General features: G+C 32.9%; 2 protein-coding genes and 3 non-coding genes across 5 annotated transcripts; 4 read left to right on the top strand and 1 right to left on the bottom strand.

Moving 5' to 3' along the window:
* The first annotated feature begins 22165 nt into the window (after positions 1–22165).
* LOC120091349 (Pathogenesis-related thaumatin superfamily protein) lies at positions 22166–24015 on the top strand. Its single transcript, XM_039049348.2, has 2 exons — positions 22166–22297; positions 23039–24015. Exons 1-2 carry the CDS (start codon positions 22231–22233, stop codon positions 23770–23772), a joined length of 801 nt encoding a protein of 266 aa, XP_038905276.1. The 5' UTR covers positions 22166–22230; the 3' UTR covers positions 23773–24015.
* An 8299-nt stretch (positions 24016–32314) lies between these two features.
* On the top strand, positions 32315–32403 carry LOC120092268 (small nucleolar RNA Z199). The gene has a single exon (XR_005485977.1). It is a non-coding gene; the product is annotated as a small nucleolar RNA Z199 (small nucleolar RNA).
* Positions 32404–32613: 210 nt separating this feature from the next.
* Positions 32614–32701, top strand: LOC120092269 (small nucleolar RNA U54). Its single transcript, XR_005485979.1, has one exon. It is a non-coding gene; the product is annotated as a small nucleolar RNA U54 (small nucleolar RNA).
* A 58-nt stretch (positions 32702–32759) lies between these two features.
* LOC120092271 (small nucleolar RNA R64/Z200 family) lies at positions 32760–32866 on the top strand. Its single transcript, XR_005485981.1, has one exon. It is a non-coding gene; the product is annotated as a small nucleolar RNA R64/Z200 family (small nucleolar RNA).
* A 6090-nt stretch (positions 32867–38956) lies between these two features.
* On the bottom strand, positions 38957–41166 carry LOC120091508 (AAA-ATPase At3g28580-like). The gene has a single exon (XM_039049576.2). The coding sequence runs from the start codon at positions 40828–40830 to the stop codon at positions 39220–39222; it is 1611 nt and encodes a 536-aa protein (XP_038905504.1). The 5' UTR covers positions 40831–41166; the 3' UTR covers positions 38957–39219.
* Positions 41167–72089: the final 30923 nt, after the last annotated feature.

Raw genomic sequence — 72089 nt, 5'->3', positions numbered from 1 at the left:
AGTTTTATATTAACAAAATCATACAGGTGTTATAATCAAAGTTTGTGTAACAAAATATAACAACATGCATAGGAACAAAGTAACACAATTCAGAATGGAGAAATTGAATCTTTCTATAAATCAATCAGTATAGATATAGTGAAAGAGTAAACCATCAAAACATAGTAAAATTGCAACTATTAAAAAAAACGTGAAGACAACAAAATGTAGAAAGTAGCATGTACCCATTTGATCAACACAATAATAATATTTTTGTACATCATATAAAAAACTTAATAAATATACACAAAATATATATTTAAGGAGCCGTGCCCTGTGAATTCACCTTACTTACTAGTCTAAGTAATTGATAACATATGTTAATACATTTGTGTTAAATGAGACCTAACAAAATAAGAATAAACCAATTTAGAGAGAATATACTTTTTTTTAGAGGGGAAAGAGATGTATTATTAAAACATTTTAAGACTCAAAAAAGAAATAATAATAGTAAAATTGATATCATAGGTAAAGAGATTAAAGACAAAAGTTATAACAAAATCACTTAAAATTGTCAATTAAAATAAAATTAAAAAGTCATAATATTAAGAAGAAATAGGTGAAAAAAAATCCCTCGAAGAAATCCACAACTTTGTTTAGTTCGCCAACTTGCCAAGGTTTCGTGGTGACCTAGGTCATAGATGCTCCCTCCATTGTTGGACCGTGACTAACACGATGTCGTTTCGTTGATCATTTTCAAGTGAAAAAAATCAAATATTGAAAAATAAGAAAGATTTGAAAAAGACGGGCAAATACCATATTGAACGTTTAAAATCTTTTTTTTTATATGGACAAAACAGTTCATAAGAAATATAAAACAATACAAATATATTTCCAATGCTTATCGATACATACTCGTAAACACCACGGCGAGTTGCACAATCTTTTTCAACTTTCTTTCTACTTTTTTGGTAAAGGTTTTTTTTTAAAAAAAAAAAATAATATTTTTGGTTTCTAGGTTTACGTCTAATTTTTATTAGTTTCCAAGCTTTAAAAGGTTGTAATTTTGGTCTTTTAACTTTTAGGTTTAATATGAATTTAGTTTACAGGTTTCAAAATATTATAATTTTATTCTTGGGATTTTTGTTTTGTTTTTTCCTACCAATTTTAAGATTTATACTTTAATCTCGATTTTTTTATTAAATACCATCCCAATATTTGATACTAACGTCGATTAATTAATTTCAAAATAATTATGATGTGAAATTTTAAAGTTAATTTTAAATAGTGAAAATTTTTTCTTTTTTTTAGGAAAAGAACAATTAGATTTAGAAATTAGAAATGCCCAAAGGGATATTAACCCGAAATGTCTGTTAAGATAAGGGATATTTAAAGATTCAATCCCTTTTTAAAACTTATTTTTATAAATATGCAAACTTTTTGATATTTTCGTATATAAGATTTAATCGATTTTTTAAGTAAAATACGTGTATGTACAGTTGGAGAGAGAAATAGCACTTTCCATATGTTTAGGAGAGAAATTGCATTTATTTCTTGAGAAAATGTTGGAAAGAGAAAATGTTTGATACTTTTGTATATAAGATTTCATGGGTTTTTCAAACTAAAATACCACTTTCCATATTAGCACTCTTAATATATGTTGATGAGAGAAAATCCATTTATTTCTTGAGATGTTATTCACTTTGAGAGAAAATCCATTTATTTCCTGAGATGTTATTCATTTTGGTTAACGAAGGAGAGAAAATATATTTATTTGTTAATATTTTATTCATTTGTTTAACTAAGAGAAGTGCATTTATTTGTTGAGATTTCTTTCTCATTTCAAGGTGCATTTATTTGTTGAGATTTCTTTCTCATTTCTAATGGGGGAAAATGTATTTAAACTGATTTTATTTTTCATTTAATGTATTTCACATATCAAATAACTAGTTCTACTCACCAAAAAATCATGGTTATTTTAAAATATACCTTAGAACAGTGTATACCATATATAAAATATAATGGTAAATATATTTGATATGTACTCAATTACAACTGGTTTCACGACAACTTATTGGGTTTTTTTTTTTTTTTTTTTTTTTTGCAGAGATTCATGATTATTTTTAAATATACTTTAGAACATTATATTAGATGTTTGAAAATAACCTAACCAATGTATGCAATATAATGGTAAATCTATTTGAAATGTAATCAAATATTTCACGACAACTTGTTGGTTTTTCTGGCAGATTCATGGTTATTTTTAAATATTCCACAGTTTTCTTTTTGTGTCTTTTTACTAATTGTTAGCATAAACATACCTTTGTATGTGTTGAATGTAATATCTACCCTAGGTATTTTGATTTTTTCTATTATATTTCACGTTGATATCACATATGTACCAATATATTTCATATAAACCTTTTACATCAACGAGAAATCCAAAACAATCATTAATACGCATATACTTGATAAACCCCCAAACAGTATCATATGACATGGTATATATCAGAAAACATTGTAGTATATATAAGTTAACATTTTTTATGGATCATTTATACCAAAATATATAATATAAATCACTCTTCGATATCCCAATATATTTCATATAAACCTTTTTAAAGTAGTAATAGAAATCCACACATTCATTAAGAAATAGATACATAATAAATCCCCAAACATATCATATGATAGAGTATATAGTATAAAACCTAAAGCCTAAGTCCCAAATCATCTTAGTACTCGGATGTATATTACAGTATATATAATAAAAATAGTACATTATTTCAATCGTATATAACATATTCTAATTGTCAAAAGAAGAAGAAAATCCCAACTGTATGTCAAAAATCAAAGAAATCACAAAAACTAGAACTAAATTGGTTTCCTAGGTCCGAAATCATTAAAAAGTCGTCTAAATAGCTAAATCATTTAGTCACCGACGAAATTGAAGGGAAATCGTCTGAATTGTCCTTGCTTGGTCTCTTTTTTTTTCTTTTTTTTTTTTTTTGAAAATCATCGGATGACAGCTGGATCTAGTCGTAGGTGGAAGGATTTGGTCAGCGAGTTGAACAGAGAAAGCCATGACTATGGCTATCGATGGCAAACTTTGGAAAGAAAGTTGAAGTCTAGAGAGAAAAGCTAATGGAGAAAGTGTTTGATTTAGTGTCCTAAATCTCGTATATATTATAGTTTATATTTTGAAAGAAAAAATTATTTGTTTAATAAAATAAGAGGTATTTTATTTGACATTCAGACTGTATTAATTCAATCCAATAAACTAAGATCCAAGGTTATATGATATCACTTGAACAGTATATGGTAGACATAAAAGTGGTGAAAGAAATCAAGTATGAGGATTTTCATGAGCAGCAGAAGGATCGTTCCAAATTTCATTCGAATTGAACATACACAATTACAGTACAAGAATAGAAACTAACAGGTCATGCATAACTAGAAATTACAACATGCTTTCATAGAATCAAGTGATAGAGTATGCATGCCTTTGAAGAAACTCTTCAAGAATCCCTTGATCAATCTCCATGCATCTAAGAACAGCAACACAACCCTCGAATGCAACGATCGATGCACAACACGATCAACAGCACGAACACAACGAATGACCAACGACTCCTTGAAACCAATCGAGTTGAGTGAGGACACCACCACAATGGTTACCTTGGTATTCTCGATGTGAGAATCTAGGAGTTGTGGGCTCTGTATGAACTTGGTTAGAGGAAAAGATTGGAGGACAACAATCGTGTAGACGATTGAGCAAGTGGGAGATATGAAGTTTTCTATCGTATAAACGATGTACTCAATCGTGTAGTAAATGGCATCATATCGTATGACAAAGCCACGCATTCGTTTAGCTAGATTAGCTGATGAACTATCACATAATCAAACTCCATGATTGTTTACTCTTTCTATAGCTATCACTTAGTGAAACACTTTTACTTGATAGTGTTGCCTTTTTGGTCCTTAATCTCAAATTAATTAATTTTAATTAATTAATTAATCAATTTTTTTATGATAATAAACTCAATTTTTAATTACTGAAAATCTTAGTATTTTAATATGTCCATAGCGGAGAGCTCAGAACAATGATTCCAACACCTCTTGATCACTCAAATCGGAGCTAAAACGAAGACGATATGACCGAAACAAGTCTATAGAGAAAATATCGTGGTAGATATGTGGCAACATATTGGTTGAATGGTGGATCATTAAGAGATTAACATATGACGGACTTTTGATTTTTGGATTGATTTAAAATAAAAAAAATTGAAATTTAAAAGAAATTTAAAAGGAAAATAAATTTAATATTATTTTATATTTGTGTCTAACGACTAGTTTTTTTACACATGGTATATTTTTTGCTTTTGGATTGACTTTAAAGAGAATGAATTTAAAAAAAAAATGAATTTAATATTATTTTATGTTTGTGTCTAACGATTAGTTTTTGACACATTGTATGTTTTTTTATTTTTTTGATTAATTTTAAAAAGAAAATAAATTTCAAAAGAAAATGAATTTAATATTAATTTTGTTTGTATCTAACGACTAGTTTAGTTTAAAATCTCCACCATTGACTTTTCTTTTCCAAAATCTAATGGTCCAAATTAATTGTGATTTCTAAAAAATTTTCCATTTCTATATAAAACTATCTTCCTCTCCAAATTTTAAACCAACAAATTTTACATTTCATAATCCTCCAAAAAGTTCAAATGTTGCTCTCTCTAAGCTCCCATTTTTTTTTTCCTTTTCATCTTATTCTTGAGAGAGTGTTATTGTATTGTGAGGATAAACTTGTTGAGTGCTTAAATTTGTAAATCCACTATAGTGAGAGTTGTATTGTGTTATTCAAAAATTCCAACATTTGTAATGGTTTGATCCTAAACCGTAGAAAGGATCGGGTTTTCTCTTGAACCCGTAAAATGAGCGGTGGTGTAACGGTTGGACTCTAATCCGTGAAAAGAGTCGGAAAGATTTTATTCAAATTCCCAAGAGGCGCTTGGGGAGTAGAGTAAGTTGAGTTTAACCAAACCACTATAAAAATTATGGTGTCTTCTTCTCTAACTCTTTCTTTTTTATTTTTGCAATTAATTTAAGTAATTTATTGTATGTTTTAATTTGTTCTTATTTATTTGCTAAAATTTGATAGAATTAAATTATCATATTTTTTGTCATCTTATTTGTTGCACAATTTGAATTTTTCTTATTATTTATAAAAAGTGTATTAATTAGTTTAATTGGGTTAATTTAGAAAAAAAAAAAGTTTAATTAAACCCTATTCACCCCCTCTAAGGTTGTCATATCGATCCAACAAATAGCTTTCTCCATGAGTTTTTTCGAAAGTGGAAACTCTTCTAAATTTAGGAAAACATTTTTCCTTTTATCTCACGGTTACCATAAAACCACCAATAACCTCACATTCAATCGGTTATTAGAGAAAAATATTTAATTATCATATAATTAATATTATTGTAAATAAATATGATAACCAACTTACCATATTATATTTATAACCTATAGTTTTAATCTTTCATCTCATGAAATATACAAACCATAGTTCTTTTTCTATTTTATGGTACTTAAGTAAATCATATTTATATTAATCCTCCACTTGATATATCTCATACATCACACAAATAATATCATATATAATTGAATTTCCCTTCGATAATTTGAACACTTCAAACTAACTCCAAGAACTGATTCTCAACTTGAATCCATTGAGCTACAAGGGGACCTTATGAACATGTAGCTTGAAGCTCCAACGGTACGTAAATACCTAACTAAACTCTTTAGTCACAGGATCAACCATTCGTTAACTACCGGTCACTCCACTAAAGACCGACAGCTGTACTCTTCTCACTATAGATATATTTCTGTGTTCATATCAGCCAATCAACAGTGCGATAACCCTTCACAGATTGCTAGTAAGAACAACTGGGCCAATATATTGTTTTACCCCTATAGTTATATCTAACTGAAGGAATGATATATCATGCAACGAAAGATTATAGAATTAATAAGCACTTAAACTACATTTAATTTGAGTTTTAAGCATGTTGGTCATATGATATTCATAAGAGGGTTTGAAACATATAGTATCTTTGAAGATTTCTCCACGAATTTAGTTGAAAAATACCAAGATAGAGCTTGAATCACAGAGAGGACTACCACAAAGATCTTCTCTATTATGCTCAAGCTGGAACGTGTGGTGGAAACACTAAATCAAGTTGAATTGATGAAGAACACAAGTAGGGTTTTCAAGTTATCACTTCAGCAAGCATATCATCGAATTCTCATTGTTCTTCATGCATGGAGCTTCTATATATAGATAGAAATCATGCAAATATACAGGGTTGCATGAAGAGCAGCTTCAGCTTGAAGATCATCATCAACTAAAATGGATTTTGGTGATTATCCATCAAGTGTGTTAGTGGGTTTTTCCCAAAAATGGAAAAACCCATTAACCTAAAATGATTTCAAAAAATCATTTTATATAAATTAATTTTATAAATAATTCAAAATAATTAATTTAAATAAAACTAATTTTAATTTATTTTTAATAATATTAATTTAATATCTAAATATTAAATTAATAAAATATTAATTTCACCAATGAATCAATTTTATATTTAAATCATAATTTAAATATTAATTGATTTTCCAATTTCGTTTAATTTCAATTAAATTGAACGTTTATAATTGTATCATATACAATCAATCAAAAACCCTAAAAATGAATTTGAACATTTCAAATTCGTAACCTGAATTTCATACATCAATACTTAATTTGTTATTCCAATTTAATGAGCTAGTAGAGGGACCTAATGGTCCTACAGATCATGAGCTCCAACGATCTGTAATTAATTTGTTAAAACTCTTTAACCGAATTAATTAATATTCGTTAACTATCAAGACACACCACTATAGCTCAATATTTGCACTCTCTTCACTGTAGATATATTTTTGTCCATATAAACCATAATCAGTGAGTCGATTCTTCAGCTGTTTGTAATTACAGCTAGGTCAAAATTACCATTTTATCCCTATAAATACATATCGTTCCTTAAGTTCTCACTGACTCTCTAATGAACAATTCAATTCATAATACTACTTATGAACCATGTCCTTCTCTATCATAAAAAGGTGGGCCCCTGATTGTTCAAAACCTAGAATCAGTACTTAAGAGAACAACCTATCTGCTAACCCTAAAATGGATAGGAGTGAATTCCATCTTGCAGGGCTTGTCCCCAGCTATTCATCCGATCTTATCCCCAAAATGGAAGGCTTATTGAGCAGTGCTGTTGGACTACTCTCACCCATGCAGATCAAAGGATAATCCCGAATAAACATGAGTTCATAGCTAGCTCAGGATTAAGATCAAGTTATCTTAAGTTACTTAAGTATGAAATAAACAGTTTTAACAATAAACAGTCATATAAATAAAAGTGACTATTTCGTGGTCCAGTCTATATGCAAACTCATTGCATAGGATGCCTACACTCACATGCCTCTACATGAATGATCTGTGGATCACATCATTTGTATTACCTATACAAAATAGGTTGCATCCAATAGTGTTACCAGGATGAGATACCCAATTTCATCCATATACTTATAGACTATTTAGGCTATATACTATTAACTCGATCCCGTTTATGTCACCACATAAAGTTAAAGTATTCATACTATAGCTATGGATATGTTTATTGATTTTTATAATAGAGTGCAAAATCATTAACTCTATTGAATAAAATACTCAATAATATTTTATTGATAAATAGAATGCTTAACACAAAATTTACGAACTGCGAGTTCTAGGACATTTCCAAAAATCCTCCACTTGGACTAAAACTCCAGTGAGACAAATATATACAATACAATATTGAGAAACATAAAGGAAAAATACAATAAACTAGGGCATTCTCTAACACCATAGATATTTTCCCACTTGCCCTAGATTACGTTGCTCGGAGTCCTAGTCCAACCAGGTGACCCTCGAACACTTTAGCTGAAAGGGCCTTCGTAAATGGATCGGCAAGGTTATCTGCAGATGCTATCTTCGTGACGATCACGTCTCCTCGGTGTACTATCTCTCTGATGAGATGATACTTTCTTTCAATATGTTTTCCACGTTTGTGACTCCTGATGTGTTATTTTATGTGGTGAAATTATGGAATGAATTTCGGTGATGGAAATGCATTGAGCAACAAGTTTTCTCAGCAAAATCCAAGTATAAATCCCACTAAGTTTCCTGGTAAGTTCAGGGTCAAATTCAGGGACTAAGGAAAACGGTATGCAGTGATAATTTTCAATAAGACTTTGCGGTAACTAATAAATCAAATAGTTGTTTTGGATTATTGTTTGCAGTATAAAATAAATTTATGCGACAGATTTGAGAAAAGATCGATTATGCGGTAGATACACTGAGTATGCAGAGGAACAGGTTGAGAAGGTCTTTAGCTAGTGTTTCCCGGGAATACATCAAACTATGCGTTCATGCTACACTCAGGTGACAGCAAATCATTTTCCAATGCAAATGCGGTGCTCCTAGTCCTAGGACGTATGTGTTGAATACAATAATGTTTATAGAGCTTATTACTAAGTCTCTACTTTTTTCTTATGCGATGATTCAAGATGCTCACAAAGATAAGGTGACTGCACACAATCATATCCTATCTCTAGGATGCATGTGATGCGTTAATAGAAAACAGTATTTATTCCTAAGCTCATATCTCTTGATTATGCGTTCTAATCTAACTCTCTCGAGCCTAGAAGTAGGCTATTCTATCTAAAGAAAAACTAAGAACAAAGCTATTCTATCTAAGGAAAAATTCTCTAACTATCCGAACTTCTTTACTGAAGGTTTCCTTCAGTATTTATAGAGCTTCCGGTGAAAGGCATATTCTCCTTTATGATTGCACTAATGGGATGGCATTAATTCTCTGTCTGATGCACCGAATATTTGTCACCGAAAAGTTGAGTGTACTTGCTACAGTAGTTCATTAGTGGCTTGTCAACTTAATTCGGACTCGACCATCATCAGCTTTCTGTCCCATCGTGATTTATTATGCTTTTCACCCAGATGTGGCGACTCTATGCGGCAATCCTTCTTGAGCAGATAATTGCGAGCATAAATCACCGAAAAGCCTTGTGGTAATGCTGCGCTCGATCGTTGCTTTCTTGTGATCACATTTTATGCTTTGCGTCAACGAATATTCTGCACAAAAATACAAAAGTTAACTGTTTTTATTCGATGAACGCATATGACCACAATGTCATAAACTTAATGCTTTTTGGACGCGATCTTATATATTTTATCAATGCAAACCTGCATTGTTTAATAACTTAGAACTGTAATAACGTGCATTTCTGCCGTTATCACACCCTCAAATTTAAACAATGCTTTTCCTCAAGCATAAGCTAAATATTTTCTTTACAAAGTCGACCGCAATCTCTTTTCCTAGATTTCTCACGGATACTTCATTCAAATCCTATACACCAAAATTTCCTTAATTCTTATTCAAGTCTCTTCTTAAAATATTTCTAAAATCTAGGAACTGCAAGTTTAACCTTAGAAAGAACTTTTACTAGATTCTAGGACATCGCATGATTTATTTCAAAAAAAGCTTTTTTCACTGGGGTGTTAGATGATTTTTTTATCCTTGCATATTTTTGACATTATTATTTTTCTCTGACCTCGCGCTGATCCAAGTGCCTCGCCTTCGTTTTGGCTTGCCTCACGTGTGTCATGTGGACATCCAACTACGAGCAAGACGCTCTTTCTCAGACTAAACTCATACCTACACGACAGCGGAGTTGCGGTCATTTATTTATGCGTTGATCACGATTCCTACCTTCATTTTGGCTTGCCCCCACGTGTGTCATGCGGACATCCGTGAGGTGACTTTTCTAAGTTTAAGATGACTCTAGTGTATACGAAAAAATAGAAGCATGTGTTTCATCATTGAAATCATAATTGGTAAAAAAAAATCATGCGGCGACTTACTAAATTTATCAAAGTTAAATGATTGCGGTAACCAAAGAGGATGCAGTGATAAAATTTTCAAAATTAAAATGTGATGCGATAGTGCAGAATTTGGAATAAAGTCGAGGAAAAATACAACCCCCAAATTTGCACTGTCACCCGCATTATTTGTTGACATATCCTGCTTTGCAACGATCTTCTTTCTTTGCAATGTGGTGAAGAAATAAAGTAGTTGTGTCTTCATGTAGCACCTCCACAATCGTGTACCTTGATCGTTTGCAAAGAAAACATTGAGAGGGTCAAATAATAATAAAAAGAAGTTAACAAAATCATTTATCGCAATTGTTCAGCACGATCGCATTTTTTTAAAAGCGAAAAAGTAAATATGCGATAACAAATAATAACAAGGTGATGAAAGTTCATGAAGTATTGATGTAGAAAAAGGATATTCAAAAGGTTTGCGTCCCTGATGAGGTTAAATCACATAATGACTCAGGGACTACTTATTCCAAGCTGGGTTTTTCACGTCCATGATGGCTTTTTCTTCTTTTCTCGATCTTCCGGAATCTTGACTTCCTTAATCCGAAGCTTTTCCCTATTGATGTTCATTATGATTTCCCCCTTGTACACATCAATCTGAGCGCGACCGGTCGAGAGGAATGATCGTCTCAATATGATGGGCGCATCTTTGTCCGCTTTATAATCCAAAATGATGAAGTCTGGCAGCAAGATGAATTTATCAATTGAGATTGCGGCATCTTTCAACTCTTCTTCAGGATGTATTCGGGATCTATTCGCAAGCAGGAGAATATCTGTCGTGGGCGTGAGTTTTCCCATATTCAATCATTTGAAGATTGATAGCGGCATTACGTTTATATCGCACCAAGATCGCATAGTGATTGGCCACTGTAGACCTCTCCAATGGAGCATGGTATCGTGAAGATTCCTGGGTCGCACATTTTTTGTGGGATCATAGCATTTTGTGTTACTGCCACTATCGCGATCTTTTCTTCATCATTTTGTTTCTCTTTCACTCTTTGTGGGACTGGTGGTAGCTGGACTTCTTCTGTCTCATTTTCTAAAGGCTTGAAGGTGGACGCAACTTTGAGATTCATTTTCTCGAGCTTTTCCGAATTATAAGTCAACGGGTCCTTGGATGTTACCGCATTCAAGTTGGTCGTGATGGGTTCCACCCTAACTTCCGTAGTCATTTTGTCGCTTAGTAGGGAGACTGCTAAGCATTATTCCTTCCCTGTACCCTCAGCGTTGCGAGGAAGCTCAGTTGAGCTCGGCAAAGCTCCTTGCGGTCTATTTTTGAGCTTACCTACAATTTATCCCAACTGAATTTCGAGATTTTGAATGGACGTTGCTTGATTCTGAAGCACTGATTCGTTCTTCTCAATGTACTTCTTTAATAAGTTCTCTAAGGACGAAGATTTCGGTGTCTGCAAACTGCTGGCTTGGTTATGCGTTGGACCATTGGTTCGCGGGAAAAATCCAAGTAGCCCTTCTTTTTTCACCACTGGTTGAAAGCTTTGTTGTTGATTTTTTTACGCGAAATTTGGGTGGTTTCTCCACCCAGGGTTGTATGTATCGGAGTAGGGATTATTCTTTATGAAGCATATTGACTGCGGGTTTTCTGGGCATTCTTCCATCGGATGGGCGTCTCCACAGATGACACAACTTGTGGTCGTTTGAGCAATTACGTTGACCTACCCTTTTTTCGCTCCCGTGCTATTAATTGCGATGCTTTGTATCAAACTCATCATCGCAGTCATTTGATTCTGAAGGGATACGATGGCCCCATTGTTCACATCACTATCTTTAATTCTTAATCTTTGATCACTTTCTCGCCAGTCCTCGTGATTTTTAGAAATGCGATCAAATATATTTTTGGCCTCATATGTTTTTTCAAGTAGACCACTAGCTGTTGCCGCATTGGCAGCGGTCTGCAAAGCAAGGTTCAGTCCTTGATAAAAGATCTCTATTTGCTAGCAGTCTGGTAATCCATTGTGTGGACAGTCCCTTACCAGCCTCTTAAACCTTGGCAAAAAGCATCGCTGAGCGATTTGTCAATTTCTTGTTCAAAATTCGTTATTAATTTCCTTCTTCTAGCATTTTCAGTTGGTGGGAGGTATTTCTTCATAAACTTCTCTACGACTTGTTCCCATGAAGTGATCTCCCTCAGTTCGTGAGAATACACCCATTTTTGTGCCTGATCACATAGGGAAAATGGGAACAAAGTTAGTCGAATTTCTTTGGTAGAGATATTCAGGAACACAAAAGTGTTGCAGATTTCTATAAAGCTCTGGAGGTAGGCGTGCGGGTCCTCGCCACGACGTCCTCCGAACTGTCCTACAGTCTAGATCATGTGTAGCTCACCGGTTTCATTTCGAATCGAGATCCATCAAGGGCAGGCCTCATGATTCCTGGAGAGAAATTGTAGAGGTTTAGCGATGCATAGTCCCGAATGGGCCTATTACGATCGTTTGCTAGTAGGATTGGATTCGCCATGACATTGTTTTCGTTTGGTGCTCCATTTTCAAGCTGCTCCGCCATATCGTCTTTATCTGGTTGTTTTCGTTGGCGGCTGTCTTTTAATCTTCATCGAAACGTCCTCTCAATCTCCAGGTCGTAATTCGCCAGAGATTGAGAACTGCAAAGAAATCAGAACAATTATCGTTGGCACACTGAATTGTCGAAGTCCCTGGCAACGACGCCAAAAACTTGATGCATTATTTTATGTGGTGAAATTATGGAATGAATTTTGGTGATGGAAATGCGTTGAGCAACAAGTTTTCTCAACGGAATCCAAGTATAAATCCCACTGAGTTTCCTGGTAAGTCCAGGGTCGAACTCAGGGACTAAGGAAAATGGTATGCGGTCATAATTTTCAAGAAGACTTTGTGGTAACCAATAAATAAAATAGTTGTTTTAGGTTGTTGTTTGCGGTATAAAATAAATGTATGCGGCGGATTTGAGAAAAGATTGATTATGCGGTAGATGCACTGAGTATATAGAGGAACGGGTTGAGAATGTTTTTAGCTAGCGTTTCCCGGGAATGCATCAAACTATGCGATCATGCTACACTCATGTGACAACAAATCATTTTCCAAAGCAAATGCGGTGCTCCTAGTTCTAGGACGCATGTATTGAATGCAATAATGTCCATAGAGCTTATTTCTAAGTCTCTACTTTTTTCCTATGCGATGATGCAAGATGCACACAAAGACAAGGTGACCACATACAATCATATCTTATCTCTAGGATGCATGTGATGCGTTAATAGCAAACAGTGCTTATTCCTAAGCTCATATATCTTGATTATGCGTTCTAATCTGACTCTCCCAAGCCTAAATTCTTACCTGACTTTTCCAAGCCTAGATTCTGTCCTTAGACTACCCTCTCAAGTATCCCTAATAGACGAATGATGCATACATAATACAAGATAATCACATAGAATGAAGATCCCCAGTTATGCTAGCTAAGTGCTTCTCAACCCATTCGATAGATTTAGCTATTCATGCATAATAAACAGAGAGTGAATAGATATAAAGAAGTAAATTCCATTTTTATAGATAAGTTTAAGTACAAAATGACAATGGAAGATAAGGATAGAGAGCTTGGTAGCAATCCCTTGCTTCCCAAGGCTTTTATACTGTCAACTCTATTATGTTCAAAAGATATTCCTGCTTCCGCAGGAGCTGGCCCTCTCTCAAATCTCGACGCTTCTAACACTCTTCCAAGTTCACTGGAACGATCTCTCGGCACAATCTCACTTCTCTCGCTTCCGCCTTAAATAAAAAAAAAAAAACTAAGAACAAGGCTATTCTATCTAAGGGAAAATTCTCTAATTATTCGAACTCCTTTACTGAAGGTTGCCTTCGATGTTTATAAAGCTTCGGGGTGAAAGGCATATTCTCTCTTATGATTGCACTGATGGGATGACATTAATTCTTTGTCTAATGCGCCGAATATTTGTCACCAAAAAATTGAGTGTACTTGTTATGGTAGTTTGTTAGCGACTTATCAACTTAATTCGGACTCGACCGTCATCAGCTTTCTGTCCCATCGTGATTTATTATGCTTTTCACCCAGATGCGCCCACCAAGTTGTGGCGACTCTATGCAGCAATCCTTCTTGAGCAGATAATTGCGAGCAGAAATCACTGTAAAGCCTTGCGGTAACGCTATGCTCGACTGTTGCTTTCTTGTGATCGCATTTTACGCTTTGAGTCAATGCATATTTTGCATAAAAATACAAAAGTTAACTATTTTATGTGATGAATGCATGCGACTGCAATGTCATGAACTTAGTACTGTAATAACGTGCATTTCTGCCCGTTATCAACTCCTTGGTTCTTTCGAGTTGGCAACAATACCACTATTGTTACAATACAGTGTGATAGGTAGTTACATATCTGGAACTATTTCCAAGTTAGCGATATAACTTTTCTTAATGTTTCTTCAAACTATAGCTTCTCCATTGAAAGTGAAAACTGATCCTGAAGTAGATTTCCTGGAATCTACGTCAGTCTGGAAATCAGAATCGGTATATCTTGTAAGGATGAAATCATTAGGTTCATACACAAGCATATAGTCCTTCATTCTCCTTAGATACTTAAGGATGTTTTTTACAGCAGTCCAATGATTGTGTCCTAGATTGGATTGGAACCTGCTGACGATTCCAACTGCAAAGCATATGTTAGGACGTGTAAATAGCATTGCGTACATCAAACTCCCAACTGCAAATGCGTATGAAATTCTTGTCATTTCCTCAACATCTTGAGGTGTCTTAGGATACTGTTCCTTTGACAAATGAATTCCATGTCTAAGAGGTAACATACCACTTTTGGAATCTTGCATATTATATCTTGACAACAACTTGTCAATATAAGATGTTTGAGATAGTGCTAGGGTTCTATTCTTTTGATTCCGAAATATCTATATTCCTAAAATGTATCGAGCATCACCCAAATCTTTCATTTGGAATTGTGTTGTTAACCATCCCTTTACATCAGTAAGGAAACTTGTTTCATTTCCAATGAGCAAGATGTCATCAACATAAAGAACTAAGAATGTTACAGTCTTGTTGACTATCTTCTTGTATACACAAGGTTCGTCAACATTCTATTCAAAACCATAAGATTTGATCGCAGTATCAAATCTTATATTCCAGGATCTTGAAGCTTATTTTAACCCATAAATGGATCGTTTAAGCTTACAGAATTTCTGCTCCTGTTCTTGTTCGATGAACCCTTCTGGTTAAGACATAAAGATACTTTCATCAAGATGGTCATTCAGAAAAGCTATCTTGATATCAATTTGCCATATTTCATAGTCATAATATGTGGCAATGGATAGAAGCATTATAATTGATTTTATCATGGCAACAAGAGAAAAAGTTTCTTTATAACCAATCCCTTCTCTTTAGGTAAAACCTTTTGCCACGAGTCTGGCTTTGTAGGTTTGCACCTTGCCAGTTTGGTCTCGTTTTCTCTTGTAGATCTATTTGCAACCTGTAGGTTTAACCCCATGTGGTTGATTTACAAGTTCTGAAACAGAGTTGAAGTACATAGACTCCATTTCAATGTCCATGGCTTTTATCTACTGTTCCTTGACAACATCTTCCATTGCCTTTTTAAAGGTTAATGGATCCTCTAAACCATCATCACGTATGATGTTCTGAGTTTCTGTTAAACCCATATAAAATTTAGGTTGTTGAATAGCCCTCCTACTATGTCAAGGCATACTTAACTCTTGAGATGGACGTGACGAGACAACAACAGTTGTTGAGGGACCAGTTCGATCAACAACTCTTGTTGATGTTTTTATAGCATCTTTGGTCATTTCTTGCAATATTAGTTTACTGCGATGTAGATGATTTTTTATATGATCTTCTTCCAAGAATGTATCATTGGTCGATATAAATACTTTGTCTTCTTGGGGATCATAAAACATTCCTCCTTTTGTTTCTTTAAGGTATCCTACAAAAAAACACAATTTCGAACGTGTTTCCAGTTTCTTAGGATTTATTACCAACATATGTGCTGGACAACCCCATATATGGAAATGAGGTAAATTAGTTTTATGTCCTTTCCATAATTCATACAGTGTTTCTGAAACACTTTTTGAAGGAACAACGTTTAGAATATATACTGCAGTCTGTACTGCATACCCCCAAAAGGATTGAGGTAACTGAGCATAACTCATCATTGATTGGACCATGTCTAACAAGGTTCGATTTCTCCTTTATGCAACACTGTTTTATTGTGGTATTCCAGGTGTTGTGAGCTGGGATTGAATTCCATGATCTACTATATAGTTCTGGAATTGTAAATCCATATATTCACCACCTCGATCAGATCAAAGTATTTTAATTCTTTTACTTAACAAATTTTTTGTCCCAGTTTTAAATTCTTTGAACTTTTCAAGAGTTTCAGTGATTAAATAAATGTAGCCATATCTCGAGTAATCATTAATAAAACTAATGAAATATTGATAGTCTCCTCGTGCTTTTACATTCATCGGACCACATAAATCTAAATGTATAAGTTCGAGAGGCTCTTTGGCACGAAGAACTTTGTCAAAAAAAGATCTTTTTGTCATTTTTCCCTCCAGACATGATTCACATGGAGGTAAAGAACTATCCTCTAACTGACTTCGATGACCATTTTTTTTACTAATCTTTCAATCCTGTTGAGATTAATGTGACCAAGTCTGAGATGCCAAAGATGCGCGTTAGGAGAAATTTTTCATTTTTTTATTTTGAGTCTCAGCCGTTTTAAATATCTCTAGCTTTAGTGCATATTGCATGGAAGCTTTGGTACATCAACATTTGATCGCCTAACATGTACCGGCACAACGTCTTCAATACATCAACATTTGACAGCCCTCAAAGCATGCATTTTCACCGCATCAGCGCACAGAACCTTGGATGCGTCAACACTTGATTGCCCTCGGCGCACGTTGCTCCAATGCATTTGACGAATCAACATTTGACTATCAAAAGGTGAAGCTACTACGCTGAAAGCATGGACACATAACATTGAATGTGCAAATGCCCAATGCTAAACTTCGTCACTAGCATAATATGTGATTGCTCAAAATAGCATGTGTGATTGCCCAACGCATTGTGAATGATTTCCTAGAAACTGCTTCTTTCTCTGTTTTTGTGATTTTTACCTCTGTTTTTCAGTCACCTTCACAACAAACGTTTTACCACGAACGACCTGGACTTACAGACTCGATTATTAAATAAAAATTTGCCCAAAAACAAAAGGACCTTACTTGATCAAATCAAGTAAAACAATAATCCACGATGCCAAACTTGAAATTATCTATTTTGCAAACCATATTAACACTGTAGAAAAACACCCACTTTTTTCAATATTTTTCAATTTCAAAAAAAAGAAAAAAAAATACACGATACGGCTTCATACCAATAAAAAGAATTGAATTCCTTGGTGGAAGAGCATGAATACGTGTGCCTTTGATATTCATTTTAGAAACTACATAAAAATAGTGAAAAATAGAAACATACATGGATAAATATATCTATAAACATATTGATTAGGGAGAAAGAAGAATACCTCTTGAAGACCATCTTCAACAAATTCTTTATCCTTGTGTCGATCTCACAAACAGTCACAAACTCGAGTCTTCTTCCAATTCCCACAAATAGCAACAACTTGGACACTACCACTTGTGCTTCCTTGCTATTCTCGAGACAAGATTCAAAGATGGTGGGATCCTTATTTTGTAAGGGAGAAATTTTGAGAGAGAGAACTTGAGGAAGAAGATGAAGTTTGTAGAGAGAACTTTTCTCTTCTATTTGTGAAGCCTTGGAATTGATCCATCCAATTTTCCCTATTCTTTTCTTTTTACGTGAGAGAGTGAGAGTTGTTTGGAGAGGGAGATACAACTCCGCTCCACTAACTTACAATAACTCACCATAGGAGTTATTTAATTTAATATATGTTAAATCAAATTTAATACATATAATTAAATAATATTAATTAATTAACAATTAATTAATTAATTAATCAAATATCACATATTTAATTTCATTTAAATCATAGTTAAATAATATTCTCTCACATAACCTATAGTTTAATATGAATCCTATTCATATTAATTTTAACCTATAGTTTTATATGAATCTTATTCATATAATTAATATTTGAATATTATTCAAATAGTTATCTCTCATATAAAGTATAATTTTGAATCTCATTCAAAATTAATTTCATATTATAACGTATCCATAGATATTATATTAATTGTATCTCATACCATTAATTCCCTTATTTAATTTAAACAATTCAAATTAATCCAAAATTAATTGATTCTTGTTTTATAATGAGCTAGCAAGGGGCTTAATGAACCTACAAATTAGAAATTTCAATGATACGAGATTAATTAATTAAACTCTTTAATTAAATTAATCAACATTCATTAACTACAAGTCACTCCACTTAAAGATCCACAATTGCACTCTTCACACTGTAGATATATTTCTATGTTCATGGATATAAGCAATCAATAGTAAGTCGACCCTTCATGAATTGCTTGTAATTACAACTGGGTCAAATTACCATATTACCTCTATAATTGCATCTATCTCCTTAGGTACCACTGATCCATTTAATGAACAAACAGTTTATAGTCCAACTATAAATTAATCCCCCTCAGGCCAGTGTAACTTTGAATCTTGAACAAACAGTGAGAAGGTGAGTCCTCAGTGTAATTGTAATTGTGGGTCTTGAACAATGAGGCCTCACCCTCTCATTATTTGTACTCCAACACAAACTTCAAAGTTATTTAAATCAAGGAAATCAAGAATCCTATTGACACAAGTCTCTAAATTCTTTGTTAAGAGATGTGACCTTACGCTTGTGCCATAAAATAGCGAATTTCTTTTTTAATTTACACTTTGTACCACATGGGTTAGATAATAGGATCTCATTTAAATGAAGCAAAAGAATAAAGCATATATAAATTATCAATTAAAGAACTAGTACCTATAAGCTTGGAATTTTGAAAGAAACTAATTTTATTATTTCCAAAAGAACAAGAAAAACCAAATTTATCCTAACTAGAAATAGAAACTAAATTTCTTCTGAATGACGGTACAACAAAAGTCTCATTCAAATCCAAACAACAGTTAGTTTTTAAACGTAATCTAAAATTCCCAATAGCTTCAACTGGAATTGTTTTGTCATTGCCTACATAGACGAATCTTTCAGCATCACTTAGCGGTCGGCTCCACAGACAACCTTGCATAGATATATTTATGTGAGTAGTAGCACCAGAATCTACAACAAAGTATATGTAGGTACAGAAGCTAAATTAACTTCAGAACAAACCAAAGTAAGAAGTTTACCCTTCTTTACACGCCACTTGGCATACTTGAGACAATTTTTCTTGAAGTGACATTCCTTTTTGCAGGAAAAACAAGGATTCTCAGTAGCCTATTTCTTGCTCTTATTCTGCTAAGATGTCCCTTCTGTAGTACCAATACATTTTTTTTTCCTTATCACAAGAGTCAATTGCCAAATGAACACTTTCTGTTCTTTCTCTCTAAATCCTATCTTTTTTTGCATACATTGAGAGATCATTTCATTAATACTCCATTTATCCTTCCGAGTATCATAACTTATCTTAAATTGAGTGAATTGTATAGAAAGAAAGATAAGTATCAAATATATGAGTAAATTGTCATTTATCTCAAGATCAAGTGCCTTTAACTTTCCAGCAAGATTGGACATTCTCATAATGTACTGCCTTATGTTTCCATTGCCCTTATACCTTATGGAAGTCAAATAAGTCAAAAGACTACTTGCTTCGCCTTTTTCTTCTTTAGCAAAATATTTATTGATTTGAGCAAAGAACTTATTGATATTTTCACTCTTCGTGATAAATCTAAAAAAGACTCCAGAATGGAGTACCTAATGATCATCAGACACATGTAATTTGATCGTTCCCACTTCTCAATATTAGTTGTGTTCGGTTGTTCCTCAATAGAAGTAGGTATATATGTCCTTAATGAAAGGTCTAAATGCATACATCCGAGAAAAATCTCTCAACTTTCCTTCCAAATCTTGAAGTTCGATTCATTCAACTTAGGGATTGAAATCAGATTTCCAGATATTTGAGTAAGACCAACTAAAACAAGGAACAAACAAATAAAGCATATACTCAAAATTAATACAATATTTCATAAAATAAAATATTACAAAATAATTTCACATATATGGTGGGGCCCTTTTACAAGATACCTAGCACAACATTGATGTCTAACCTTTGGGTAAAAACACCAACTGTAAAATGGTACTCTTAACATAGTAATCAAAGTATAGATAATAAACTCTGTCAAAAAATAGTCTTTCTTTGGACCGACTATTTTTCATGTGAACAATCCTTATAGTTGTCCCATACTCATTACTACATGCATATCCATAATTTGGCCAAATAATTATCTTTCTTTAGGTCGATAATTATATGCATAAATCTATGAATATGGCACATCTTGAATTCTAGAATTAAACTAATCTAGATAAAAAAAGGCAAGTTTGGTAACATATTATTTTGACCAACTCACTCTCAAATATAAGACACAATATAAAAAAAAAATAATAGAAGAAGAACACCAAATAGTTTTTACCAAATTCACTCAATAATTGCATATATAAAATACAATTAATGCAACATAAACATGTGATATCACAAAAAATTATCAATCAAATTTAAATTTAAATCACAAAATTATCAATTAAATTTAAATTTAAATTTATGGAATAAAACCCCTAGGGAATCCATGACACACAAAAAATGACAGTCATATAGTCAAAAGCTTTTATGTACACACAATATGATAACAGTAGCACCCTGTACAGAAATTTCTTGGGTCTGCACTCCGAATTTTGTTTTTCACCTATGCTTTGAGCCTTTTTCACAACAAAAAAAAATGGCCACAAATGACACGGCCTTACAATACTCGATCTACAAATAATTTATCTAAAACAACAAGCCTGAACAATGATCAAATCAACATTAAACTGTAAATTTAAGATGCCAAAAAAATTAAAAACATCTATTATACAAACCTTAAACCTTTTTTTTTTACAAAAAAAAAAATCAAGATCAATGATAAACGAATATAAATCGGCAATCTAACATATAAATCATGCTCTTATACCACTTGTTATCATAATTACTTTAAATCTGTATTGAATAGATTAATTCTAAGATCATTCATGTATAATTGTCAAGAATAAATAATATACCGAATTCCATTGAGAGATTGACGATAACTTTAAGATGACTATTTGCCTTCTTCAACCACAACTCTGAATACCTTTGTTGGGATCTCTCTCTAGATGAGATTTAAAAAAGATTGAGTGCGTATTGTTTTGGTATATTGGGGAACATAGTCTTAACGTCTCTTTATATATTAATTCAACTAAGGTTCCCATTAAACATTAATTAACTAGGAATGGGCTCCTACCCATTACATCCATACTCAATTAGGAATTTAGGGTCTTAATTAAATAATTCACGTAAGAGAGCCCAACCTAATAAAATAACCCAATGTAATAAAATATCAATCCACATACATATTTCATATTTTAATTATACGTATTATTATTTAAAATATGTCTAACATGTGGGTCATTTGTATATAGATTTAGGGTTGATTTAGTTTGGCCAATTATCTTTAGTTATGTATCATTTTTCTTTGTCGCTGACGATTTTAATATTTTTTAAAAAGAAAAAAATTGTCACATGACATCTTGTGTTCGAACACTTGAATGAGTTGATCTAAGTATTTTCTTTCTTTAATACTTTTCATCACATTTGTGAAAGCCTCGACAGAGGGGATACTTCATGGCAAACCAGAGAGACCAAAAACAGAAGAAATTTAAACCTACAATATATATTCAAATGGCAATGAGATAATCATAATAATAAGGGTGATTTCCATTGCTTGAAGCAAACACAGAGAGTTTACATCCACTTCTCATGCATTTGGGTTTTAATTAATGTATAGCTAATGATAATGCTTAAAGGTATGCCAACACAATCATGTCACTTTAATAAAGCTTCTCCATATGTATCAAATCTTGAAGTATAATTCAAGCAGCTTCAACATATAATAATGTGGCATCTCATCATCCACTCCCCCATTTTCTATAAATAAACTCTCTCATTATTCAATCCCTTTTATCTTTCACCCAATCTCTTCAAATGAAGTTTCCCAATCGTTTACCTGTTTTCTTCATCTTCTTCCTCTCTTCCATTTTCTTTTCGTTTGGTAATTCAATCATTAACTCTCCCTTAATTTTTCTATATGTTTACCTTGTTTTAGACTATATAGATAAAGGATGTCTTCAATTCAAACTTGATCTCCCTTCTATTCAGCTGGTTAATATATATATGCATATTTATTTTTGACAATGTATATGGTAAGTAAATCGAACCTCTAGTCATGTTGATAGTACATATTTTATATTAGTTGAATTATATTCATTTTGACAGTAGATTGTTAATGCTAATAAAAAAAAGTAAAAATTTTGTCACGAAATTTTTCGATGCACCATTTGAGTACTATTCGATATGTCTTGAGTTGACAACACTAATATCTCTAGTAGAGAGGAACAAAATTTTATATTTCAACTTTTTATATAATAATTCATTTATGACCCTTTGCTAAAGCAATTATAGTTCAACAAGAAAATTTCCTATATTACAACTTATTGTGTGTCACATCATCGAATTTCTAAAAATAGGATGTAATCCAATAATATTAATGTAGGGTCCACGTACAAATATTTACTAACACAAATTTATATTATAAACAAGAGAATATAGTACTATAGTGGTACTAGAAAAATTGGGCTCAAGATATATGTGGTTCAAATCTTCCTATCTCCAATTATATTAAAAAAACATCATTTATGAAATTATATAGCAAAATTTATCAACTGTCAAATCATAATTATCTACTGAATATTTGTTAAACTGTACAATGAGTTATCTTAATTTGTATATGCAGAACAGGGCAGGGCGCACACAGTGACATTTTACTTCCGAAACAAATGCCCATTCACCATATGGCCAGCGACGGCGGCAAACGCCGGCCAGCCGATTATTGCCGACGGCGGGTTCACTCTCCCTTCCGGCCAAACACAGCGCGTCACAGCACCGGCATCGTGGACCGGACGGTTCTGGGCCAGAACCGGCTGCAACTTCGGGCCTAACCAACAACACTCGGCTTGCGAAACCGGCGACTGCGGCGGAAAACTCGCCTGCAAGGGGCTAATCGGAACCCCACCAGCGACACTCGTCGAAATCACCCTCCAAGAAGACAAATCGAAGCCCAGTTTCTACGACATAAGCCTTGTCGATGGATTCAACCTCCCGATTTCAGTCAACTCCAAACAGCCGATTTCCCCCAAATGCGCGATTGGAAGTTGCGAGAAGGATCTGAATGAAATTTGCCCAGATGAATTGAAGGTATTGAATGGGAATGGTGAAGTCGTGGCTTGTAGAAGCGCTTGTTTGGCGTTTGGATTGGACTCGTTCTGCTGCAGAAATGCGTACGGAACGCCGGAGACTTGCAAACCGAGTTTGTATTCGAGGATGTTTAAGGAAGTTTGTCCCTCGTACTATAGCTTTGCGTTCGATTCGCCGGCGCCGTTGGCCAGTTGCTCCGCCAGAGAATTCGTCGTCACGTTCTGCCCGGCGGGTTGGGGTAGCAGCGATACGGCAGCGACGGCGAGAGAATAGAAGTGGGTCGAGTGATGACAGTCACAACCACGAGGATGTGGATCGGCTTTGGTTTGTTTAGTTGTGTTGTGATGTTTATATGAATGATAAAATCTTATTTTAATTTCAAAAACGTCTTTGAAGAATCGGAAGGAAAAAAAAAACAGAGAATATGATGTAGAACTTGCTATTTTTATTTGGTCCTAGGTTAAATGTTATGCTGTTAGTACTTTGCATTTTGAGTTTGATTTTTGTTGGTTTCAAGATGTTGCACCTCATTTGATTTTTAGTTTTTAGTTTTTGAAAATTAAGTTTATAAACATCTCTTGTACGCATAGATTTTTTATTTTATTTTCTAGTTTTTATCCATGTTTTAAAATATATAGCAAAATTTTAAAAACTAAGGACTTGTTTGGTAAATATTTCATATTTGGTTTAGAGTTTTTGAAAATTAAATTTATTTCCTCCTTATTTACTATGATTTGCATCTTTATTAAGTGTAATAATTGAATTCTTAATCAAATTCCAAAAACAAAAACGTATTTTTAAAAACTACTTTTTTTAATTTTCAAATTTTGGCTTGGTTTTTTAAGCTATTGATAAAAAGTAGATAACTAATGAAGAAATTTGGAGTTAGAAGTAATGCTTATAAGCTTAATTTTCAAAAACAAAAATCAAAAACCAAATTGTTACTAAACGGTGCTTTAGTTTTCAAGTTTAAGTTCTGTTTCGTTTTAGTCCTTAGTTTTCACAATTTATACATTTTAATCTTCTTTTATAAATACTCAAATTTAATTTCCGTGTTAATATCTATTAATTAATATAAATTTATTATGAAATAAATTTTTAAAATTAAATTTAATAAGGATGGAAAAATAGTGACATTTAATTAATTATAATTCTTTTAATGATGTTAAATTAAATAATAAAAAATTGAAAGTGAGTGTTTAGTGAAAAATTAAGGTTAAAAAGTGTAGGTCTTGAAATATAGGGACCAAATTAAAATAAAATTCAAATCAAAAAGATAAATTACAAACTTTTGAAGCGGTATCTTTCGCAAAAGTATTATCCTTGAAATTGCCATTAGTTTTACTTCTATTGTAATTTTGGTTCTAAAGTGTAGTTCTATATGCGCTAAAAAATAAAATCCGACCATATAAAATGTTAACGAGAATTTTGGCATGGCATTCACTACGAGGAAAACAAATTAATCCAAGATATTTAAAAGAAGAAAACAAAATTTGGTTAATTTGCATGAGTTACTTTTATTGTAGTTTTATGTTAATTTAATATAAAAATAGTAGGAATGAAAAATAGCGTGATGAAAGTGCATGTGAATTATTGTTGAGTTGAACTCATTTGATAATCTAAATTTTATCAATAATTAAAATATGGTATCAATGATGTATTATTAATATACTTTATCAATATATACAAACAGATACATATGAGAGACAACTTTTGATTTTCATATTCTAAAGAATTCTTAAGGGATAACAACACATAACACCTTAATAAAGACTCTACATTTCAACTATGTCAACATTTTATATTATTTTCACAAATGTGTAAGTGAATTAGTTAATTACACAAAAATTAGGATCTAATTATCTTTTAGTTCCCAACCTACAATTATACAACTTATGGTGGATGGTTGGAGAGAGAAAATGCATTTATTATATTCTATTAATTATTTAATATTTCTTCTCATTTTCAATTATAGAGAGAAAATGCATTTAAGATTCTATTTTTCACTTAACACATTTAGACATATCAAGAAACTAGTTTTTCTAACTGATTCATAGTTATTTTATATATACCTTAAAACATTATTTTAGATGCTTACAAATGTTCTAACCAATATATAAAATATACCACAGTATATAAATCAAAAGTTGACTCAATATTCAACATAAATTCCAGTATATATTGTAAATTTCTTTTGTATCATAGTGTATATAATCGCAATAAATTAAAATTTTAACGACGACTCCCTAACAGAAGTGTAATTCAAAATTAATTTAACAATTTCAATATTCCACAATATATAAATCACTCAACGTTCAACATAAATCATAATATATAACATAAGTTTCATTTATATTACAATATATATCATAAATTCCATTTAAGTAGTCAGAAATCTCAAAAGATTCCATTAAGCTTTAAATGTGGTTATTATATATTATTAATTAGTTGGGATTTTTTTTTCCATTTGATATTAATGTGATTTTTTGTCCCAAGTTTTACTTCAAACATAAAAATTATTGGGGTTGATGCCCTAAATCTCGTGGATCCTATAGTTTGTAATTGTAGTGTACAAAAGATTTATTTATTTAATAAAACATGAGATATTTTTATTCAACATTTAGTAGCATTAACCCACACAACCATTAAACTAACATCCAATGTTATCTTCTGTAGCTTAAACATGTAGATAAAGACATATAACTGGATCGTGTTTAAGTGATAACTTAATGGTCTGTAGTAGATGGATAAGACTAGATACCTTATCCTAGTGACACTATGAATACAGCCCACTTCGTAGATGTTACAATTATGGTAAAGTGCTACAAATGATATGATATGATCATTCATGTGGAGACATGTGAGCGAGAGTGTTCTATACAAAAGGGTTTGTATAAGACCGAACCATAAAATGAATAGTCTCATTATATAATGCCATTAAGAATAAAGACTTACATTTCACTAGAACGATCATAGGTGACATTATTGGGTTGTATGTCCTAAAACTTGTAGTTCTATAAACAGTAAACATATATGAAGTTTATTCAGACAAGTATTGTTGATTGTAATAACTCTAAATCCAATAAACTACGAATCCTTGGCTATTGTCATGAATACTTGGACTTTATGTGGAGACATAAACTTGATCAAGTTCAAGTAAAATAGCCTAAATCGTCTATAGCACATGGATTAGGTTATGTACCTATTTCTGGAGATACTATTGAATACAATTGATAGTTCGTAGAAATACAAGCTATTGTAGCCTTTTACTTAGAATTATGAGGGTTAACAAGCAGAATATGTGTTGATAATACTAAGAATTCATGTGAAAAGTGAGCTTGCGTCAATCAGCACCAAAAATCCTCACTAACCCTATACCATGCATTATTCTGCGTCAAATTGTCCATTTTTGTAGATATTATAGGAATTGATCACATGCGTCGATCCTAGACCACTGCAAGGTTGATCACATAAGTTAATTGTCATAAAGATTAGTTCGCCGCATGGAATGTTGCGTCCACAGAGTGACAATCGTGATAAAAGACTGCTCACAAGGTAGATGGAATGTGTTAGCAATTTAGGAGAAATAAGCTTGAACGTATACCTTAGAAGTATCAACAAGATAAGATGACGTTGACATTGTCCATACCGCGACAAAGGTAGCGGGGAAACGGAATGCAATCATGAACGTTGTTGATGTTTAAGCTCTATAAATAGCACCTTGGACCTTCACTTCAAAGCATCCGAGCTTCTGCCTTAAGGTAGATGTTTGCGATTACAGATGAGAGCATGAACGAGATTTTCTTTGAGGATTCTTCACCTCCACAAGCCATTCCAAGTGACGGCCGGAGTTTTCGTCGAAGATAGAACTCGAGAGAGATTTCTCCACCATCCATCCATGGTACCACCACCAGCCTTGACGCATTTCAGATGAAAAGCAAGAGATTATTTTCATCTAACCTTCCATTTCTTCTCTTGTCCCTGTATTGTATTACATTTTGGCTTAAGACATTAATACATTTTGTGATCAGTGCATATCTTAATTCCTTCAACACCATCTTATTCATCTCCTTCATCTTTGTCATCATTTACCTTCATCATTTAGTTATCAAAGGTAATCGCATACTCAACTGTGTAGCCTAGAGATAGGACGCATGTACCAACCCACCGAGAGGTGTGCGTTGTGCGAGTATAGCGAGTTAATCCTCTTCGCTTGGTGTGAGGATGTAGCAACGCTTTTCTAGGGGCTGCTCGTCTATGAGCTGTTTAGCCGCAACTAACAGCCTGAAAGGGTGAGTAGTGGAACACACTAAAGCAAAGTATGCATTGTTCCTAGAGATAGGCACGATCTTATGCTCGACGCAACCATGCATTATAGAGATATAAGCATTCGGCCAGCCACCAAGAGGTGCGCGATGCGTTAGTGTGGCGAGCTGGGATTACTCGGACGACCTAACATAACAAACATTAGTATGTGTTAACGACTGTTGTATCTCTATCAGTTCTCATAATTAAACTTCCATTGCTTAATTTGTTTAGTTAGGAGTAGGAGTAGCATGTAATCCTTTAACTTTTATCTTTTTACTTTTATGCATCGCCTCAAACACATTACTTCACAAACAGTATTGAGTTACAAGCCCCTGTGTTCGACCTCAGATCATCCCGAGAAACTTGCGTTCTCGTTATACTTGGCGAGAAAGCGAGAAAACTTGTGGCAAGAACATATGGTCATCGCATAAATGCTTAAATGCATATTGTATATTTTCTAGTCCAACGCGTGACCATCGGCGCATGGAGATCAACGCATAACATAAATTGCATATTTATTTTCCTCTCCCTTTTCTAAGTCAACAACGATCCGCTTTATGATTGTTACAAATGTTGTAAAGTGTCATAAACAATGTGATCAGTTCGTTCATGTAGAGACATACAAGCGGGGGTGTTCTACACGGTGAGATTTTGTAAGACACCATGAAATAATCACTGTTACATATTAACACTATTTACTGTTAACACTGATTAATTTCACTTCTTGATGACCTAGATAACTTGATTCGAATCCTGAGTTGTCTATGAACTCCTGTTTATTCACGATTGTCCCTTGATCTGCATAGGTAAGGATAAGCCTAGCGTCGCTGCTCAATATGTCTCCCATTTCAGGGATAAGACCGGGTAGATGGCTTGGGACATAGAATTTGCAAGATAAAATTCACTCCTAAGAGGGAATAGATTTAGTGATTATGATTCTAAATCAATTGTTCATTAGAGAGAAAGTGGTACTTAAGGAGAAAAGATGTAACCCAGGGCTATTTTCGATATTTAACCTAGCTGAGGTTACGAACAACCTGTGAAGGATCAACTTATTGATAACAGTTATATCAAATAGACACATAATATATTTATAGTGAGGGGAATGCAACTACAGGCTATAAAGGATAGTCATGTTTGGTAATGAATGTTAATTAACTATATTAAAGAGTTTGACTGGTTAGTCTCGGATCGTTGAAGCCCATGATCTATAGGTCCATCGGGTCTCCTTGCTAACTCAATACGGACAAAATTGAAGAACTAGGTGAAGTGAGAATTTGAAATATTCAAATTCGGGTTTTAGAGAAAATTATATTTTATATGAGATATAATTTACGATTAAACAATTAATTTGTTTATTAATTATTTTTTAGAGTATACTTGATCATTAGCATGAAAGTATTTATTAAACTTGATTAATGTGATTAATTAAAGTTAGGTGTCATGAACAATTTAATATGTGATGTTAAATTTATTTTTTTTTATTTAATTGAAATGGTTTTAATCAAATAATTTCTAAAATGTGAAAATTGTATTTCATTTTTTTTAAAAAAAAACTAGTTAATGGAAAAATCCAATTGTTGAATTTTCCCACTAACTAAATGGACTTTGAAGTGGCATTTTCCAAGCTTGACATCTAGAGATTACATGCTAGTGGAGTTTGAGGTGGAAGATATGCAAAATGGGATTTTGCATGTGTTTTCTCTACAAAAGGTTTTGCTTTTGAAATTTGCAAGACTAATGCTTTCACAACTTTTGACTTAAACTCTTCCACCTCAATTCTCCTTTACTCTCATTCTTTCTATAGTGAAATTCCCTTATTTTCACTAACAAAACAGTCCCATAACGTGTTCTTCAATTAGAGAATAGCGAAGATTTACTGTTGGTGGTGTCGTTCGAGCTCGGGAGAGGAAGTTTGTGGTGGAGTCTTCAAATGTTGTATTTTCTATCCCTTTTGCATGCTTATTCTTGTTTTTATTGCAATTAGAATGTTGTCAATTTCATCTTCCGTCATGCATGCGTTCTTTATGTTCCATCAGACATGACTTGAATTCTGAGTGAGTTGTGAACTCTTGCCTATGAAGGCGGTCTTTTGATTTGTATGGGTAAAAGTGGCTAGATCACCGACTCAATAGCCTACCATATTAGGGATTCGTCTGATTGGGGAGCTGGGAACACAACTACACAAGACAAAATTCACTCATTCCCTAATGTCGGGATAAATAGGTAATTTGTTCCCTTAAGGACTGATTTCGTGACGTCACACTCTTTCTTGGGCTCAAGAGAGGTTTGGTCATAGTTGGACCATGACTTATTGTTCATGAGAGGGATCAGTGGTACTTAAGGAGTTAAATGTAACTACAAGGGGTAAAATGGTATTGCTGGCCAAACTGTACTTACGAGCAATCTGTGAAGAGTCACCGTACTGTTAACTGGTTATATCCAATGGACACAAAAATATATTTGTAGTGCGAAGAGTGCAGCTGTCGGCCTTTAGTGGAGTGACTGACAATTAATGGATGTTGGATAATTTAATTAAAAGAGTTTAATTAATTATTCAAGTACCACTAGAGCTTCAATCTATAGGTCCATAAGATCCCCTATGTAACTCAATTAGGATTATTGAAAATTGATTTTGGATTAATTTGAATCGTTCAAATTAATTGAGGAAATTGATTATATATGATATAATTAATTTAAATTAATTATATTCGATATAATTAGTATAATGTATTTGATATATAAAGTTTATTTGAGATGAAATAAATATTTAAATATGATTCAAATATTAATTATGTGAATTGGATTCATATAATTAAATTTAATATAAATTTGATTTATATCAAATATCATGAATGATTGTGAGAATTAAAAACTATAGGTGATATTGTATTTGATACAATATAAAAACTATAGGTTATGTGTTATATTTGATATGACATATAGTTATATATATAATAATAAATTAGTTATATATATATATATATTAAGTTAATTTTATTTTTAAAATTAAAGAGAGGGAGTTACAACTTCTCTCCTTCTAATTCTCTAAAAAACGTGGGGATGTGGGATTCTTTTTAACGGACTATTCATTCTTCTTCGCATAAGATATCACAAAATCGTGCTCTTTGTGTGTTTTTTCCGAGTTTTCCTACAGAAATCTTCCCTGGAAAATCTCTTCTCAATTTCTTCCTTCATCTTCCCAAAAATATCAGAGCCCACACACTTATGAAAATTCTCATACCCTATAGAGAATACATGAGGCTCTTTTTTGGTGGTGTCCAAATCTCTGGGATTACTGTACTTCTTGTTCGAGGAGATTTTGTGAGTTCGTGACTGAATCGAGAAAGAATTTCATGAAGACTTTTGGCTTCAAGGGTAAGTAATTGTTTTCAACCCTAATGATTCCTTCTTTAAAAGCATACTGTAAATTCTATATAATACATCTTTTGTTATCTGTAATTTTAATTTTGTGAAAATTGGGACCGCTTCCACTTCCACAATGGACCTCACGGTTCCTTCAATATATATACTCTAGTATATGTACTCGTATATGCCTTTGTTTATTTAAAAGTATGAAATGTATGATATATATACTATGATATAAATAGAATTTATGATATATTGTGGTATATTGATGTTGTTAAATTAATTTTGAATTACTACTTTTGTTAGGAAGTTATTGTTAAATTTTGATTTATTGGGATTACATATTTATGATATAAAAGAAATTTATGATGTATACTGAGATTAATGTTGAACATTTAATCAATTTCTGATTTATATATTGTGATATATTTTATATATGGATAAAAAAACACATTTAAAACAATGTTATAAGATATATTTTAAATAACCATGAATTCGTATGCATTAAATGAAAAATATAATCATATCAAATGCATTTTTTTATCCCATTGAAAATGAGAAAAAATCTCAAATAATTAATAGAATATAGTAAATACATTTTATCTCTTCAATATTAAAATTGCTTTGTAAATATGAAAAAATATACATTATTTTCTCTCTCCAGCCGTCCATCTCAAAAAGTATTTTTTTGTCGAAAAATAAGATTAAAATCCTTACATAAAAATATCCAAATATTCAAACATTTATGAATATAAGTTTTTAAAATGGATTAAATCTATAATAATCCCAATTCTTAAAATAGACAAATTTTAAAACTACCCTAGAAAGTAGGGTGCGATATGATAACGTTTGCAATGTACTATTGGGCCAATGAAAGTTGGACTCATCGTTTGGTTGGGCCGACGGCCCACTATGTCAATTGCTCAGAATTTCCACTGAAAGGGCAAAACCCTTCGTTCTCCTACTGGCTAGGGTTTCTTACCCGGCGGCGAAATTAGACCTATAAATAATCGCCTCCATGTTTAGGTTTCACAATCCTTCTCTTCCGCTTTGTACTCTGAATCTATTTTCTTCACAAGCTGTTCTTGGTGTCTTTTCTCTGTTCGCTCTGATGTTATTTATCATTCTTTCTTTACGTGAATCAAGTGATGAGAAAAAAACTGCAACAATATGAATGGAAAATATGTTCCATATCCATGATTTTTGGTATTTAAGTCTCTGATGATCTAGCTTTTCTTTCTTTACATGAATATTTGTTCGATCAAGTATTTGATTATTTGATTATTTGATTATTTGATCTTGAGATTTGATGAGGTTTTTATATTGGTCCGTGTTTCTGATTTAACCGTGACTGTTTCCATCTCCTATTATGCCCCTGATCTCCATCTCTTCGACCTGTTTTGCTTTTCTCTGGAAATGCGTTTTTTCTGTAGCGGTTGCTCTGTGATTACATGCCTTAACGGGCAATATACGCTATTCTGAAGTTGAAAATTGTGTAGAGATCTATTAAAACGATATGAGAGCTTCTGCTACAGCGTGTATTTGTTGTGATTTTGTGTAGTGGTTTAGGGATTTTCGCTTCTGTTGCGGTGATGAATTATGGATAAAATTCACATGTCAGACTTCAGAGATTTTTCTTTTCTCGGAAAGATAAGTCGATGAGAATGAATGTTCATATTCTGAGCTTAACTTTCGGATGAATTAAAAATAAAATTGATTTCTTAGGATCGTATTTTTGTTTTTAAAAATTAAATCCAACTTTCTGAAACTTACTTTTTTTTTTTAATAAGTTCTCAAAATTTGGTTTTATCTTTTAAAACATTAATATTCGTTAGAATGATTTAAGTATTATAGTTGAATTTTTAATCAAATTTTTAAAAACAGGAAACAACTTTTTGAAAGTTATTCTTAAAATTTGGTTGTTGGGAGGGTGGAGTATGTGTTTTTCTTTATTTTAAAAAATAAAAATAAGAAACAAAATGACCTTAATAATCGATTTTATTAAAATTGATTTGGATAAAAATCATTTAAGTGAGGGAGTGATGCTTTAAGCATATTTTCTTAATCTAACATAAAGACAGATTACAAACTCAGCAATCGCTTGAGACTTGAGAGAGATAAAAGAGAAGAGCATCTTTAAGAAATAGAACAACCACAAGCATGCTACTTTGGCAGACCCTAAACGGGTCAATCTACGAGCCGTAGTATTACTCACACGGGATGTCAACCTACTAAAAAAGCATTTGAGATTGAAAGAAATTAGAGGGCTAGAAAATTATATGAAGTTGAAATTATCAGAAGGAAAAATTGGGTTTAATTAGAGAATTGAGTAGTACATTCTAAAAATACCTGTTTAGTCAATTTTTTTTAAGTAAGTGTGGTTGATCCTTAAATTAGCCATTTTAATCTTAAATTTTCAATAATAGATCTAAAAGGTCCTCTTCATGTCCAAGTAGATTTTAAATGTCGATGTCGATGATTGGATTATTTATTTAAAAAATACTTACTAAAGAAATCTCATATTTTATGACCTAAATGAGATTCTAAGGTACGATGAAACGTCTTGCTTAAACCAATCCCATGCGAAAAAAATATTCTTCACAATGAAACTTCATCCAATGTTGAAACTTCAACGGCTGGTCTATTGATTTTAACAAATTTCGAGTAAAAGTAGATCAGTATTTATCTTTCTTCATTGTCTAGGTGAAGCATTTTACCACCACAATCTGTAATTTTTTGTTTTTTTCCTAATGCTTTGACTATCCTTCTATTTGTCAAGTGTTCAATAACCTGTTGTCCTTCCATTTGTTAAGTGTTCAATAACCTACAGTTTAGAGGTAAGTGAAAATAACATATGCAATTCTTTTGAGGCTTCTTTGTGACTTTTGTTTTCAGTTTGGTTTAAATTTTGGTGCCTTGAAATTTTAGAATAAACAATGACTCTTAGTACTTTTCTAACCAATAAGAAAAACCATACATTGATGGTTTGGATTTTCTTTTTAATTGTAGATGTATGATTTATTGTATATCACATTTTACTTTAATGGCAAAATTGTTTTTCATCCTATAATAAAGACATTGGGAGGAAAGAGATAATTATGAAGAATTTAGAAATTTATATCTTGTCAATTATTAAGTTGAAGTCAATAATGAATGAAAAGAAGATACACAACTAATTTTTTTTTTTTTTTTTTTTTTTTTAATTATGTAAAACTGGGACTTACTCTTCAAATTGGAATGATACCCATATTAATTAACGATGATGGTTTCTTTACTTGGTGACAAAAGGATGATGCATATGTATGTTGAACACGATGCATTTATTTAAATAAAAATTAAAAATAGATGGAGCATCAGAGTTTAAAGTTGAGATTGATATGGATCAAATTCGGTTTTGTGTTGGTATGAAATTGTCCTAAAATTTTAAAGGATGCTATTAAGAACTATGCACTTTACAATGTGAAGCTAAAAAAGAATGATAAGAAAAGGGTCACTGCAGTATTTTTGGATGGGAGTAAATGGATGTTGCATTCGGGCATTGTGGAGGTAGGCAATACATTCCAAATTATGTCTCTGATTAGTGAACATATATGTCCTTGGATGTTTAAAAATAGAAATATGAGCTCAACATTGTTGGCCGAGAAATACAATTATTGCATTAAAAGTGAACCTAATTGGAGTCTCATTGAATTTATGGAAATGGTAAAAAATGATTACCAAGTTAGTATTTCAAGGACTCGAGCTTATAAGGCTAGAAGCAAGGTTTTGAAAAAAAATAAAGGGGAACATTATAAAAGATTAAATGGTTGGACATGGTTTCTTTCGATCCTTCAAGATGAATAAACACCAATAATTCAAATGCTTGAGATTATTCAAATATTGGTTATGTCTGGATTGTCAAAAAAATATGAACTTTATAGTTGAATGAAAGGAGAGTTAGGGCCCAGAGTGCAGAAAAAATTGGATAAATCTAAGACTAATTCTAGAAACTGTGTAGCATTGTGGCCCAGTGAATGGTTCCTCTTTATGGCCAAGAAAAGATGTTAATGAAGTTGTGCCATCTCATAGTAAGAAACGCATTCAAGTAATTACTGAGTGTAGTCGGTGTAAAGGTATAGGTCATAATGCAAGAATGTGTAAAGGGCCATTTGCAGAAAGTTCAATTAGGACTATGAGAGATAACACCTCTTCATGGGAATGAAGATTTCAAGGACTGTAAGTGTTATTTAGAAACTTTTTTTGTGAACTTTGATTTTTTGCAACAGTAAGATGACAACTTCTCATATATATTCTTTTTCTTGTGAACTATGAATTTGTGTAGCAATCTAATGGTGCATAATTTGTATGGCCATTACTATAGTTGGTCCATATATTTGTCTGAACAAAGTCTAAACAGTTCTTTTTCTGAACTTTGATTTTGTATAGCAATAAGACCATTTGTTATGTTCTGAATTAAAGTTTCTCCTTCTATTGCTAAAGAAGAAAATTTCAAAGACAACTCAATACATTTTGACTTGTACATATATTCCAATTTCACTAAATTTTGTCAACCTTCAACGTATACAATTCAATTATAATAACAATCCAATCAATCTTTCTCATCTTGCTCGAACTTCACGAGAAATAAACTCACAACTTTTCATCATTTCTGTCTTTTGTCTCTTGAAGTTTGTCTTATAAAGTAACTTCATGAGATGAATTTCACGAGACATATCACAATATAAGAGTTTTAGTGGTTAGAATCAGATTTAATCTACCAAGAATCTACCTATTAATCCAAAATTTTAGTCCTTGAAATGTATTTGGATAGTTTGAACTCACAAATTGAAATTTACAGATAATGGAGAATTCAATTCTAGGTCATTCATGGTCAGTGAACAAAGAACAAGCGTGGATTTTGTGTTCATGTTAGTTATTTTAGGGCTCAAATTTAGTTTTCTTTTCCTTTTTACATTGAAAACTACTAAAGTGATTAATTTGAAACTTCAGGACCAAACACACCTATTTAAAAAAATTTGGGGATTAAAAAGGTATCTTTTAAAAAGATATTTTCCCTTTTCTTTTTTATCTTTTATTAGGATTCTTCTCTTCAAAAGACGTATTTATCTTGAAAATTGTGTCACATTCAAAAGCGTTGAAAAATGTAATGAAAATTTACCGATGATTTAATTTAGAAAAACGCTGAAAATCGTGAAATATTTTTTTTGTTTGGTTAGATTTTAAATTTCTTTAAATTTGTCATCTTAATTATTTTAATATAGTTAGTTTAAAATAAACCAAAATATTAAGAAGAATATATATATATATATATATATATATACTTTAAAAAATTGAAATAGAGATTTTGATTAAAATTATACTTTATTTAATCTATTGTTTTAATAATTTGATATTTTAATTTTTCTAGATCTTGACATAAAATTCTATAGATTTTTGTCACTTTAACTAATTTGAAAATGATCATTTTTTTTATCATAATATGCTAACTTAAATTTAAATTAAACTAGTATTTTAATATTAAACTCTATTATTGAAAAACTATACTTTTTTTTTATCGAATTACATTTGAGAAATAAAAAATCATAAATTTTGAGTTTTAGTTTTTATTTGGTTGCTAATTGTTTTAGACATTTTAAATCTTTACATTTAGAAGATGATTCTAAGTCTTTGAACTAGTTAAATTGACCAACCAAAAAAATGAAAATGTTATTAAATTAAATTAGGGCTTTCTACACATATAGTCTAAATAAATGTACTTATACAATTGGCAGCCTGATGACAGGAATGACTTAGAAAAAAATATCTTCCAAAAATTCATTTTTATTGAAACACTTTTGATAAAAACTTATTAAAATAAAAAACATACATGTATTGCAATTCTTTCTTAAGTGTTTTTATATACAAATTTGTTTAGTTTGTTATATACTAAGAATGCTTTTATTAATGCTTTTCAAGGTTGGCTGGTGGCATCGGAGGTTGGCTGAGGAGTTAGTTGTCGAAATTTTTGCAATGTGAGGGGAGTTGGCCGACGACAGTCGTCGGAGGGTGGCAGTCGGAGTTGCTTAATGACGGTCGCCGAAGGGTAGCGATTGGAGTTGGCCAGCGGCTCGAGTTGGAATTGGCTGACGATAGTGAGGTGGAGGCCGACGGTTGCCAGAGGGTGGTGGCCGGAGTTGGCGACCGACGGTCATCAGAGGGTGGCAATCAGAGTTAGCCGAGTGAGGTGGCGGCCGGCGGTTGCCAGAGGGTGGCGACTGGCGGTCGCCAAAGGATGGCAGTCAGAGTTGGCCGACGGTAGTTGTCAAAGGTGGTGTCTGGAGGTTGGCCAACGTACTTCCTGAATTAAATTAGACAAAAAAAAAAAAAAAAGAAAAAAAAGAAGTAACCCATAGATTCAAACCCATAGAAAAAGAAGTTTTCTAAATCCATGTCTCAAACAAGAGTTGGACTTAGGATACTTAACCTATCCGATCCCAATCTTTAAAACAAACGCTCCTGGATGGTTTTTCCTTTGCATCAGGGTGGAAATCTGGCCAATAACACATTATCATTTTCTTAGTGTATATATATATAAATATATATATATATATTTGTAATTTTCCAATTTAATTTTATACTAGTCAAATTATAAGTTTTATTTTATGCGTAGTTATAATATATTAGGCGATTTAATATTAAATTCAGAAATAATCTCATTATATTCTATTATATTAAATGTATAAAAGTTTTACCTTAAATTCAAAAATAATATTTAATCTATTCTTTTTGAGTATCACGTTAAATGCATGTTTTTTTTAAAAAAAAAAAAAAAAATCTAATTTATCTCATCATATTCACATCAAGTACATAGTCATTTTTTGTCGAGGAGACATTAAATTAAAAAACAAGGCAATCAAATCTAAATAAAATAATAATAATAATAATAATATCATTATTTTAGTTACTAGACTATTCTTGACATTTGGAATACTTGTTCTTTCAAATATATATTTTTAGTACTTGTTAAAATTTGATAATTTAATAACGGTTAAAAGTTTAATTAAAACACTATATAATAATTATTTAATTTTTGTATCATTAACAAAAATTATTTCTATATACTAAAGATCAAAATCTTAAATTCCTTAACTCCATCTCACATATAGTTAAACTACAAAAGAAGTTATCAATCATCAAATTATAATTCAAATATTATAATAGTAATAATTTTAAATAGTACCTTTATATAAAAAGAAAATACCATTCAAATAATCTAGCTTACATTAAAGGTAGGTCAGTAATTTTTTTTTTTAAAAATTACTATTACTTTTTTTAAAAAAATAAATTTAGTATTTAAATTATAATTTAATGATCTATCTAAATAAATTAAAATGAATATATTTATATTAATCGCATAACAAAATACCCGAACCAAGGTTGAGAATGAAATTACAAGATTTAATCATCAGTCTAAGACTTTAACTCCATCCGATACGTTTTAATAAAGGACAAAAAAAAAAAAAAAATCATATTTTTTTAAATAGTTTAAAATGTATCCCTTTTCACTGATATTTTTTTAAAAAAACCACACTATTCTTCTAATTAATCCGGAAAAATGTGAAGAGGCAAGGAGAAATCTAGAGTGAGAAATTTGATAAACTTTGATAGACATGAAAATAATTTAGTGCTCAATTGGGGCAATTTCTCCAGAAATCTTGTATTCCTACAAGTCGTAGCAGGTTAGAGACGTTTTGGTCTAACTCTACCATGGTTATCCATTTTATGAGTCTAAACTGGGAAATAGAGCAAGATTATAGGCATTTTGTATTTGTCCCTAAAACAAAGAATCAATGACAGTGAATATGACCATTTGGTGAGTATTGGCCAGTACGCTGAAATTATTTTACATCAATTCATATAACAAGCATATTAATACAACAATCATATGTCCACACAATGCAACTATAATCCAGTAATCATCACAAATCTAAACTTGCCCATCTTCTATTATAATCCAATCAATTAAAGTTGATATGAATCATCACCCTATATTGGCATCATGCTTCAATCGTTCTGTTTTTTCTCCATGTGACCATTCTCCTTTACTTGTTTGGTTGCAGCCCCATTGCATTTACATTCATTATTTTTGTTCTTCTCAGATGTTTCTTTTTCCTTCTCAGCCTTTTCTGCAGCTTCAGCTTTCTTCTTCTCCTCTTTTTCCTTCTCTTCCTTCTCCTTCTCTGCCTTTTTTGCAGCTTCAGCTTCTTCCTCTGCTTTCTTCTTCTCCGCTGCAACTTTTGCATTCTCTAGAGCTTCAATCAATCTCTTAAAACACTCCTCTGTTTCTTCACCTTCATATTTCGGCATCAAATTCTCCGCCACGTCCGCCGGAGTCATTTCCGTCTCCTCTAACAACTCCCGGATTCTGTCATACGAATCATCCCATTCAACATCCAAGTAATTCATAGCAAGAACTTTGAATGCTTCAAAACCACAATATGACATCTCTATATGTTTGTCCATTCTTCCTCTTCTAATCAAAGCTTCATCAAGCTTTTCCTTGTGATTTGTCGTGAAAATAATCAACCTCTCTCCACCACACGCCGACCAAATTCCATCGATGAAATTCAACAACCCAGAAAGTGTCACTTTGCTCTCTTTATTCTCTTCGTCTTTAACCTTCTTCTCAATGTCTTTCTTCTTCTCTTCATCTTCCTCCTCTTTTTTCTTCTTTTTCCGTTGCCCAGTAAGATCAAGCGAACAATCAATATCCTCAATCACAATAATCGATTTATTCGAAATCTCAATCAACAGCTTCTTCAACTCTGTATTATCCTTAACAGATGTCAGCTCGAGATCATAAACATCATACTCCATGAAATTCGCCATGGCAGCGATCATGGTGGACTTTCCTGTTCCCGGTGGACCGTACAGAAGATACCCACGTTTCCAAGCCTTCCCCACTTTCTCATAATACTCTTTTCCCTTCTTAAACTTTACCAAATCATTCACAATCTCTTGTTTCTTCTTGGGATCCATAGCTAGAGTTCGAAAATTTGCAGGGTGCTCCAAAGGAACATGTCTCCAACTACTTTTATGCCACCAATTCGTGTTGGAATTGTTCATATAAAGCTTCCGTTGCCGGTTTTTGAGCTCCACCGCCTTGCCTTCTTCCATAATATGGTTAATAAAAGACTCGAGAATGGTTTCCCGGTGTCGCCGGTGGAATGTTAGCTTGTAAAATCGTCTCTCGTCAGAAGCAGGGTAATAAGAGATACTCTGTGTTTTAGGCACGGTTTTACTAGAAGTCCACCAAATCTTAATGCCTTGAAATTCATCAATAACTTCTTCGTTATCATCCATACTAAGAACCAAAGATTTGCTATCTTTGACCGCCTCTGCTTTCAGCCGTTTGGCCCGAATTGAGCTTCTTGAACTGAGGTAATTTTGGATGGCGGTAAAGGCTTCACTTTTCCTGAGACGCTCGCCTGTGTGTTCAGGGAAGGTGATTGTGATGTAAGGGTAGAGAAGACCGATGAATTTGTGGACGTATCTTTCGATATGGGCACGGAGATGGTAAGGGAAATATTGCTGAATAATTGCCCATACAAACATGACGGTCGCCATTAAAGAGCCGACATTAGTCCAGAGCTGTCCCATTGCCGTTGGGGTCATGTTTTGTGTGAATTAGAAGGTTTTTGGTAGAGAAGTAAAGAGGGAAAGAGGTGAGAGGTGGGCTTTAAATAAGAAGGACGGCGACGATGGAGATTTGTTACAGAGTGGAAGTCTTTGTTTAAGGACTCAGCATTTTCGTCGCTATATGGAATTTCTTCAGACTTCATTAGGATTTTTTTAGTATTAATCAAGGAAACTTCGTTTTTATTAATTTTCATTTTCATGACGGCTAACATCCACTTAAAAAAATCAAATTGCAGTATCCTGCACGTCCAATGTTTTGACTGTATGAAAAGAGAAGATACATCATTGGATTATTAAGGAAATGATTCCGCACATTGACAAGTCAAATATCCAGCCAGTTCAGTCTAAATGTATCACCCAGTACAGTCAGATGAGCAAAAGAAATATCAAGGAAAAAAAAAATTCAGGAAGCATCGCTTGGTTGAAAGCTATAAAACATAGACACGGATACGACTACACGATACGGATATGATCTTCGTCAATTTCTAAAAAACTAAGATACAGATATGTCTAATGATGCGTCATTTTTTTAAAAAATATTTTTTAATATATATATTTCTAAAAAACGAGGATACTGATACGTTGAAAATATATAGTTTTTTAAAAAAAATCTAGAATATAGATAAATTTAGCATACAAGTTAATAACAATAGCATAAAATAGAATACAAATACTGAAATATAATACAAAAAAGCAACATCTAAGATGTTGAAGTACAATAGTTAATAGAATGTAATAGAAAAATGACTTATATTGCAAAGAAAAAGAATAAGATTAGATAAAGAAGTATGAAGATAAACGAATAACTTATTGTTGAAAATATTCAAATGGCTTATATTTTAGTGGATTTTGTGGGGATTCAAATGTGAAAATGGAGATTAGATTATTCTAGTCTATGGTTTGGTCCGTTATTTTTTTATTTATTTTTATTTAGTTTAGTTTTGGACTCAATTAGTGAGCTTTTTAAATAGGTTGCCTAATTTTACATTGGGAAAGATTAGATAAGTTACTTGTCTTTTTTCTTAAAAAAAATACGCATAGAAATAGATACGTCAAATCACGTGTCAGATACGTATTTGGAAAGTATCTGAAAGTATATATACGTCAAATCGCGGAAAGTATGTGGAAGCATCAGTATCTGATACGTGTCTGATACTGATTCTTTGTCTCACATGAAGTATCTGTGCTTCATAGGGTAAAAGATTGTTATCGGGAATATTGACTTTTCCTATTATCTTGCACTAGAAGAATTTCGAGCTTTAATGTCGGTTGGAAAAAGTGAAATCGGATGTATAATGTCGATTTTTTTTTTTTTAAAAAAAAGGGATCTTTAATGTCAGTTTTAAACCGACATTGAAGATGGGCTTTAATGTCGGTTTTAGTGTAATTATTATTTTTTTCTTATTTTATTAAAAAATTAAACAGTACACTTACATTCGCTTTTTACCCTTTCATCTTTACCCTATCGCGCGCGCCGACCTCCATTTCTCTCTTACCCAAACCTAACTGATCTCCTTCACCGTCTGTCTGTCTGTGGTTGTCTGTCGGTCGTCCGTCGGTCTTCGTCAGTCTCCATCAAGTTTGTCGTCCGTTGTCCTTCAGTCTCCAACCGTCGATCTCCATCGCATTTACATCCATCAAGTTTGCCATCGATCTACGTTGATCTCCATCGCGTCAGTGTTCAGATCTGTAGCCGTGGGTACAAATCTGCCAGTGGGTCGTCAGTCATCTCTGCCAGTGGGTTGTCTCTGTCGTGGCCGATCTCCATCGCGTCCGTTAGTATGATATTTTCTTATATCCATTTTTTTCAACTTGTGATATATTATTCTCACAAGATCCAATAAACTATCTGCTCTTTCATCCCTAACCATAGATCCAATATCAATGAAAGAAAATGGTCCAAAGGAAGTTTGAAAGGATATTTCGACTCCAATCAAGTATATATTTTCTCTTTGATGAAATATGAGAATTGGTTACCTCATTGTATTATTTGACTGAAATGAATTGATGCCTAATTGAGTTCATTGTCATGTATTTTACTGCTTCTGTTGAACAAATTGGGGTTCAATTTGAAAAATGGACTGACCCATCCCAATACTCTTGTTGTTATAGTTTTACTTGTACATGGTGGAACCAATGTTATATAGTTAAAATTTAATATCTATGGTTTGTAATTAGAACTTAATCCCTATAATTTAGATGCTTGGATTTCTACAATTGATAGTAGATCTATCGATCCAAACAGATTTGTCCATCAGTAATGGGGTTTCGTGCTTTAGCACTTTGATTTCATGTTTCATAAACTTCCATCAAATTTTGGGCAACGCTGGAGTTTCTTCACATAATTTATATAAATAACTTGGAAGGTGGAGATGTAGCCATCTTTGCTATTAAATTTTTGTGCAGAATGCTTGAACCCTTTGCTAAATTTTTCTGGATTCACTTAACCAAGAAAACAGGATTTCACAATTTTGTCAATAAGCTTTTGGAACGTTTACTGCAATTATTGTATGATATAAGCCTTAAAGCTGATGGATGTAAGTATTGTTGGACAAGAACATTGATGAAGTTACTTGGAGAAGTTCTATCTTATGCTTTGTTTCATACTGTGCATATCCTATGCAGTAAAATAGTAACTTTCAGAACCTAAAACTGAAATGTTGTATGATTTAAGATTGTACTCATACTTTTGTTATTGTGTTGTTTTCAAAGAAGAAAGAGGCAAAATGGGTATTTGGGTTTGTTTACTTCAAGATTTTTGTTCTAGTTTAGTACTTCAAAACTCTCTTTGTAGGTTTCTTTAGACATTCTTCACGTAGGGTAGTATAGGGATTTGTGGCGTCATTTCGTAATTTTTGAGAAATAGAAGTGTTATGCAATTGTTTCTATATTGTTTCAGAACATTTTATGAACTTGAAGAAGCAACAAAATTTAATTTCGTATTAGAGAAATCTCTTTTTCCAAATACTATAGGTCTTGAAGAACATCGCTTGGAGAAGAACAAATGTTTAGATGTGTAAATCCTAAATTTTGTTATGTGTAAATCTTGATCTATTGATTGATTGTTGGATGTTTAGATTTTGTTATTGCTCCATAGAACTACATGTTAGATTTGTGATATGTTTCCATATGTTAGATATTTTATTCATCGTTAGCTTTTCTTGAAGTATTTATAGAAAGAGTCTAACTCTAAGGACACAGTTTATTGGGATATTTGTTTGGATTGATGGAATTTTGAACTTTGCTGAGTTTTTGTTTTTTGGCTTTTCTTTTCATTGATAGGAACTGAGTCCTTGATATTGACTCATACAAAACACGGTCTAAGAACACGGTTTATTGTGATATTTGTTTGGATTCAATACTTGATTTTGAGTGAAGTTTTTCATTTGTTAGGTTCAAGTTTGACTTGTAAGGCTAAATTTTGATTCTTGGAGATTTGGAAGGAAGATAGGAAGATTGCATTGGACGTGTTTTAAGAACCTTGACAAGTGGAGAAGGTGCACCCAACACAAAAAGGACTTCATAACAACATTAATAACAAGTACAAGGTAACATTTATAAGATGCTTATCTTAAAAGTCTATTTGTTCTAAATTTGTTGATGTAGCATATTTTACAATCATAATTTTATGCTTTTAAAATTTCCCTTGTTATTGTTTTTTTTTTTTTTGTAGATTAAGTTGCATATTTTACAATCATGGATAAGTCATGGATGAAAATGAATAGAATGTCAGCTGAGTATGGTTTAGGGGTCGAGATGTTTATTAAAAATGATCTACAACATTCAAATATACTGAATGTCATGAGTTGTCCATGTTTGAAGTGTGTGAATGCAAAGACTCTAGATGTGAACAAAATAAGAGAATACTTATTTTTTAATGGTATAGATCAAAGTTATCAGACATGGATTTTTCATGGTGAATCATTACCGATTAAGAGAAACAATGAAAATGTGTCTACTAGTGAAAGAGACGAAGTTGGAGGATGATGTTGATGTTGATGACACAATTGGAATGTTTGAGGCTACATACAATAACTATTTTAGTGGAAAATCCGATAATTTTGAAGAATTATTAGATGATGCGAAGAAACCATTGTACCCAAATTGTAAAACTTTTTCCAAAATATCTACATTGGTAAAGTTATATAATTTAAAATCTAAATTTGGATGGAGCGATAAGAGTTTTACTGAGTTGTTGGAATTAATTCATGACTACCTCGTCCTAATGAAATTCCAACTTCTACTTATGAAGCAAAAACGATGTTGGGTACTCTTGGAATGAAGTACGAGAAGAATCATGCATGCAGAAATGATTGTTGCTTGTTTAGAAAAGAACTCCCTAATGCAAATATATGCCCCATTTGTGGTACGTCAAGATGGAAGCTTCAAAAAAATTTAAACGAAAGGGCTAAGAATATCCCAAGAAAAGTCATGTGGTATTTCCCCCCAATTCCAAGATTTGAAAGAATGTTTCGAAGTAAAGAAACAACAAGTTTATTGACATGGCATGCTAATAAAAAAAGAAACAAATGGTTTATTAAAACATCCCAAAGATGCCCTATCGTAGAAAAAAATAGACAATTTGTGGCTAGAGTTTGGATCAGAACCTAGATATCTTCGTCTTGTTCTTTCGATAGATGGGTAAATCCACATGGAGATCTTAGTAGTAGACATAGTTGTTGGCCAGTGATGTTAGTGACGTACAATCTACCTCCATGTTTGTGCATGAAGCGAAATTTTTTTTATATTGACTGCACTAATATCTGGTCCTAAACAACCAGGAAATGACATAGATGTTTATTTACCTCCGTTAGTAGATGACTTAATAAAACTTTGGAAAGATGGGGTAGAATGTTATGATGCATATGAAGAACAACGTTTCATGCTTAAAGCCATTTTATTATGGACCATTAATGATTTTCCTACGTATGATAACTTGTGTGGTTATACAGTTAAAGGATATCATGCATGTCCAATTTGTGGAGAGAATACTTCATCCACTTATTTACCAAAAGGGAAGAAGATGGCATATCTCGGGCATCGCAAGTTTCTACCCCGCCATCATCCATATAGGAAACAAAAGAAAGCTTTTATTGGCGCACAAGAATTAAAATTTGGTCCAGAACCATTGAATGAGGAAGAAATTCTTGCAGAAACAAGTAAGTATCAATATTCATTTGGTAAGAAAAGTAAAAAAGAAAAGAACAGTGGAGATAGCACTTCAACTTATTGGAAGAAAAAATCTATTCTTTTCGAGTTAGAATACTGGAAGTATCTTGACGTGCGACATTGTTTAGACGTGATGCACATTGAAAAGAATGTATGTGCAAATCTTATAGGCACATTGCTTGATATTCCTCGTAAAACGAAGGATGGAATAAAGACTTGATTAGATTTGGTGGAACTGAACATTAATTCATGTTCATGGTAGTTTACTAGTTTATTGTTTAACTTATTTTTTCATTGTGCAGATGTCGTTCAATGTGGACTCTAAGTCCAAACATTGTACTAATGTCTGCATCTAGGAAGTTTCGGACTTTCAAGACAATGTTGACTCAAAAATTCATACTTCCATTTAAGGATGAACTCTCGATCTTGCAATTTCCACCCCAACAATATTCTCATATAAAGCAAGATCATTGGACATCGTTCATCAATGAATGATTGAGTGAAGAATGGGAGGTAAGTTATTCACAATAAATTACATGTCAACATTATCATTGTTTTGATAGGTAACTTCAACTAGATTTGTTGTACAGAAAATCAGTCGTCTTCAAAATAAAAGACGTGCAAAATGTGTATATAATCACCACATTTCTCGAAAGGGCTATGCGAATCTTGCCCAAGAATTAATTAGTTATTTGACTTAAATTAAATCTTTTATTCTAATATGTTTATGCTAATGAAATATGTATGGTCATGTAGAACCTATCGAATGACCCTTCTTATCGGGTGACTTTATGGAAAGAAGCAAGAAAAGGAAAGAATAATGAATACTTTGATGAAGTTACTCGAGAATGTACCAATCAGATTGTAAGTATATATTGTGCAAAGTTTAAGATGACATATATATAATGTTTGGAATTTGTGATGATATAGATATTGTGTGAAAATTGTAATATATTTTACAAGATAAATTGGCTGAAGTTCATGAAGGTGAAAATGTTCTCACCGAAGCATTGGGTACGGAAGAACATTGGGGACATGTTGGAGGAATGGGTGATTTTGTTTCCTATTCTCAATATTTCAAATTAGTAAAACCAAAGCCCTCTATGAGCCAAGAAATTGAAGGAGGCTCTAGTCAAAAAAATGTTCGACATGGTAAAGTGTCAAGAGAAAGAACTCACAACAAACAATCTCATCAGTTCAAATCATCTGTTGGAAGTGTTGCACTAAATGCATCTGAAGAAGAAGATACGGAGAAGATGTCTAAAGAAGATTTGAAGGTAATTTATTTATTGTGACTTTTAAATTTTAATCATATTGCGTGCTTAACCATACATGACATAAGTTCTCTTAAATTTGTTAAGGGGACACCATGCTACTTAGCTATAAGAACTGTAGATAATATTGTTGCAGTAGCCACAACATTTGATGATGATGTGTCATGCTTAACTGTTAAAGTTCTGATTAACATTGTCATTGGAGAAGATTTGCCTATACCAATTCCTGTGAAGGATAAAATAGAGTTCTTAAAGCAAGCAATGGGCAACTTCGTAAAATGGCCTCGTAAACTTGTAGTTATGGTTGACGAGAAAAAAGTATGTTTCTTTTTCAGTATATGAGTTTGGTTATTTATTATTTTTCCTACTTTGAATTTTTGTAACTTTGGTTATGGTAGGACCATTCACTAATTAAGAGCTTCAACCAGTCCTCCAAATATACTAACGCTAATGGTACTATCAAACTATTGAACGGACATGCCCTGCATAATATAAACGATGTAGACATGATCCGTATCACTTTGGACGAGCATATATGTGGAAGAGACATATTTATTTATTTAGGCTGCGATGATCTGATCCAATATTGTAATATGGTTGAAATAGGCTACATGTGTATTTTGACATACATTGCGTAAGTATTACTCATCTAGATTCACTCATATATACTTTGTTTCATGTTTATAAATAATAACTTTTACTTTGTTTAGGTATCTTTGGGATGAGTGTGATCGTGATATTACGAAGATTTTTTTTTTTATTATTATAATTGATCAAGCAAGAATATCGCCACACGTAAAGTCTCAAGATATCCAATCCAGAAATTTACCCAATCAATAGAATTGACTAATTTAGACTAATTAGTCCTCATTCCATATAACACAAGGTAAGTAGATACAAGTTCTTAAGTTATTTTTAATTTGCATTATACACGTACTAATATTTCAAAATTGTTGCTTATTATAGTTATCATTGGATATTGATTGTAATCAATCTACAAGAAAATTGTGTTTATGTTTTGGACTCTCTTCGAAGTAAGGTTCAAGAGGATTTTCATGGAGTTATAAATATGTAAGTGTAATTGAACTTTCTTGGCTCTTAATTGAAGTATTTATGTTTAACTAATGTTTTTAAACTATTTAGTGGATTGAAAACATGGCAAGCCAAGCACGATCTCCAACACCATCGGTCTTCTCCAAAATGGAAACCTGTAAAGGTAAATTTGCATTTATTTTTTAACAATTTATGTTAATTCGACTTTTTTATAACAATTTAACAATTGTTTTCAACTTCTTTATATGCAGTGCCCTCGTCAATTAGATTTTATAGGATGTGGGTACTATGTGCAAAAGTATATACACGAAATAGTGCATAATCCTACTACTCCCATTACTAGCCCTGTACGTAAATTATTTATTTTTTATGTAGTACTAGCTTTAATTTAATAAATTGACGTAAACTTATGTTGAATTTTTTTTTCCCTTTTTGTAGTTCAATACAAAAGATGCATATACACAAGGAGAGATTGACGTAATTCGAACCTAATGGGCAAGTTTTGTTGACTGTTTTGTGTAAGGATGTAATTCTTGTTTTTTTGTCTCAATAGAATGTAAATGCTACCTTAGAATGAATGTAAATTTATCTAACCATGATCTTTGTGAATGGAATTAGTACTAATTGATATTTATGAATGAGAGAAATGATGGCTTGGAGTAAGTATTCTATGAAAGTCTGGTTCTGGTATTGTGATTCTTGTTTGTGGATAAATTCATAGGTGGAAGACATGATTTGTTTATTATTGAAAGATTTATGTATAATATATTTTTTGTATTCATGGGGTATTCGGTGTTAAGTATTCATGGAATTAGTACTAATTGATATTTGTGAATAAGAGAAATGATGGCTTTGGTGTAAGTATTCTATGAAAGTCTGGTTCTGGTATTGTTATGCAAATGTTGGTGGATAAATTCATAGGTGGAAGACAAATATCAGGGCTTGCCATGCAAATTTTTTTATACTTTTTAATATAAAACAATGACGGACATTTCCTGACCCAACACGAGACATATAATGTCGTTTTTAATTTATTGGCCAAAAAAATGGATTCGGCAATGGAATTTAAAAAAAAACGGACAGATTTGGGCTTCAATGTCGGTTGGAAATTTCACCGAAGTCCTTTAATGTCAGTTGCAACCGATATTGAAGACTGTGTTATTGAAGCCCTTTAACGTCGGTTTTAAAATCGGCATTAAAGGCAACCGATATTAAAGGATTTTAATAACACTATAAACCGACATTAAAGTCCGAAATTCTTCTAGTGTTGTGACATGTGTATATTCCTTATTTTTTCTCTGATTTATTTATTTTGCACTAATTGAGGTCATCCTGTATAAATGACCCAAGGGTCTGTAAATAATGTATACAATGAAGAGAATAACACAGCATTCTTCTCCTTTTGCCTTGCCTAGTCAAAATCTATTGTTGTTTTTCCTTAAAAAATTTATTAATTTCATATAAGAAAAAAAGATCGTTTTAACGATATTTGGAATGAGAACAGTTAGATGGTTAAAAAGACAACAATTTCTAAACTTTAAGATTTAAGATTGCAATAATTAAGTTTTAAGAGCAATTTGATGAATTGAAAATTTAGAGTTAGATTTGATATAATTGGAAATATTTTTCTTTTCCACTTTGAAATATAATAATTTCTATTCTTTATAGTCATTATCAAAGATGACAATGACGACCACAACAACAACAAAATATAAGTCTCATGGATTATAGTTAGAATTTACCACATTGTTTTAATTTTATCCAAGACCAAATTTGGAATTTAATCAAATTTAATTCATAATACATATTTTAATTTTTTTAAAAAATTAAATTGAATTTATAATATGACATACTATATTTCTAAATATTTTTAATCTTTATTTCATACAACCTTACCTTCTAAAATTTAAAATTCAAATTTTGGATATAATGAAAACATAAAATTGTTGTTTTTAAAATTTACATTATTTAGATCATAGAATCCAAAATAATTTTAAAAAATAGAGGATTGTTTGCCAAATATATATTTCCTACATTAAAATCAGGAACGTAAAACTGAATTTGGGTTGCAACATGAACAGTCTATCGTTTTTAATTAAAAAAGTCGGTTGCTTTTAGTGATTACCAGTTCAAATAATAAAAATTAAGTAAAGACTAAACCTACGTGGCATACTTTGATTGCATTTTTGAATTTAAAAGAGAAGAGAGGAAGAAAAAATTGTGATGTATCATGCATCCAAATGTGGATGATGTCATGCACATACAATAAGAGAGAAATTATAACAAACTTTTTTTTTTCAATTTTTATTTTACGTTCTTTTTTTCTTTCCTAAAATCTTTTTATATTTAGGAGGCATTGTGTCGGAGTGTAGCCTATTTTAGTTTGGATTATAATAGTATTTGTTTGAGATATAAACTATTTTAATTTGAGAACAAAATAGTAAACACTATAGCAGATAATAAAAAAATTGATAAATGTAAAATAGTAAAAACTATAGTAAATACTAAATATTAAATACTGTAGTAAATGGGGATTTTGAAATAGTTGACGGTAATTATTTAGAAGTTTTGAAATAGTTTTTACTATAGCAAGAGGTGGTTATTATATTTTGATGATAACCCTTACCCCAAATGTTTCCTTAATGTTTAAATTTTGTATAAAAAGTTATTTTTATTTTTGTTGCAAACCTTTCTTTTATGGTTTTGGAAAAAAAAAAACACATTTACATCTGGTTTTGGCGAAACATCCGACATTTAGCTTAGTACATATGTAATAAAACTCTTTTGATTTAAGTGAATAAGTTGATGAGATATATGAACAAAAAGATGTGCTTCATGCCAAATTTGTACATACAAAAAATTTCTAAAAAGTATAGGATGATAAAGATTGCAGCATATTATTTAAAATACGTAATCATATAATTAAATTAAATGATAACTTTTTCTTAATGTTAAATAGGAAAGAGACACGAAAGTTCATTTGATTATTTTGTATATGTATTAAAAAATTCAATTGTTTTTTAGACTAAAGGAAAAGTGTAATTTTCAAAAGTAAGATTAATTAATTAGAAGTCTTCTAAACGTGATAAAGAAGTAAACGATTTGTAGAGCAAGTTTACTTTAATTCCTAGGTTTGATGTGATGGGAATGTGAACACAAGACTAGTGGGAACGGTTTTCCCCCATAAAGTTAAGAACACAAGCATGCAACATGACGTCTTTTTCTTTTTCTTTCTTTTCTTTTCTTTTCTTTTTTTTTTTCAAATTTAATTTAATTTAATTAATTTATAATAATAATAATAATTTTCAATGGTTATTTCATTCCTGAGAAGAAGGTAAGAGAGTGTTTTTGTTTCTTCTTTTCTATTTTTGTTCCTTATTTTTTAATAAGAGCACTAGTTTAATAACGGTTTCCATTTCTTATTTCTAAATTTTAAGAAACATTTTCAAAAAGAGGTCAAGTTTCTCCTGTTTTTATTCTATTAAAATTTTGTCATCACAAACAACCATCTTTTTGGTCTATTGGTATTAAGTAGAGATGTCCAATTTTCGCACGGGGATGAGTCCTATGGGACTCCACCCCAAACGGGATAGGGATTTCCCAATTAGGTGGGGAATGGGGAAAGGAGTGAGGAAAAAATTTTCCATGAGCTAAATGGGGACGGGGACGGATAATGCATTCCCCGCCCGCCCCATTCCCCGTCTCCGCCCCGATTAACTTTTACATATTTATTTAGTATAGTTATCTAATATTATGTTATTATTATTATTATATAAATATTACATTTAAATTTTAAATTTGATTATTTATTGGAAAAAATAATGAATATGTTTAAATTAAATATTTAAATTTAGATTATATATGTGAATAATTTGATTTATATTTATTTCTTTCTACCAAAATAAAATTAATTAGCTTTTTTAGGCTAAATTTGAGTAATTTATCTTTAAATTCAAATTGTCATATAAAACTAACCATCATAAACAATTTAGTGATAAAGTTAATTATTTAATTAAAATTTACTGATTTAAATTAATTGGCTTTTTACAAAAAATAATAATAATAATAATAATGGAAAAAAATTCCTCGTGGGGAATCGATCCCCGACTCGTGTGGGAAATTTCACGGAGATGGGGAATGGCCTCCCCGACCCCGCCTCGCCACATGGACATCTCTAGTGTTAGATGTCCAAGGTTTTCAGTTTTCTTTAGCTAGTCATGAGATCGAATCCCATCTGAAGCGTTTTTTTTAAGAATCTATTTTCTATATTACATTTCTTTTGTTTTTTTAATTATATATTTTTTAAATTTTCTTTATTTATATATTATTTTCAATTTTTCAAATTTCAATATTTTTCAATTTACAATTATCAACAATTTTCTGTTTCTATTTTTTTTTTTTCAAGAAACAGGAAATAGAAATAGTTGTCAAACATATTTCTGTTTCTTCATAAAATACAATAAACATGAAACAAGAAATAAGAAATAGGAAATTGAAAACGAGAAACGAAAACGTAATCAAACGGGCCCTAAATTGCCCTACATGATCAAGCCAATTCCAAAAGCCATGTGGAGCCAAACAATAAATTGTGGAATTGAAGTTAAGATGAATATGATAGAAAGAAACCTAACGAAAATGAGCTACCCATAATTTACATATAAAACTCAAAAAGATCACAGTGTCCTTTTTAGACATTTGAATTATTGATTCATTAGTGGCTACTATATTAGTATATTTACAAAATTATAATCATAGTATTAAATTTTTATTGACATGTCGATATGTCCATCAAATATTTCTATGTTTCCATATTCGATATGAAAATAAGGGGTGAATCCATTATATCATAGAAAAATCTTCGAAACATAATAATTAAGTAATGAAATATCACTAATATAAATACTAGACATGATAACTTGTTTAAAAATTATAAAATGAAAATTATAAAATGTTTATTTACCAATTTAAATTATTTTTTAAAATTTTTGATTCTATATTTTTTTTCCAGAAATATCCATAGAAATCAAAATTTTCTCGACATTTCCATTAAAATTTCCATAAAATTAAGAACTCAATATTTCCGTCAACATCAAAAATCATTTATTGATATCAAAAATACTTTTTTATTTTGTATATTACTAAATACGTACCAACTCTTTATCACTAATAAAGTATATCATCTATACACCATTTTTCTATTGTGTATAAAGCATGCTATTGGTGTTTTTACCATAATAATAAATGTTAATATGGGGATTTGAACATTTTCCCTCAAAATATAGATGTGTGCTATTGGTGTTTTTACCATAATAATAAATGTTAAAGTGAAGATTTTAACATTCGACCTCAAAATGTATGTGCACGCACTTGTTAGGTGAGTAGATAATTTTTATTACTTGTTTTGGTTCAACAATGTGTCAGGGAAGAAAGAAAAGTTGAATCTCTTACATTTTAGGCCACATTTAGATGGGGGAATGAAAAATGGTGTAATTTAGGTTGATTCCAATTGGACCATCGATCGAAATGAGCCTTAATTGTAAACCAGTGTGATTGTGATTATCAGTGTTTACTCATCTAATTTTTCAAAAGAAATATGATTGTGATTGACGTTGTTTATTTCAAACCATTAATTCAAATGTGGAATGAAAATGACAATACTAGTGTCGTCACGCCATTTGTGATTAACAACATCAAACACCGCCATTGACCCAATTTCAAATAATCTGTCGACTGTTTTAACCTACACTTCTTTACTTCTCACCATTCCGCTTCTGCTTTCCATTTTTCAGTGTTCATCGATCATTTGTTCACTTGTCCTCATGTAAGTGTAACATATTCTACTTTTTACTTTGATTTTTTACGTTTTAATTGACAATCGTCTTCGATTAACTGTTTATAACATATACAATTAGGGCTTCGAGGAATGTTTACATTTCAATATTGTTCGAAGCTAGAACTTGCATGTATGATGTTATTACTTTTCAAGTAGTACAAAGTTGCCATTAATCTGGTCACATTAGTTTATTTAGTATTCCATTTATTCATCGATACTCATACCGACTCTATTTGATTTTTTATATATTTTAGTTAAACTTATCAACGTAAAAATCAACTTTCTTATCATCTATCAGTGTCATTGTGTGCTTCATTGACGGTCATGTCGATTTGGTCATATAACAGTAAGTCAATAGTAAGAAGGATATATCAATAAATCGATACAAATTAATCAGTAGCGGTAGAACTGTAATATAGTCGGTATCGGTAAATGTAGAAAAGTTTATGAAATGTGTTGTTTGCTAACTGAATTTCATGGAAATCAAAATTTCCAGATAAGCAATGACACAATCTCGTTACAAGATTTCCTAAGAACAATAGTTTCCCGTACAGTATACGAGCCTATCCCATATCAAGAATGCAAATGTTGCTATTAAACGTGTTGTATCCGAACTTGTTCCTTCTCATCCTCCTGTTTCTTTGCATAATATAGTCAACGTTGATGCAAACTTGCAAGATTATTCCACAGATGATCCCCCACACAATCTTGCCACCGTGCCTTCTTCCATGCCAGCAAGTAGTAGTGGCATGGAGCAGCCATCTGTAGGATGGGTACCATCAGTGTCTACCTCTGACGATAATAGGTTCACTGCTTTAGAGTATCACCTTTGTAAATCAGTGATAGTTGGAATGAGATGAATAATAAAATGAATGCTATGATGAGCATGATATCGGATATGTTCGATTGCATGCGGTCAATACAAGAATTTATTGACTTATTTAATCTCAAAGGTAACCTTAATACCTATATCTTTGGATGTTAAACTATTAATACATTATTTTCTATTAATAAGGTCCTAATTCGTGACATTGTTGTAACTAGGTTAAAGAATTCTTCTTCACTAGCCAGAATCCTCAATGCATCAATCCCCATACGATCCCGATTCCCCGAGCAATATCTCCAAACTGTAATAGTGATGAGAACCTTGTTGAAAATTATGTTAGCTCTGTAATGAATCTAGTCCCCACGTTTTGCTAAAGAATTTGACCCACAACTACAACCTTCTCTTCCTCAACCCATCAATACAAGTGTACAGAACAACCATAGAAGACCCCTCTACCTTAGAAAAACCTCAATCCGTTTCACATGATAATCCCATTCTTTTACAAAAGGTTGACAACAATTCACAGGTTGGGTGTGATCCAATCCACTCCATTCATAATAAGAATCAAATCCCAACTGAGTTTGATGCTCGATCTCTATCACCTACGACTGAATCAAGTAGGTTTGGACTACAAGAAGAAGATTATCCCATAGTGATGAGACATGAATCAGATGTTAATGACACAACATTTGAATTACAACCATTATATGCCACTGGCTCACTTCAAATATTGGACATTGTAAACCACTTTTCTATTAATACACAATGCCAACAACTAGTTGGCCTCATAATTAGACCCGAAGTTTAGATGAATGAACCCAATGATGATGAATTTTAGAACTTTTTGGAAGCACAGGATCCGTCCTTTAGTAAATCACCAGAGAGAGTTCCTATGGTCAACCCACCATCAACTTGACCACATTTAGGTCCATCCGAAAATAGTGAATGAGTATTCTCCCTTCCCTCAAATACAATGCTTTAACTTGCCCCAAATGTTTCTAACTCATAACACACACATTTGAGTGACCATGTGGCCACTCAAGAGACGAAAATTCAATCCAAAGATGTGGCATGTGGTGTAAGGATTTTCATTCTTTCAATTATACGTTCTCATGATGTTAAGTTTTTTCTTTCAGTATATGAAAATTGCCTCACTCATATTATATTTATAGGTGTCGATGACTAGGAAGAGTATAGGAATGGTTAAGCAGCGTAAATTACACATACCTCCTACAAAGCCAACAAAGAGGAAGGAACCTATATTGGGACTATCGAATCTTCGTTCCAAGACAACGTCTATGCCGTTCGTCCCACCCAAGGTAATATATGGATTGAGTTACATTTGTTTAGTGAATTATGTTATGTGAGGCAATAGTGAATTATGTTATGTGAGGCAATGTCTCATATTTGACCTTTGAAATCAATTACTATGATTGTTTATGGTAGGTTATTCGCAAACGACTGTCTATGAAACAGGATGATCGATGTAAGAAGACTAAGATATCACCTACTAGTATGGAATCATCAGAGCCAACCAACAATGAAATTACATACATCGTTTTTTTAGTGGACGATGCGATTGGTAAGATAATTGAAGTGCATGGTAAATTTGATTAAAAAATGATGTATCATCCTTTACACAATCTTTCGACTACTGCTAGAGTGAAAGTTATTCTGTGGTTGGCTTATGAAAAAAATAAAAACGAGGTTCGCAAGTGTAGGTGGATGATGAGTGGTTTCATTAAGAATTAACGGCACACATTTGGCACTTGGGTCCATAGTGATGTCTGTGATTTTTTAATTACAGAGTGTTTTACATGTCTTACATCATGTTTATTGTGTTAAATCAGATTTATGTGTGGTTATTGTTGTATACATGTACACGATGCAGGTGATGGACATGATCATGTTGCTAATAAAGCAAAAAGTTCGGATAAAAGATCTTAATCGACATTCTTTCATAGTTGTTCTTGAAGGAACTCTTATTAGAGAGTACCTCTGGGCGGAAGCAAGATCGTTCCAAACTCATTGTGACAGAATTACCACATTCATAATCAAACAAACTAGTTATGCAATATACAATAAATTACAGGCATGCTTTGAAATTTAAATAACAAAGAGAGAAGATACGTAACAGTTGAAGAACCCTTATTTACCAAAATCTCGCTCTCGTCTAAGGACTGCTACTCTCACTCTCGCTGAGAACGTCCAAGCAATCGTCTACCAAATCGTCTACCTACGAACGGCCTCCTCACGAACATGGTAGCAAGGAAGACACCATCACTTGGAACCCTTGGTATTCTCCGTGTGAGAATCCAGGAGGTGTGGGCTCTGTTGGATTTGGTAGAGGGAAGGAGGAAAAGCCAATCGTATACCACGACCAAGCAAGTGGAAGAATATCGAGTGTCTATTGTACAGACGATGCTTGATTATTTAGGTAGAGGTACACGATCGTTTAGTAAAAAGGTCGCGATCGTATAGACGATCGTTTAGTAAACGCTCGGGCGCGCGATCGTTTAGAAAAGAGCTAGACGATCGTTTAGCAAAATCTATGCAATCGTTTAGTAAACTGCGCGCGTGTATACGATCATTTAGAAATGTTGAGCTATCGTGTATGCTCTCAATTTGCTATGCGATAGGCAGTATACACAAAACGTGAGTGAATGCTAATCTCTATGCAAAATGAAAACAATTTTCATTTTATCCTTCAGTTACGAAAACTGAATGCAACCTCCCACTATCATTCGGTTACGGAGAAAAAGTCGTCACAATTATCCTATAATTGTTAAAGTTAAATAATAAATATAATCATATTATATTCATTAACCTATGGTTTAGTATCACATTATATGCAATACATTAACCATAGTCTTTTTCTCCTCCACTAGATATAAATCATATTTATATCATTTTCCTCAAATTAATGAATCTCATACATCATGTCAACTATATCATATATAATTGACTAGTTCAATCATATCATATATAATCGAACTTCCTCTTGTCAATTTGAATATTTCAAACTGACCCAAAAACTGATTCTCAAGTTGAATCCATTGAGCTACCAAGGGGACCTTATGGACCTATGGCTCAAAGCTCCAACGGTACATGAATAGCTGACTAAACTCTTTAGCCACGAGATCCACCATCTATTAACTGCGAGGCATTCCACTAAAGACCGACAACTGCACTCTTCTCACCACAGATATATTTCTGTGTTCATCGGATATAACCAATCAACAGTACAATAACCCTTTACAGATGCTCGTAAGTACAGCTGGGCCAATTTACCGTTTTTCCTTTGTAGTTACATCTAATTTCTTAAGTACCACTGATCTCTCTAATGAATAATACAACATAGTGTGGACATCTCTCGGGCCATGAGAAGGTACGTGGCGTCACATCGTTCAAGCCTCGGAATCAACTCTTAAAGGAGCAATCTATCTACTTACCCCTGCTTTGGGGAAGGAGTGAATTCCATCTTGTGTAGCTGAGTTCCCAGCTCCCAAATCAGACGAATCCCCAAAGTGATTATCAGTTCAGATAATAAAAATTAAGTAAAGACTAAATCTACATGGCATACATTGATTGCATTTTTGAATTTAAAAGAGAAGAAAGGAAGAAAAAATTGTGATGTATCATGTATCATGCATGCAAATTTGGATGATGTCATACACATACAATAAGTGAGAAATTATAACAAACTTACTTTTTTTCAATTTTTATTTTACGTTTTTTTTTCTTTCCTAAATCTTTTTTTTACAAATGTTTAAATTTTGTATAAAGAATTATTTTTATTCTTGTTGCTAACCTTTTTTTTTTATGGTTTTGAAAAAAAACAAAAAAACACACATATTTACATCTGGTTTTGGCCAAATATCCGACATTTAACTAAGCATATATGTAATAAAACTCTTTTGATTTAAGTGAATAAGTTGATGAGATATATGAACAAAAAGGATGTGCTTCATGCCAAATTTGTACATGCAAAAAATTTCTAAAAAGTATAGGATGATAAAGATTGCAGTATATTATTTAAAATACGAAATCATATAATTAAATTAAACGATCTTAACTTTTTCTTAATGTAAAATAGGAAATAGACACGAAAGTTCATTTGATTATTTTGTATATGTATTAAAAAGTTCATTTTTTTTAGAGTAAAGGACAAGTGTAGTTTTCAAAAGTAAAATTAATTAATTAGAAGTCTTTTAAACGTGATAAAAAAGAACGATTTGAGACCAAGTTTCCTTTAATTCCTAGGTGTGATGTGTTGTGAATGTGAAGACAAGACTAGTGGGAAAGATTTTCCCCCAAAGTCAATAACGCAAGCATGGAACATGATGTCTTTTTCTTTTTCTTTCTTTTTCTTTTTTCATATTTAATTTAATTTAATTTATTTATAATAATAAAAATAAATATTTTTAATGGTAATTTCATTATGAGAAGAAGAAGCTAAGAAAATGTTTTTGTTTCTTGTTTCCTATTTTTGTTTCTCATTTTCTAAGAAATGGACTTGTTTGATAACTGTTCATTGTTCATGTTTCTTGTTTCTAAATTTTGGGAAATATTTCTAAAAAGAGGTCAAATTTGAGAAACTATAAAAAGTCGTTTCTTCTATTCTTATTCTATTAAAATTTTGCCATGCACAAACAACCATCTTTTTGGACTATTGGTATTACGTAGGGATGTCTAATTTTTCCAGGGGGATGGGGCGGGAATTCCCCGATTAGGCGAGGAATGGGGGAGGGAGTGGGAGAAAAAAACTCCCCATAAGCTAAACGGGGATGGGGATGGGGAATGCATCCCCCGCCCTTTTGCCCGTCCACGTTCCAATTAGCTTTTACATATTTATTTAGTATAATTATCTAATGTTATGTTATTATTATTATATAAATCTTACATTTAAATTTCAAATTTGATTATTTATTGGAAAAGATAATGAATATGTTTATATTGAATATTTAAATTTAGATCATATATGTGAATAATTTGATTTATATTTATTTCTTTCTAAAAAAAAATTAATTAGTTTTTTAGTCCAGAATTTGAGTAATTTATCTTTAAATTCAAATTGTCATATAAAACTAATTATAATAAAAAATTTATTGAATAATTTTTACTCACATTAGTAATTTAAATTAATTAGAAAAGAAAAGATAATGAGAAAAAATTTTCGGCAGGGAATCCCCACACCGATCCCCGTGGTAAATTTTACGGGGACGGGGAATGGTCTCCCCGACCCCGCCTTGCGCCGTGGATATCTCCCCAAGGTTTTCAGTTTTCTTTAGATAGTCATGAGATCGAATCCCATCTTAAGCTTTTTTTTTTTTTTTTAAGAACCTATTTTCTATATTACATTTCTTTTGTTTTTTTTAATTATACATTTTTTAAATTTCCTTTATTTATATATTATTTTCAATTTTCTAGATTTCAATATTTTTCAATTTACAGTTATATAACAATTTTCTATTTCTATTTTTTTCCCTAAAAAACAGGAAATAGAAATAGTTGTCAAACATATTTCTGTTTCTAATTCATAAAATACAATAAACATGGAACAAGAAATAAGGAACAGGAAACGAAAAATGGAAAACGAAAATGTTATCCCTGCCCCGATCCCCATGGCGAATTCCTCGTAGAAATTTCACGGGGATGGGAAATGGTCTCCCCGCCCCCGCTTTGCCCTCTGGACATCTCCCCAAGGTTTTCAGTTTTGTTTAGCTAGTCATGAGATCGAATCCCATCTGAAGCCCTTTTTTTTTTTTTTTTTTTTTTTTTTTTTTTTTTTTTCTATTTTCTATATTACATTTCTTTTGTTTTGTAATTATACATTTTTAAAATTTCCTTTATTTATATATTATTTTCAATTTTCAATTTTCAATTTTTCAGATTTTAATATTTTTCAATTTACAGTTACCAAACAATTTTCTGTTTCTGTTGTTTTTTTTTTTTTTTTTGAAGAAACAGGAAATAGAAATAGTTATCAAACATATTTCTGTTTCTAATTCATAAAATACAATAAACATGAAACAAAAAAAATAAGGAATAGAAAACGGAAAATAAAAACGTTATCAAACGGACCCTAAATTGTCCTACATGATCAAGCCAATTCCAAAAGCGATGTGGAGCCAAACAATGCAGAATGGAATTGAAGTTAAGATGACTATGATAGAAAGAAACCTAATGAAAATGAGCTACCCATCATTTACATATAAAACTCAAAAAGATCACAATGTCCTTTTTAGACATTTGAATTATTGATTAATTAGTAGCTACTATATTAGTATATTTATAAAATTATAATCACAGTATTAAATTTTTATCGACATGTCGATATGTCCATCGAATATTTTTATGTTTCCATAGGGTGAATCCATTATATTATAGAAAAATCCACGGAACATAATAATTAAGCAACAAAATATCATTAATATAAATATAATATAGATACTAGACATGTTGACTTATTTAAAAATTATAAAATATTTATTTACTAATTTAAATTATTTTTTTATTCTTTTGATTTTATATTTTTTTCCAGAAATATCCATAAAAATAGAAATTTTATCGATATTTCCATCAAAATTTATGTAAAATTAAGAACTCAATATTTCCGTCGACATAAAAAATCATTTATTGATATCACAAATACTTTTTTATTTTGTATATCACTAAATACGTGCCAACTCTTTATCGTTAATAAAGTATATCATCTATAAACCATTTTTCTATCGTGTATAAAGCATGCTATTGGTGTTTTTACCATAATAATAAATGTTAATATGAGGATTTGAACATTTGACCTCAAAATATAGATGTGTGCTATTGGTGTTTTTACCATAATAATAAACATTAAAATGAAGATTTGAACATTCAACCTCTAAATGTGTGTACACGCAGTTGTTAGGTGAGTAGATCATTTTATTACTGTTTTCTTGTTCAACAATATGTCAGGGAAGAAAGAAAAGTTGAATCTCTAACATTTTAGGCCACATTTAGATGGGGGAACGAAAAATAGTGTAATTTAGTTTGATTCCAATTGGACCATCAATCAAAATGGGCCTCAATTGTAAACCAATGTGATTGTGATTGTTAGTGTTTACTCATCTAATTTTTTAAAAGTAATATGATTGTGATTGAGATTGTTTATTTCAAATAATTAATTCAAAGGTGGAACGAAAATGAAAAAAGTAGCGTCATCACGCCATTTGTGATTAACAACATTGGATACCGTCATTCACCCCATTTCAAACAACCTGTCGACTTTTTTAACCCACACTTCTTTACTTCCTCACCATTCTGATTCCGATTTCCATTTTTCAGTATTCATCAATCATTTGTTCACTCCTCCTCATGTAAATGTAATATATTCTGCTTTTTACTTTGATTTTTTACGTTTTAACCGATAATCATCTTTGATCAACTGTTTATAACACATACAATTAGAGTTTCGAGGAATGTATACGTTTCAATATTGTTCGAAGTTGGAACTTGCATGTCTGCTTCTGTTACTTTTCAAGTAGTACAAAGTTGTCATTAATTAGGCCACACTAGTTTATTTAACATTCCATTCGTTCATCGATACTTGTATAGACTCTATTTGATTTTTTATATGTTCTATTTAAACTTATTGACGTAGAAATCAACTTTCTTATCGTCTATCAGTGTCATTGTGTACTTCGTTGACGGCCATGTCACTTAGGTCATATAGCAGTAAGTCAATAGGAAGAAGGATATATCAATAAATCAATATCAATTAATTAGTAGCGGTAGAACTGTAATATGGTCGCTACCGGTAAATGTAGTAAAGTTGAACCTCCATTCCAAGACAATGTTTATGCCATTCATTCCAGCCAAGGTAATATATGGATTAAGTTATGTTTGCTTAGTGAATTCTCTTCTGTGAAGGCAATGTTTCATATTTGACCTTTGAAATCAATTACTATAATTGTTTATGGTAGGTTATTCACAAACGACCATTTATGAAACAGGACGATCGATGTAAGAAGACTAAGATATCACCTACTAGTATGGAATCATTAGAGCCAACCAACAATGAAATTACATATATCGTTCTTTCAGTGGATGATGTGGTTGGTAAGATAATTGAAGTGCATGGTAAATCTGGTTCAGAAATGATGTATCATCCTTTACACAATCAAAGACTACTGCTAAAGTGAAAGTTATTCGGTGATTGGCTGATGATAAAAATAAAACGAGGTTCGCAAGTGTAGGTTGTCGATGAGTGGTTTCATTAAGAATTAACCCTAGAGGATATGCACACACTTGGCACTTGGGTCCATAATGATGTATGTCATTTTTTAATTACAGAGTGTTTTACATGTGTGACATCATGTTTATTGTGTTAAATCAGATTTATGTGTGGTTATCGTTCTATACTTGTACGCGATGTAGGTGATGGACACGATCATACTGCTAATAAAGCACAAAGTTCTGTTAAAAGATCTTAATCGATATTCTTTCACAGTTGTTCTGTACTTGGCAATGATTTGTATTACTCAATTGTTGAATTATCTAAAATTTTCATGGAAATCATATTATTGTTGGGGTCGATGCCCTAAATCTCGTAAGGTCCTATAGTTTGTAAAAATTATCAAACAAATTCATTGTGTATTTAATGAAATATATGGTATTTTATTAAAATTCATTGTCTATAAAATATATGATATCTTAGTTGTATTAACCACAACCAATAAACTAATATCCAAGGTTATCTTTGTAACTTAAACATTTATGTAAAGATATACGGGTGGATCATGTTTAAGTGATAACCTAAATGGTCTTTAGTGGATGGATAAGGCTAGGTACCTTATCCTGGTGACACTACGAGTATGGTCCGCTTTGTAGGTGTTACAATTATTGTAAAGTGCTACAAATGATCTGATCTTGATCATTCATGTATAGACATGGGAGCGGGGATATTCTATACAAAGGAGTTTGTATAAGATCAGACCATGAAATGTTGAGTCTCTTTATATAACGTCGTTCATAATGGAGACTTACATTTCACCTGGATGAATATAGGTAACATGACCTGAGTCTTGAGTTAGTTGTGAGCTCCTGCCTATGAGGGCGTTCCTTTGATTTGTATGGGTGAGAGTGACCAGATCCCCAACTCAACAAGCCTACCATTTTAGGGATTCGTCTGATTGGGAAGTTGGGAACACAACTACATAATATGGAATTCACTCCTTCCCCAAGGTAGGAGTAAGTAGATAAATTTCTCCTTTAAGGGCTGATTCTAAGTTTAGAAGTGTAGCACCACACCCTCTCCTGGTCTGAGAGGGGTTTAGTCATAGTTGCATTATGATCTATTGTTCATTAGAGAGATCAGTGGTACTTAAGGAGTTAGATGTAACTATGGGGGAAAAACGATAATTTGGCCTTACTGTACTTACGAGCAATTTGTGAAGGGCCATCGTATTGTTGATCGGTTATATCCAATGGACACAGAAATATATCTATAGTTTGAAGAGTGCAGCTACTGGTCTTTAGTGTGTTGGGGTTGATGCCCTAAACTCTCATAGGGATCTGTAGTTTGTAAACATTTGTATGAACAAACGCTTGTGATGTAATAATTTGAAATATTTTCTTCACTGATGTCTATGAAACATGAGATGTTTTATTTGCATTTGCCACAAACCAATAAACTAAGATTCCTGGTTGTCGTTTTAATTTAAGCATGTATGTGGAGACATACAAGTGGATCATGCCTTAAGTGATAACCTAAATGGTTTGTAGTATATGGATATAGGAAAGAAACCTTATCCTGGTGACGCTACCGATACGATCCGCTTTGTAGAAAGTTACTAGAAAGTTACAAGTGTTGTGACGTGCTACAGATGGTTTGATCCTGATCATTCATGTGGTGACATACGAGCGGGGGTGTCCTATACAGAGGAGTTTGTATAAGACGGGACCACGAAATGTTTAGTCTCGTTATATAACTATAACGACCCGACCCCCTAGGAATTAAGTTAGGCCGTTACTAAATACATGCATGCCTCTGTTATGGTGAAACAAATGCTAATTAAATAAGGTAAGTTTAAAAGACTTTGCATTTAAATTCAAATATTAAAAAACAATGATAGGGTACCCTTAAATCATAAATGATAATAAATAAATCTGAAAGCGATTCTTAATAGTAAGTTTTAAACATCAAAACTGAAAGTTAAGAAAAACATGAAAAGAAGTCTAAATCTCATGAGCGGAAGCATGAAACTAGTCCGAGTGGCTTGATCATGAATTCTGCTTGTCCATCGCTGGTGCATCTTTACCTTTACCTGAAACAACAACATGAGAAAGAATGAGTATAAAATACCTAGTAAGTAACCCCACTACTAGGGTCAGGTTAGGCATCTATGTCCTCTAGATGCCTACCTCTAGTGAAATATATAAACTGTCCTAGTCCTCATGAGACACATACATACATGAAGAACTGATTTCTATCCTACTGTAGCTAAATATGCCCACTACCTCTGGTGAATCCCAAAGGAAACACAATAATTGGTGAATCCCAAAGGAAACACAAACTGGTGAATCTCGAAGGAGACACAAACGGGTGAATCCCGAAAGAGACAAAATAACTGGTGAACCCCGAAGGAGACATAAATTGGTGAATCCCGAAGGAAACACAATAAATGGTGAATCTTGAAGGAAACAGAAACTGGTGAATACCGAAGGAAACAAAAACTGGTGAATCCTGAAGGAAACACAATAACTGGTGAATCCCGATCGTAAGAGCAAAAACCACTGCTGCTAACTCCAAGTCGTGCGTGGGATAATTCTGTTCATGCTTCTTTAGCTGACGTGAAGCGTAAACAACTACTCTGCCCTGCTGCATCAGTACGCATCCTAACCCCTTCTTGGACGCATCAGTGTAAATGACAAAACCACCTGATCCATCTGGTACTACAAGAATTAGGGCTGAAACCAACTTCTGCTTGAGATCTTGGAAACTGCTCTCACAAGCCTCATTCCAAACAAAAGGGGCTCCTTTCTGGGTCAATTGAGTCTGAGGCGGCTATACGAGAGAAGTCCTTTACAAATCGTCTATAGTAGCCTGCTAACCCCAGGAAACTGGGCATTTCACTGACTGTGGTTGGTCGAGCCCAACTTGTAACTGCCTCAATCTTTGTAGGATCCATAGAGACACCTTCCTTCGATACTACATGCCTTAGAAAGGACACCTACCTCAACCAAAATTCACATTTAGAAAACTTAGCATACAGCTGATTGGCCGGCCCTCAACGTCTCCAAAACTTTCCGTAAATGCTCCTCATGTTCGGCCTCCGTCTTGGAATATACCAAGATGTCATCAATAAAAGCGATTACAAAGGTGTCGAGGAATTCCTTGAACACCCTATTCATCAAATCCATGAACACTGCTGGTGCATTCATTAGACCGAACGATATCACTATGAACTCATAATGCCCATACCTCGAACGAAAAGCTGTCTTGGGTTTGTCACTGTCTTTTATTCTCAGCTGATGGTATCCTGAACGGAGATCAATCTTTGAGAATATTGTAGCTCCTTACAACTGGTCGAACAAATCATCAATCCTAGGGAGGGGATACTTGTTCAGCTCCTTGTAATCAATGCATAGACGTAACGATCCATTCTTCTTTTTCACAAACAAAACAGGCACACCCCATGGTGACACACTAGGGCGTATGAAGTCCAACAAATCCTGCAATTGGTTCTTTAGTTCCTTTAAATCTGCCGGGGCCATCCTGTATAGGGCCTTCGAAATAGGGGTTATGCCTGGCTTCAACTCAATAGCAAAATCTATCTCCCACTACAGGGGTAGTCTGGGCAGATCCTCTGGAAAAACTTCTGGAAAATCTTTCACTATTGGCTCTGAAGTCAAGGTGACTTCATTCTCTCTAGTGTCCACCACACTGGCCATAAAGCCCCAGGCTCCCTGGTCAAACAGTCTATGGGCCTTCAATGCTGAAATCACTTTGGGTAGGACTACGGTTCCAACCCCTTTAAACTTAAAATTGGCCCCTGTAGGAGGGTTAAAGATGACCTCCTTACGGGAGAAATCTATGCTGGTATGATTAGCAGCTAACCAATCCATGCCCAATATCACATCAAAATCACGTATATCTAAAATTATCAAGGTTACATCTAATATGCGATTTGTTACCTCTACCTGACATGCCTTTATCTTGTCTGTAGCTAATATGATTTCTCCTGATGGAGTATAAATGGACAATGCAAATGGCAAAGGTTCTTAGTCTAACATGGCATGCCTTACAAATACAGCAGATATAAACAAATGCGAAGAGCCAAAGTCAAACAAAACTAAAGCATGGTGCCCCAAAATGGAAAGCGTACCTGTCACCACTATGCCTGACTTTTCGGCCTCACGCCGAATGGTAGAAAACACCCTACCCTGCTGTTGCTGATGGCTCGAGCATCCCTGAAACGAGCTTATGGGCTGGCCCCTATGTTCAGGCGCGTTCCTCCTCGGGCATCTCTCTGATATATGCCCCTTCTGGCCACATCAAATATAGACCCTAGAGCCGACTAGGCAACGACCCTACTGTCGTGTACCACAAGTATTACATATAGGCCTATCCTCCTTGCCCAGTCACAACTTGGGAACCTTGCTGTCTCCACTGACATGGAGCACTCACTGCGTTTTGGTTCTTCTGCTGATGCTCAGGAGCCCTGGGCTCAGCCTTTCTTTTCTGACCTGCAGAGGTCTTAATTCCGAGCGACCTCTTGTATTCCTCTCCCACTTGGGAGTTAGCATCAATCATCACGGCAGCCTGCAGTGTTGTAGCATACGTCTTGAGGTCCAAGGCATGTACCGTACCTCGCAGTCCACTCCTCAGACCTTGGATGAATCTCTCAGTCCTCGTTGCCTTGATGGCTACTAGTTCAGGAGCAAAGTGGGACAACTTATCAAATTCCTATTCATACTCCTCCACTAACATAACTCCTTGTTTTAAGTTCAAGAATTCTGCCTGCTTGTTATACCGGGAGTTGGCTGAAAAATACTTCTCATAAAAGCGCTCATTGAACTACTCCTAGGTTTCAAGCTTCCCACCAGTATCAATCATTTTCTCTGCTGAACGCCACCAGATTTTCGCGTTGCCCGTCAACATGAAAACTACGCATTGAAGCTTGTGCTCTTTCGGGCACCTCATTAAACGGAATATCATCTCAATAGATGACAACCACATCTTTGCTTTGGTAAGGTCCCCTAACGATCCATCAAAGGAGCGAGGGTCATACTTCCTGAAATCCCTCAGATGTTTAGCCTCAAGAGACAGGCCCTGCATGTCTCTATCCTGTGGTCGGGCCTGTTGTAATTGCTTGGGTGGCACTGGTTCCTCCTGAGCCTGGGTCTAGGCGGTCTGTCCTGCCATCGTGCTACGAATTAGCTCCTATAGCTTTCCCATTAGGGAGGATGCAACAACTTCACTAATTCTGGCTTCTATTGCTTTCTCAACAATTTGGGCCATAGGCGGATTTGGAGCTGTCGGGACAGTCTGGCTACTTTCAGCTCTCTTTGCTTGCACTCTTTCTCTAACTATCTTTCTTGTTCTAGGTTTAGGTGCCATGTCTTGTCATGAACTCATAAATTAACTATCTATCTCTGGGTCTTTCTCAGAAATCATGCTATTAAAACACTACATCACTATTCTCATATATGCATTGAAAATTTCATAGTAAGACATACATGGCGATGACAAGGGATCCGTTACTGAGCCACAGGGACTATCTAGACTTACGTAGTAAGTCAATCTACAGAACCCAAAACATGGGCTCTGATACCAACTATAATAACCCAACCCCCTAGGACTTAAGTTAGGCCGTTACTAAATACATGCATGTATGGAACTTAAAACGACACTTTATTATGGTGAAACAAATGCTAATTAAATAAGATAAGTTTAAAAGACTTTGCATTTAAATTCAAATATTAAAAACAACGGTAGGGTACCCATAAATCATAAATGATAATAAATAAATTTGAAAACGATTCTTAATAGTAAGTTTTAAACATCAAAACTGAAAGCTAAGAAAAACATTAAAAGAAGTCTAAATCTCATGAGCGGAAGCATGAAACTAGTCCCAGTGGCTTGATCACGAATTTTGCTTGTCTATCACCGGTGCATCTTTACCTTTACCTGAAACAACAATATGAGAAAGAATGAGTATAAAATACCCAGTAAGTAACCCCACTACTGGGGCAGGTTAGGCATCTATGTCCTCTAGATGCCTACTTCTAGTGGAACATATAAACTGTCCTAGTCCTCATGAGACACATACATACATGAAAAACTGATTTCTATCCTACTGTAGCTAAATATGCCCACTACCTCTGGTGAATCCCGAAGGAAACACAATAACTGGTGAATCTCGAAGGAAACATAAACCGGTGAATCCCGAAGGAGACACAAACTGGTGAATCCCGAAGGAAACATGAGAACTGGTGAATCCTGAAGAAAACACAAACTGGTGAATCCCGAAGGAAACACAATAACTGGTGAATCCCGAAGGAAACACAAACTGGTGAATCCCGAAGGAAACATAAACCCAGTGGGCATTCTAACTAATCAGTAAATTCACTATCATAGGCTCGACATCGTAATTATCACAATATGGTTCTATGATATACATATATGCCTCAACATCATGGATCTACAACATACATACATGCCTCAATATCCACAGATCACATACAACCTCATGGAATCAAATATCATCTCATGCTAGCATTCAAGTATCTATGTGCATAAATACATCTTTCAGATCCTCAAGCAAGAACATACATCGGTTATACTAAACTATCAGTTCATCATGCTGTCATTCTACCATAACATTCATCCATCATGCTAACATACATCCAGTGCCTGGCTCGTGGGCAGTTCCAATAGTAAGATTACTTACCTTGAAGTTAAATTCAGATATTAATCCAAGCTAATTATCTCCAACAAAATAAATCTTGAATTAAGTCCCCTAATACAGACATAATACTAAATTTTAGTCTTTGGAACCAGGACCCAAGCATACAAATTTAATCAAACGGTCACCAAATAACTTACCCAAACAAAACTCGCAAGATTTCAACTCCAAAATCTCCTCTTAGCATATTTTAAAACTCAATGGATGACGACTTAGAACCTTCAAAATACTTAAAAATAAACCATTCTTTTAGTCCAATAATCAATAGGTGGTCGATAACCAGCAACAAGGATCACAACGCTTACCAAACTACCTGACGAACGAACTCGAATCCGCTGGATAGCATGTTGTGCACTCTGAAGTACTCCAATCTTGGATCTAAATTCCAAATATAATTGGCATCAACCAAAAAAAAAACCAAAATTTTATGGGGCAACTAAGAACCTTCTAAACTCAACTGCTCTTACCTAGAACTTACCAACACTTATAGAAATCTGATGAATGACCGTGAAGGAGGGCAATGACCGGTGGAGATCGCTGGCTGGGCTAGACGAGCGGCTCAACCTCGACCAAACAGGGTTGGGCCGCATCGAGTGGCTGCTGGAAGAAAAGGTGCGGTGGCTAGGCGTGAAGGAAGTGGCGAGAGTTGAAGCTCGAAGCGGTAGCGTCGATCGACTGGGCTTCACGTCTGACCTGCGACGCGCTGAGGAGGCTTCGGATCACTGACTGCTCATCGACGTTGGGCGATGGAAAGCATCTGCTGGGTGGTTCGGCGGCTAGGGTTTTCAAGCGGAGGGGGGGGGCATGGTGTGTGGAAAAAGAAGAAGAGGAATTTTTGTTTTTATAAAAAAAATAAGAATAATAAAACTTAAAAACTTAAAAAGGAAATAAAATAAACTTTATTTTATTTCTTTCCTTATTCCACTTTATTTTATTAACTTCCTTTCTTTCTCAGAAAAAAAAAAAAGTGAAATTGCTTCCTACCATTAATTTCTAAATTGAATAATTTTGTAAGGTCAAAAATTAAATTCTCGCCCTTACACTTGAACTCCAAAATTCCAAAAAAAAAATGCCATCCACTAATAAAATTACTGAAATTACATTAATACTAAAGAAAAATACGGGGTGTTACAATAACGCTATTCATGACAGAGACTTCATTTCACTACGATGACCATAGGTAACATGACCTTAATCCTGAGTGAGCCAGGAACTCTTGTCTATGAGGGCGGTCCTTTGATTTGCATAGGTGCGAGTGGCCAGATTGCCGACTTAAACTTACCATTTTGGGAATTCGTCTGATTAGGGAGCTGGGAACTCCTCTACACAAGATGGAATTCAATGCTTCCTCGAAGCAGGGGTAAGTAGATAGATTGCTCCCTTAATAGCAGATTCCGGGGCTTGAATGATGTGGTGCCACACACCTTCTCATGGCCCGAGAGTTGTCCACTCATAGTAGGACTATGATGTATTGTTCATTAGAGGGATCAGTGGTACTTAAGAAGTTAGATGTAACTACAAGGGCAAAATAGTAAATTGTTCCAGTTGTACTTACGAGCATCTATGAAAGGTTATCGTACTATTGACTGGTTATATCCGATGGAAATAGAAATATATCTATAGTGAGAAGAGTGCAACTGTCGGTCTTTAGTGGAGTGCCCGAAAGTTAACGGATGGTGGATCTCATGACTAAAGAGTTTAGTCAACTATTCATGTACTGTTGGAGCTTCAAGCTACAGGTCCATATGGTCCCCTTGGTAGCTCAATGGATTCAAGTTAAGAATCAATTTTTGAGTCAATTTGAAGTGTTCAAATTGACAAGTGGGAGTTTGATTATATATGATATGCTTAAACTGGTTCAATTAGATGTGTATCAAGCAAAGCTATGGTTTAAATGTTACATGTGATGTGATATTAAATTATAGGTTATAAATATAATATGATAATTAGTTATTGTATTTATTTATATTTAAAACAATTATGGGATAATTATTGGTAGTTTCTCCTTTAACCGTGTGTGAAGTCGGAGGTTATATTCAGTTTTCATAACTAAAGGATAAAATGAAAAATGTTTTCATTTTGTAAGGGATTGCTTCATTAAGTACACTGCTAATCGTTTAGCTCACAAG

Source organism: Benincasa hispida, chromosome 11 (assembly GCF_027475165.1).
Source record: "Benincasa hispida cultivar pf3 chromosome 11, pf3_genome.v1.1, whole genome shotgun sequence".
NCBI lineage: Eukaryota > Viridiplantae > Streptophyta > Magnoliopsida > Cucurbitales > Cucurbitaceae > Benincasa > Benincasa hispida.
This window is presented reverse-complemented; position numbering and strand designations above follow the sequence as displayed.

What these genes read in the sequence shown, in the direction of transcription:
- LOC120091508 (XM_039049576.2), bottom strand. Translation starts at nt 40,830, where the DNA reads ATGACCCCAACGGCAATGGGACAGCTCTGGACTAATGTCGGCTCTTTA.
- LOC120091349 (XM_039049348.2), top strand. Translation starts at nt 22,231, where the DNA reads ATGAAGTTTCCCAATCGTTTACCTGTTTTCTTCATCTTCTTCCTCTCT. An exon ending in TTCCATTTTCTTTTCGTTTG is followed by an intron (nt 22,298 to 23,038) that starts GTAATTCAATCA and finishes TTGTATATGCAG; the next exon opens with AACAGGGCAGGGCGCACACA.